We start from the raw sequence: 60,948 nt of genomic DNA on the forward strand, positions 1-60,948 counted from the left end.
AATTTGTTGGTAGTACTGTAGGTACTATTTGAACTTTGCACTTTGAAGAAAGTGAAACCATGCAACAGGTAAAAATGCTGAGCAGACCTTAATTAACAATAATGAGCACAATTATCATAAAATTAGTGTAGCAATCATATTTTATGATTTTAAAAAGAAATTCTGCATAAATGATCTATTTTGGATTTAAAATGTATTTAGTGCCATTATTAAGTGCTCTGCTCCCAATGAAGCTTCTTTTCTGGCAGCCATCTTGAAAATAGCATGTTGGTTTGTAGCAGAGACGTGGAATTTGTGACACACCGATGAGAGTATCCCGGCTTTGACCCATCTCTGTAAATTTAATGTCTCTGAAGATATGTGGACATTTGAAGAACTATACCACCAGCTCAGATGTTGCACACCACACACACACAAACACACACAACGCACCACCCTCCTTTAAGTGGATTTGTTTTTTAAATCTTCACATTGTCACAGAAGATTCCCCTTAGGAAAACATTTCTGCAACTAACAAAAGTCAGATTGTATTGCTGTGTTGAGTCAGGTCATAGAGGACAAACTGTTTGCTTGCGCACTAACAGTACGACTCAGCTGATTTTGATCAATTCAGCTCCTGACATGAGTTTTTTTTTTTTTTTTTTTCCGTCTTGATCTTGAGTTTCTAAATTTGAGCAAAGTTTTCATTGATATGATCCGACTATTGGAGATTGTACTATAATAAAAGTATAAAGAATATAAATATTATGGAACACTATGAAATTGAATCTAAAAAGATAAAAGATCACAAAAGAAATTAAAGGGGACCTGTTATGCTTTACTGTATATTGTGTCTTATACATATTGTTACAATGATGCATGTTCATATGAGACGTAGCTAAAGTTTCAAAAAATGAGTTAAATTTATGCAAAAGTATTCCCTGTGAGCAAAAAACTCAGGCTTCAGACTGTTCTCAACACTGACGCCAATGTTTTATTCCACTCTGGCTAAAGTATGAAGTCATTATGTGCAGGATGTCTTTTTTTTTTTTTCTTTTTTTTGACATCATCTGCTCCAGGCACGCTACTGCAGGTGTTAAGTGGCCTACACTACCACATGTAGCTACATGCTAAGGGGAATGTAATTTTTTTGTTGTTGATGTAGTTTATTTTTCCCCCATTTTACATAATATTCCTGCTGGAAAATGTCCTGTTGTGTTTAGGTTTATTGGTGGTTGGTGATTTTTCACCATAAAAAGTGTTGCTATTCTCTGTTATCTTCATTCCCCTGGCTCTAATATGGATGCAGAGCAGATTGGGCTTTTTCAGAAGGGGGGGCTTAAAAAGACAGGTGCTAAAACAGAATGTCTCAGGCGGAGGGTGATTCCATGTGATCCAGCACAGACACTATAAGAAAAATAGTTTTTTTTGGCCGTTAAAGTATGTACTAGTAGAAACATTAAATACAAGTAAAACACATTCTTAGTATTAATACAGGAAGGAATTTACCAGAGAGATCTAGCAAAGAGTGTGAAAATCTTTTACAAAAACAATGATGAACAATATGTGTTGGTAACCTTTTTCACACAAGAACAAATAAAAAGTATCCTTAAATTATGAGAACAATGACTAAGTGTGCAAAAATTGTGGCCCACAAATGAAAACTAACTCAATAATCTAAAAGCAAACATATTAATACAAAACTAACCAAAACAGATGATTAGCATTTGACTTAAACTAATATGCATTTTTGCCAAAAGACTTTAATAAAAGCAGGTGCCAAAATTAATCAACAAGCAAAGGCCGGTGCAGTGTGAGAGCTTGCATGCATGTTGCAGAGAGCCAAATCTGCTGATGTTATGATTGGCTTCAGTTCATTGATCTGTGATTGAGGAGACTAGCCCCTTGTGCAAAAACAAAGTCAGCAACAAATGAATCATTCATTTTACCATGTTTGTGTGCATGTTGCATATTCAGCAATGGTGTATCAGATTGGCAACACTGGATTCAAACAAGTTCACCACTTACAATAGCTCAGATTTCATGTTTTTCCTCCTCCAGTACATGGCAATGCAGACTCTTTCTAGGAAATGAGAAGCCAAACACCATGTGGTTTCACCAAAAATGAGTTGTCAGCAGTGACTGATTACTGCAGATGTCGGACGCTTTTCAAACCACAGTGAGTGCTATTTTGGTATTGAAGCTCTGAGCACGAAAATGTTTTCATGCTATTATAACAGGTCATGTAGAAATCTATATTGATAGTCAGTGTGTGAGATTTTAAAGTTTTGACACCTAGAAACAAATCATATTTCATTTAGATCATCAATACTACTGTTATGTCCTTGGTGTCAAAGTCAAACTATAAAGCAAAAATCTATAAAAAAGAGCTCAGTGTCCTGGATATCTCATAGGAAGTTGGACCTTATTGCTTATGCGTCCTCTGTCTGCCGACAATCAAAGAAAATACCTGGGAAAATCATTTCTGCTTTGCTTTATGTCCCCGCACTTCCACTAAGCCTGTGCCAAACCTAGGGACCCGTTAGACAGTTATACTTGATATCTCCGTAACCATTAAGTCTCTCTTCCTGTTTGATTCATTTTAAAATTATTTTTCGGTCCTTTCCCAGTTGGAGGCCGGGTATGTAAAAGCTACATTATCTTGACTGGAGAACGTGGACCCATAAATTTGACCTAAATATGTGTGAAATTCAGAACGCTGTGCAGACTTTATAAGGGGCTGTTAGTAGTAACAGAGAGTGTAAATCTCTTCATGTGTCCTCCAACTCACTGGACACGTCAGTAGCTTTTCTGACCTGATTGCAAAGTGCTTGCAAGAGCAGTGACCATGCCTGTAGGTACCTTGGCTAATCCAAGTAAACCCCTATTAATTTGATATTTTGGGAGTTGTCTTGTTTGCTGAGCAGGAATGTGATTCCTATATAAATGAAAGAATGTTGTATCTTAAAGGCAGGTGGATACATGCCTTTAAGATACAACATACATCCAGGATACATGCAGTTCTCTGGTCTTATGTGTTCTTAAGTTAACAGTTCACTTTTGTCAGTTTTTACTGTCTGTGATTATTTTTCACGGCTATTCTTCTTTTTAGCAGATGACTGGTGTTGTATATTGTTTCTGATTGCTGAGAAGTTTGGGCCTTATTGCTTTAGGGGGTCACGGGTGAGGAAGTGTTTTAGAAACGTGAGTTGAGTTCAGTGTTTACACTAGGATATCCGTTTGTATGGCCTCAGCTGCATCCGGCCCCCTCACAGGGTTTGTTCGCTGTGACAGTTACAGCAGGTGGAGCGACCTTCACTGACCTCGAGGACCAGACAGACAATCCATGAAAGCATCAGTGACATTAATCTGTGTCAAGTTGATGCATGGATGTAAGAATACACACACAGACACACACTAGCCTCCTTAGTTGCATGAGGGGACTATGAGACAATGGACCCCTGGGCACAGATATGTAAAGGGCCCCCTACCTCTTCTACAGGAGCAAGAAACACAGACTTTGTGGTGGTTTTGCCTCTTTTTTTCTTTACTTTTTTTAGCGTGTCTTTGTCATCACTGTGCATTCTTAAAAGGTTTTGTGACTCTGTGATATATTTTTTGTCTCGTTGAGAATATTTTGTGCCTTTTTGACTGTTTTTTTCGTCACTTTTTTGGCCGTTTTTTTGTTTCTGTAGTTATTTCTATGTCTCTTTGAGGTAATTTTGATCTTTTTGGTTGTTATGTGTCTCTTCATAGTTATTTCCATCTCTTCGTGGCAATTTTTGTCTCTTTCAGGTCATTTTGTGTCTTTTTTTATCATTTTGTATCTCTTTTGGGCTATTTTGTGTCTATTTGTGGTAATTTTGTGTCTCTTTATGGCTATTCTTTGTCTCTTTGAGGAAATCTTTTGTCTTTTTTGATCATTGTGTGTCTCTTTGTAGTTAATTTGTGTCTCTTGGGGGTCATTTTTGTCTCTTTGGGGTAATTTTTGTCTGTCTTCTGGCATGTTGCATCTTTTGTAGTTATTTTGTGTCTACTAGTGATATTTTTGTGTCTTTTGAGGCTATTGTGTATTTTTATGATTGTTTTGTCAGTCCTTTGTAGTTATTTTGTTTTACTTTGTAGTAATTTTGTGTCTTTTTTTTGTTGCTTTGTGTCTCCTTGTAGTAATTTGTGCCTCTTTGACATAATTTTGTCTCTTTTTGTGGTCAGTTTGTGTCTCTTTTTAGTTCCCTTACATTTCTTTGTGGTTATTTTGAGTCTCTTCCTGGTTGGTACATGTCTCTTTCAGGGACATTTTGCAGGTGATGGCCAGCAGGAGTCCTGACACTTTGGGCCTCTGGGCCTGTGTCCAGTGAGTCTGTTCTGTATGCTTAGTTGTCATCTCTCTTCTTTTTCAATATGGTATTTTTTATTACCTCACTTTTACCACTTTAAACTGCAGTTACTCAGATTACAGGTGTTTCAGTTGTCCAGAAAATGAGCAGTATCTCCTATGACACCAACTGTCAAGTTTGGAAACTTTCCATGCAGACACAGAAGAGCTGGAAAACTTAGAAAAATTATTTCTTCCATCACCTCAGATCGCTGCTGAGATCACTGTGGTTAATTTACATGGTAGTGGCATGCCTATCATACACAGAAAATTCATTAACACAATAAAAAGCTGATAGTCTGTTTGCCTTGGCCACATCTGGCCAATTGAGCACAGATTTATAAAGCAGCAGGTCCGCTCCAAAAGGCGTTGGGTATCATCTCTCCTGCACGGCAGTGTTTATGTAGGCCGAGTTTAAATATTTGAGGAGCACATGTGGGGATGAATGGTGGCACTGGATTTCATCATAAAGCTGTGAAGGGCAAGCCGGCGGGGGGTCATTTTAACAGTAGTGTCAACATCATGAGATCCCACCTCTTGTCGACTCAGCAAACAGTATATCGCAGACATTGTGAAAGGCGGTGACGGCTGCTTTCTGGAAAGGCCCGGTGGTTTTCTCAGAACACCTTTGATGGTGCCAACAGGCTCTGGACATCTTCCCTCATTGAGTCAGAGTTGCCAAAGTAACCATGAGAGGAAAAATAACAGTGAGATATAGGAGAGAAGGATTGAAGACTGATGCAACAATGCTCAGTTGACAATGGTGACAGAAGTGCTGTTGACACTGTACAAAGAGCAAAACAGCTGCTGCTCCATTCACTGAGGTACTTCATCTTGCCTCGTCGTTCCTGTGTCATTACGTAATGTAACATTGCGTAATGTCGCAGGAAGAAATGAAGCCCATTATCTTCTACATCTTTTCCTTCTGTCTTGACCAGTTAGAGGACGAGTATTGTGCTGGTTTTGCAGATGTGACGGAGAATATTAGATGCTGCATTCCTAAAACATTGTTCCTCTTTCCTCATTGTTCCTCTGGTTTATGTCACAATTTCCCCTCTGCCCGAACAGTATCCCATCCCTCCCTAAATCCACCACTCTACCCATGCAGCTCACAGCTCCTGACTGCAACAAGTGTCTGGAAGTTTCCATGCTCCCACTCACTCAGTCGCTGGTGCAAGAGCCACATCAAGCGGGCTTAGCTGTCAGCTCCTGCTGCGTGGGTTTCTGTTTACCCAGCCTGCCTGTCTGTGGACATCTAACACAGCTTACATATCATCACTCCACGGTCCACCTGCCTCTCTCACTTAAAACACAGTTTCAATCCAGGAAGAAATCCCTCCTCTTAAAGAATTATTGTTGAAAATCATCACTTGTCCAAATAATTTCTGCTTCTGTCCCTCTCACTTTTCACTGTGCATATTTCCATCCATCACTCCCAGCTTCCCATGCCACACTCCACCACAAGCCACCATCTTTCTCTCTCTCCACTTTCTGTTTGTCTGTCTGTGGGCATGCATGTCTGCTGGGCGTTTCCATGCAACTCTCCCTTTCCTAAAACACCTGCAGTACCCCACCCATCCCCTATGACGTAGACACTCCCTACAGGGGAATGTCAAAGAGAAGGACGGTGTTGAGAGACAAGGGAGAAAGAAATAGAGGACGTCTGTGACGCCTTGAGTCTCATTCATTTTTGTTTATTTGAATGGCAGTGAAGAAACTGCATACAACTCTCTGTTAGTGGTCTGACCTGACGCCAGTTACCATCTCTAATGTACACCAGGGGGGTTTAAAGACGCTCTAAATGGGAATACAAATAATCCACCAGTTGGACTATACGCATTACAGTACAACAGAAGCTTTGCTGCAGAGGTGACTCAAGTCTAATGCCACATCATCACAGATGTCAGCCACTGTTTGGTTTCTCATCATTCACGCTGTAGAATTCACTGTAGAACCTTTGACATGGCTTAGACCTGGGCAAACCTTAAGCAGATACAGATGGGATGTTAAAGCTGCCATGCATGTACCTGGAAGCTGCCAAATTCATCTCTGCATCCTAACCTCAGTCTGTTCTTTACTCACAATCATAAGGTGGCTATAAGATGATTAAAGGCATCCTTTTTCTTCAGAGTGCCTGCTGGAGATGAGGAGACTTTCTGACTTTCTGGTGACTTTCTGAGAGGGACAGTCAGTTCAGCATGCCCACTTTCATCCCATTCTCATCCCAACTCGTCAAATACCACAGGATCTACACAACAAATACGGTGCGCTAGGTACCCTACTGTGTCAGTTTTGGACATTCAGGGATTACATGTCAGTTGACGCTTGCTATATGCATGATGTCTTTTCAAAAGGCACGTCTGTTTTCACAGGAAATGTACAGTTTCTGCTTGTAACATGTATAAAGACCTTAGGTTTAAGTAACAAAAGCGCACAGTTAGATTTAGAAAAGTCATCATGAAAATAAATAGCCTGCAGTTGTTACTAAGGTCATGTAACATCACGTGACATACGTCATGTGACATCATTGCATAGGATGCTACACATACTAGCACATTACATTGTTATCAAAATCACTCTATTGACATTGAGAAGCAAACATTGGGCTTCTGGGTAAATGTTTGGCATTTGTTTGGCCATTAACCACTCCTCCCACCCTCTCTATACAGAATTCTTTAAACGACAGTATCTGCTACTACTGCGCGATGCACATTATTCCACCGCAAAAAGCTGCCTTCGAGCATCTGCGTCTGATGCAAACATCCACTGAAAAAGCAGCTATATTTGACAAGTTTGGTTGTTGCTTGGTATGTCAACAATGTGCATATCATGTACATGCATGGTGCATATCATAACGTAATGAAAGGTGCCTTTGTGCATCTGTGCTTGACGCTGAGTTCACTGACAAAGCAGCGTTATTAGATGGGTTAGTAGTGATAACATACTGTCACTTAACAGTGATTAGTCGTGTACAGAGGAGAAAAAATACTTGGAGCAAAACAAAGTAAATGCCTTTGAGGAGAAAGTGTACATAGTTTTCTACATTTATACATTTCATCTAATGTGGCTGTTGAGTACAGGTATAAGCACTTTGTCCAAACCATCATTTGAAGCATATTGAACCCTTAAACCTCTTTAATCCAGCCTTAGCTTTTTTCCATTAAAAAAACTTCAGAAGACTCTGCTCTCCTACTACTTTGATTTTTTTTTTAAAGTTTCAAACTGTTGTGACAACTTCTCACCAGCACAGATCCAAGCCTAAATCACTGTTAATAACATTTAGCAGCTCACTAATACAGCTTGAAAAGCTTAAAATGTGAGTGCTTTCCTGTGGTTGCCTTCATTTCGTTGCTGTAGATCTGGCTGGCCACATTTTTCAGTATCATCACCTAAAGTAGAAGCAAAGCTATTAAAATCAAAGTCATTTTACAACTCTGGCCTCAAAAATACTTGACAGAGGTATTTTCCAAGTCCCTACTAATCTTCATTCTGCACATTGCAATTTGTAGATGTCACAATAAACCTTCCTTTAGCAGGTAAATTAATGTGATTGACAGCTTGGGTTCAAAAAGGAATCTGACATGTTTCTCCAAGGTGTCTCAAGGTCTGTGATCCACATATTAGTAAAAGCCAAATAAATATTGAAAACATGTCCTTTAAATGTCTCTGCTAATTTATCAAACCTGTCAGCAGCTGCTATAAACACCCGACCCACTGTTTAGAGCAACTCAAATATTTAGTTGTATGTGTCTGGCCAACGTGTTCAGGACTGTTAAATGATACAGTAATAAGCTGACAGCTTCTTCTAATATCACATGACATTAACATTGCAACAAAAGACAAAAAAAAGAAAAATCACCATTGTTTTTGCAGCCTGAGTGCAGAGAGCTTTGTCCAATTATTGTGACCCACCTGTTGGATTTTAAACAACAGAATAGCGAGATGTCAGAAACTATCATTTACACAGAACCTGACCATGTCCAGCCCCAACAAGAGGTTTATATTGTCAGCTGGACGAAATGTTGCTGGCGGCAACTGCGGTTCTAATATGTAGCAGTCCACACAAAAATACAGTTCTCCAAATGATGACGCTGCTTAAATGGCATGCATATCACCCCACATGATGTTAAGATTAAAGGCATTCTAAAAAAATAAAAAATAAAAATACAGGTACTTTAAACCACACACAGGGAGTTTGCCCCCCTCCCTATGAATTATGGGAGTGATGGTGTTCTCCCTATAGTACAGAGGTGAGAGTTGTTGAGGAAATACTGCCCCCTTGTGGGAAAAGGTTTATTTTTTCGGTGTCATCAGATAGAAAATGCAATGTCAAGTTTTTTGAATGGTAACACCATCTAAATCAAAAATCCAATGTGTTATTACCAAGGCTATAGACAGTTTAATCAATATTTGTGAACATGTGTTACTTTCTCAGAAACCAGAAACCAGAGAGGGAAGTCTCAAACTTATGTATAAAGTCTAGAGCTGCTCCATTGACAATGAATGGGAGACTGATTTTGTAGATGTTTATTTTCATTTTAATACTAAAAATGAGCTTAATTATAATGTATTGTTCTTAGTTCTGAAACTGAAAATGCACCCATATACTCAGAACATTCTCCTTGACTACAATTACATGCAAAAAGTTTTTTGCCCTTATTACAAAAGTGACAATATTTCTGCGAAGCTTTTTACATGGCTCAGGAAAATGAATATTCCACTAAAATTTCCATTTATATGCAGCTGTGCATACCCTGATTAATGTGCCCTAACAAGCCATTTATCATGTCAAAACAGGGGAAGGTGGAATGGCTGTCCCTTGTGCCAGGATTTTTATAAAGTTTCCTACCAGTGGCGGACTTGTTTGACCCTTCAAACACAGCCTCCCTCTTTCATTCCTTAAACCGCTTTGAAAAGGTCAGTGTTGCAATATTTGTGCATATCCAAAAACCTGTTCTTGTCTTTCATAATGTTTAAAAGTATGTGTGTTTCTTCTTGTGACTAATAATGTGGACTTTTCTTTTGGGCATGCATCTCTGACCCAGTTTTGCAAACTGTTGTCGGTTTGTGTGTGTACCACATACAGAGCTGGCCTGTTTACAGTGTTGCAAACTACAGTAAAAGCCCAGATTAAGATACATATTCCAAATGCTTTTTTTTTTTACATGTCCAAAGAATGCTATTAAAACCTGAATAATGACATACAGTATGTTACACGTCTTAGTCGGAAAAAGGCCTAATTTGAAATATTCAAACAGAATACGCTGTTTACATGACGTATCAAATCCAAAAATTGTCATATTCAGAATAATGGTGGAATATTAGTGTGCTTGTAAACATATCCTGTGTTATCCATAATATCTTGCCCAATTCATTGTCTATGAAGTATCTCCAGACAGTATGCTTGTTGACATCACAAATTTGAGTTTTAGCCTTTAAGTGCTAAAAAAACTTTCTTAGATTAGAGGAATAACATGTATGATTTTGAAAATACGTGCAGTTCCCCTTTAATGGCAGTAGCAGAATTGTTTTTAAGGATAAACTCTATAATGTCAATGATAACTATTAAGGTCAAAATTGTGTAACATGCAGCTATTATGTCTTAAAATCAGCTTAAATATGTCTTTTAATAGGGTTTGGTTCATATATTACCATACTTTGTAACTCACAGTTGTCTGTTTATAGAGTTTTTGTAGTTTAATTACACCATGAATCCCTCTAACAGACCTCAGTGAATGATCTGCTGAGATATAAGACATTAAATGCTACTTTATTAAATTTGGCAGTAGTCTAATTTTATCCATAATGAGGCACAGTAGCACCTAAAATATAGATCATAAACTCTGTCTCTGCATCAGAATTTATACATTTCCATTTTATTTATGACTTTGAGCCTTATCCCTTAAAATGACACTGGTGTGATATAACCTCGCAGCAAAAATGATGTCATTTTGGTTGCCATTTGCAGGTGTATGATTTTCCAGAGCTAACACACTGGTATGAGGTTATGGTTCTTTGACAGCTTGGCTCACATGTGGCTTTAACACGTGTTAGGCATTTCTTTGACAGCTACACTACCCAGCTCTCTGGACACTGAAAACAAAGGCCGGGCTTTGTTGAAAGGTCTCGCATGCATCTGTGTTATGTGAGGCTGAGCTCACGTGAGGAGGAGTTTAAATCAAAGCTGAGCATATGTTAAATGTCAGTGTTGGCCTGGAGGTCCTGACTGAGCAAACAAATTACTGAAGATGTTGACTTACATCCAGACCCTGGGGAACGTGATTAGTTTTTAGATGTTTCCCTGAAATGCTTAAGACCTTCACGATATATGATAGTTTGTTAAATGATGCTGAGCTGTGAATTCTTAATGCCATTCTCAATTATACCTGATTGACAGGAAACACTGCAGATTGTTTGGAAGCAGTTTAATGTCACACAGATGTTGAATATGATGGTCTGAAGAAGATGTAAATGATGTTGGAAAGCATCCATTCATATATTGTTACATAGAGAATAATTCATACAATTATCCATCAGTCATACAGTAAAACATGAGTGCACGTGTGATAACTGGGAGTTCCTATAGAGCCTTTGTCAGATGTTGACACCAGTTTTGCTGGCCGATCAGTTTGTTAAATGCTGACAGACTCGGTCACAGAAAGCAGACTGCAGGCTTTTATTGTACTTGTTTAAAAATTCTAACATGCAAATATGGATGACAATAAAAAAATAAATGTCAAAGCACATATTAGGCAAAACATTAGGCTCTTAATGGTGAGCTAGGTTAAACCATGCTGGTATTTTTGCACATTTTAGCCCATATATTATAAATCACATAAGGCTTATATTAGTAGTGATAACCAACAGTACAGTAAGAAGATCTACATGCACCGTATAATGTGTGTTATGCTTCAATTGCATGACATACAGGCAAAAGCCTTAGGACATGTATTTTCTTTTTTTCTGAATGTATGTTTATGTGTTTTTTTTAAAATATATATATTTTCTAGCTCTTTTTCTCCATTTTTTAAATTTTTTTATTTCACTCTTTTCTCTTCTTTATTTTTTGCTGCACAACAATTTTCCACACAATAAATAATGTTCTATCTTATTTTATTATATGGATTGCAAAAACAAATTGCCCAGCTAAAAGATAGTCAGGCAACTTTTATTTATTTATTTTTGATATTTGATTTTTTCCATACCTGTTAACATTACATGGATTGTCAGTACAATGCTGTTTTGAAGCTGGAGCGTAAAGGAGCTTTATACAACATTCAGCATGAGCCGGGATTGTCTGCACACGGCTCTCAACATGGAGGTGGCTGAGCTGGTAGCTAGCGGCTAGCAGCAATGCTGACAGAGCTTATAACATTAACATGTTGAGGGGAACCGGGGGGGTGCTGTCCCACCATCATGAGACTGTGTGACAACCCCAGGGCCTCAGCCAGGGCAGTGTGTGTTGCTTGTTGTGCGTTGTGTGTGTTTTTAGTGCTGCTTGTTCCTGTAGCTGGAGGTTGTTAAGGAAATGGAGGCAGCTGGCCACAAGATGCTTAAAATCAAACCTATCCCATATATATATATATATATATATATATAGATATCAAGTTAATTCTTTTGCTTTTGTGTTTAGCCTTGTTTATTTTTGCATCATGCTAGTTTACCTGGTAGCATATTTTCCTGCCAGTATCTGTTAGAAACTTCAAAATTGTTACATAAGTTAAAATTTAACCTTGGTTAAACAAAATTCCTTTGTTTTAGTTTATCCCTCAGGTGTGTTTCCCTTTCTTGTTATGGTCTCAGAGTCGGGCTATTACAGGTGTTATCAGTGGTAAATGCCGTATGCGTGCAGTGCAGAGCTGTGGCGATTAGCTTGCCAGTAGGATACTCACACAGCGACTCATATGCACGAACATGCACACATTGCCGGACAGGCTACCACAATAACAAACAGAAAAGCTCAGATTACAGCATACAGAGAGGTAGAGTGAATCCATTCTCTGCTCAGGATGCCCTTACTCCACTCTACCTCTACAAAGCAAATAGCTGTTTGCCGCTTTATCAGTGTTGTGAATGTTGTATAGAGTACCTTTAATAAATAGATCTACAAAGCCACATAAGATATGATGTATGTGATTTATAAGAAATGGCAAAAACATGTAAAACTACCAGTATGATCCTTTGGTGCATAATGTATCAGTCACATACTGATGATGACTAAAAGTGCATTTTGCGCAACCAGCAGCACAGAAAACAAGACAATTAAGATTTGTTTCAATTATATATCAGTAATGTTTGTTGAATGATCAAATTTTTCTCTGTACTTTAACTCAACACATTTTTTTTTCAGTGTTTATCTACCTCCCAGTCCCCAAATCAGTCCCAAAGCAACTCCAACGCCCGCTGGCTCCCTCAGAAGGAGACAGCCAGCCTCTTCTTCATGTAAAGAAAAGCTAGGTATGTAGCTCCTCCTAGAACGCCTATCAACAGAGTGGTGCCAAGAATAACCGGTGCGTTCTTCCTGGCAACACGAAACGCCACAGGAAGGACAGCAGAGATCAGGATGTTGTTGACATGACCCAGGACTCTCCTAAAAGCTGGGCGTTCCACCACACGGTTGTAGTATGTCTCCAGGTTCACACGGTTACCGTTGCCCCAGAAGCGGCGCGAGAGCCCGAGGAACTTGAGGCGGTGTAAGGTGACTGCCAGAGAGACGTCGGCCATGCTGAAGAAGTCCCCACACAGCCAGGATGGACTGCCTTCCTCTATGAGTGGAAGAAAACGAGACAAGGGGTATGTAAAAAGAAACACGACATTCAAAAAAGCTCAAATTTTGACCATGTTGAAAGAGCCACTGCTGGCACATATGTTAATATTATTACACATATAAAAATGTGAATGTGTCTTTTATTGTGTTTTTAAAGTGGTTGCTAAATAACAAGGTTTTGTAGTTGTGTACCTGGTGTTTCTTCCACTCTCCTCTGTAGCTCTGTCTCGACCTGGTCCATCACGCTCTCCAGTTCATCCAGAAGTTTCTTCAGGTACTTCATATTGTCATGGTCAAACAACTTAGACTGCAGAAACATTTTCATATATAAATGAATTTTTGCACATTTATATTAAAATATTACACATTATGGGCAGAGAATCATTCACAAGAAAGGTTAAACATTTCAGGCTGACTGCTTAACTGCACATGGAAAGGCTCTTATTTTTTATTTTCATGCCTTTCAGGCTATTAAAACCTACATAATACCCCAAAAATGTTCATAATGTACTCAAGTTTAAGAAAGTCTTTGTTGTGGGTATTTACAGGTGTCTGCTGGTCCACTTATTCATAGTATTTAAATGAATGAATTGAATAACATTCATTTAAATGCCTGATTTCAAAATGTGTTTGGAAGAACAAACCGAATTGCCAAGACTTACAAAATGGACAAATTTCTATCACAAATAAGAGATATTTGGGGGAGATAATTTCAGTTTAAGCTTTTGCTAAGGCTGGCCGAGGCATCCCCATTTCTCACTAGTTAACTAGATCTCTCTATTGCTTTAGCTAGCTGTTAACATCTGCTGGCCCAATCTTATTTGTTTTAAACTAAGTATGTCATGTTAGTTGCTGCGTTTTAACTCTGTTGGGCAGAGTGGCTCTTTTAGGGATACAAGTATCAAGATCCAGTGTATATCTTAAAAAAACGCAAGTGTATCTCTGTTCCCAGGGTTCTATGTTTCTTGGCTCAGTATGCTCCGAATATGACTCTTTAGGAACCTTTTTTTCCATCTTGGGCAAACGTTCAGTTTACCTAGGTCAATAAATTGAAATAACCCACCTACAGCTTACAGCCTGCTGATGTAACAGGCTACTCCTTGAAACCTGCACCCTCAATTTTTTAGGCGAGACAGTTTTCTTGACTTTAGACATTGATATCTTCACAGTGGTTTAAAGGATTTGTGGCACTCAAACTGCATTTGAAACATCCATCTCCCTTCATGCTTTTGCAATTTAAACTGCAAAGATAACCCTTACCAGTCTCTGACAGTACTAGTTTATATAACGAGACATGAATAAATACTTGTAAATCTTTTAAATCACAAGGAAGACGGGTGTAAAATGAGTGTTATATTAAGGGAATATAGAGCCAGGGAACATAGGACCTTGAGAACACAAGGATGACCCACAAAAAACAACAACAGTTTTGCTTATTTCACACTCTGCTAACTTAAATAACTTACTTTCAAGCGTCTCTGTTTTGCTATGTAGGCATCTTTCAGCTCTGGGTTCTGCTCTGCCAGTTTCTTCAGCTCAGACTGCGTGCTCCCGATCTGTGCTGTCACACAAAAACACAGCATCATGTTACAAGACAATTAATTACAGCCTGATTTTCATTACTGCAAAACTTTGTTGTGGAAATGAATAATTTCACACAAAAAAGAAAAATTATGGTAATATCCAGTTGGGTGCCAGTGTATGTCTCTGTGTCATATCAACTTTATAGCATTAGTATACCTTATTCTTCATGCAACATCTCCCTCTTATAAACAGATAAGCATTAAGACAAGAATAAATTGCATTTAGCAAAATGAAAATCTATCTAGTATTAGGTGAATTTGGCAAGGTGGACACTGTTATGTGTTTTCATACAGATGTATAAGACCACCCAAGTGCATATCGATGTGTCTTACTTCGTATACACGTGGCAGCATATGCAGGTATGTGGGAGTCCACCGTGATCTCAGGGTGGAGGATGCAGCCATGAGTGTAGGCGTCCATCTGTAGTGAGTCCAGCAGCTCTCTGTAGTGCTGCACTCTGTGATAGTATGTACTGCCCTCTTCAGGGATGAGCCTGGGAGTGCCTTTTGGAGACAAATGAGTCAAGAAAAGAAGAAGCAATGGTTTAAAGTGTCACTTTGTTTTCTTACAACTTTTCTCAAAAGGGAATCAAAGTTGTTTTATACAGCTAATTAAAGCTTGCCTAAGGGAGAATGCATGAGGGTAATAAACAGTTATGTTTGTGAACATTCAGTTTAACAGTTGGTATTTTAAAACACTTTATTTTTCATTATCTTTTATAGGTATATGCTTACCAGATTTTCTCTCCTTTTAAGGCGGCTGGATGAGACTCTTCGAACAAAGCTATCATGGATCAGTGTAAACCAAGAGAAAATGAGAAATTAAAAACAAATGGTGATCCAAAAAAATGAACAAATGCACTACACAAAATGACAAATTAAAACAAACAAAAAATAGATGTAATTTAAAACAAAAAAATCAACAAAATAGGAAATAATGTATGAAAAAAGTAGGAAGCTCAGTTGACTCGAGCTCACCTTGTACCTGTCCAGCTTTGCCATAGTGTATTAAGACAGTTAGTGAAAGTTTGGAGCTGCCATGCAGTTTTTTATTTAGTCTCACCATCATTGAAACTCTGCTCCAGGTAGTCCATGATCTGTATTGGGTCACAGATGACGTTTTCATTGTGGACGAGAACTGGCACCTCACCATTGGGGTTCAGGTGCATGAACCAGGGCTCATTGTGTTCACTAAGCGGCAGGCTCACATCATACTCTTTACACTTCAAACCCTTCTCTGCCATGGCCAGACGCACCTGTAAAACAAGTAGTGCTTAGACTTGTGGAACTACAATAATTACATCCGTTTGTTGTCTCCTGATTAAAGACATCTGGTATCCTTATTTCTACACTTTTCACTAGTGTTAATTAAAGATCACAGCCAACAAGTTCACAACGGAATGACTGCCACCTTAATCTCAACTAGGAATATATTTCCGCAGTTATTATTTACCTCATATTGCAATAAAAAAAATAAATTATGTTGGGTTGCAGTCTAATCATATAGCCAGCTTATTGTAAACTAATTGTCATTTTAACACTAGGGCAGTTATGATATATAATGGGAGTACAAATCCCAGCTAATATTTAATATTTTGATTTTTTTTTAAAAATTAAAAAGCTATGCTATGACAGGCAACTACGCACCACCGTCCAAAATATTCATTAGCAAATTTAATCATAATCATAAATAAATTATTAAGATTATAATCTTAATTCATTAAGAAATAGCCATTAATATAACTACCCATTCTAATATCATGGTGTACTGCAGTTGTGTGTGTAGTTTGTCCAATTCATGTTGCCATACAATAAGGTCATACTAAAGTCACAGTGTGTGTTATTTTCCAGTGCTGCCCTCTTTATACTGGTTCCCTTAAATGGAACTCAATGACCAAAACTTTTTGTTTCAATTTGCTTAAATTTGTAATTTTAGCTGTTACATTTTTTAACACCCCCACTGTTAAATAGGTAATTATGGCCCTGTTTTAATAGAAGTAGCCAAACAACAGCAACAAATACTACAAGTACTTTTTGTAACCAGCATTTGGATGATTACTTAATTAATTCTTCATGTGTGATTTTATCAGGAGAAAAATTAAATCAAGAACCATCATAGTATTCAGTTTAGTTAACAGATGAACAACCAATTAGCACACGTTCACAGGAAAAGAAAATGTCTTTGCAGGTATAATGCAGATAAATGATCGTAAAAGACTTTTCATTTCTTGCAGTTGTGACCAGATATGACGCCACAGCAGAGGATATTTTTGCAATAAAACGAGCTGATTCTTCTTTAAGGAAAAACGGATTTGATGTGCAACCACAAATGGTACTGTCCAAAGGTAAGACGTCTAAATATCTACTGTCTTACAGAAAGCATAATAATACCAGGAGATTTGAGTCGGCATCTGTTCAAACCTGTGAAGATGAGGAGCTGTCCACTGAACCGTGGTGCTGAACGGAGAAGACACTCACCTTCTGAGAGTTAAAAGACTGCGTCCAGTGATAAAGTGTTAATTTTGACTCGCTTTGTTCTGCGACTGTGCCACATTCCTGCTGTTCATCTTGTTCTGGGTCTCTTTCTATAAGAGCTGTTTTCTCATCTTGGGATTCGGGGCTGTTTTCGGACGCCATTTTATCTGTTAGTATGTTAGGGGACACATTAGGTCAGCACACCACATCGCAGTCAGCAAAACACCTCCCCTACTGGCTCGGAGTGGAACAATAATCCGCCTCTTGTTATGACAGAAATTCAAACTGTTAAAAAATATAAATTCATTCTGTAATAAGGCTGTGTATATTTATGGGAAGGATGGGCTGATAGAAATTTTTATTTTATTAAACTTACACATTTTCTTCTTAGTCGTCGTCTTCTTCCTCCTCATCTTCCTCCTTTTGTGATCGGCTATGTATATCAATGGGATAGATAGATTGAAAACTTTATTTACAATTAGCTTCTAAAAGTAGGCTGTTAAAAGCAAACGAAAAAAAACACCTTTCAAAACTCAAAAATATTCAAAATAGATGAGAAAATGACTTACATGTTTAAATAATTGCCTGTTAAATTGATTAATTGACTAACTGTTTAAGCTGTACCTGTATTAACCGTGGGGTAACTTTTTGATAAAGCAAAAAAAAAGTCATATAATGCAAAAAGCCTTTAAATAAATGTAGCAAAGATAAGTAGTAGCTCACAATATTTTTTCTCCGATAGTAGTATCAAGAGTGAAGTTTATTTTAGGCCGTCCAAACTAACTACTTTTTCATATGCTTACATACATTATTGCGGAGCAATATGAGAATTTAAAGTTTAGAGAGTATAAAAACGCGATGTATAGGGGACAACGGGTATTTTAACGATAGGCTAACGTTTCACATGACGTTTTTCACACCACACAGCTCGACACGCACTTTGCTTTTCTCCAGCTCTGTAATGAAATCATTTGGACAGCAGAGGTCCTTGTTATCTACCACTTCAATGGGTCGCTGCTTGTCGCCAAAATGAGTTTTGGTCAGCCCCAATGCTTTGGTGATAATATTAAAGGCCAGCGGTATGACTTGAGGTGGTACTTATTTTTAATTAATTTTGTGTCAGTTTAGAGAGGAAATAACGTACCACATTCATTGACTAAATTTTGCCACCAACTATAATGTGCATTAAAATGTTTAGGCTTTTTTTTCTTATACTCTTATGGGGCCATTTTGAGGTCAGGTGGGCTCTTAAAATTATTTTTAACCACTTGCATACCAAAACTGTGTTTTAGCTCTTATCTATAATCGTCATATTAAGACATTATGAAAATAAATTGAAAAAAAGAATGCATAGAATGCACAATCAGACAATAATGTTATTATAATATTAATGTGCAAATGTTTATGATCTCTAAAATGTAACAAGGCTATTTAGTCAGGGTGTCTAGCCTACTTGCCCTTAAAAACTCTTAAAATTTCTCACATTCAATTTTATAAACATCTGGCCTTAAAGTCATTAAATAGTCTTAAATTTAAACATTTTATCTGAGCTCATTTTGACTATTCAGGTTTTTTTTGTTTTGTTTTGTTTGTTTTTTTGCATTGGTGAATCAAGCTTTTCTGCATGAAAGTCCATAATTCTGATGTTGCAAATCTTTACACCCACCACTGAACTTCATACTGTCTTTTCACTTTATTTGCACTTAACTGTTGGCAAAATGTAAATTAACCCTTTGAAGCCTGAGCATAATGGTTTGATTTCCTTCAAAATCATGGAAGACGGCCCAAACATTTGGGGAAAATGTAAAACAATGAATACAATTTGGTCAAAAATATTTATTGAAAAGGTTTTAAAAAGAATTAAAAAAGTATCTGACACCTGACAGTTTTCAGTATAAATATATTTTTGTCTCACAAAGTAGGCAATAGGGATACTGTTGTATAACTATCAGCAATAAGAGAAAGTATAATCATAAACTCACGAGTAATAATCACACATAAGTACTGTAATATATTATGGCAATTTATAATTTAGGCATTCATTTTGTTACTTTTTCAGGTAGGCCTATAGAGGTGCCTTATTTTTGGGGTGGATTGTGGCGTCCACAGAGAGGGAGAGAGAGAGGAGAGTGGGAGGTCCCTGCGGCGTGACGTTGCGATTGGCCCAGTGTCTTTCCTCAGCAGGGACTCGACGCCTCTCTCTCTCCCTCTGTGATCAGTGGGTGAGAGGGGGGAGACGCGCAACACACAGCGGAGAACCCGGCGTGCGCCTCCGGTAAATGACGCCCACCATTCATACCTTTACACTTCCCGTTACGCATGCCTTTTGTATTGCATGACCGTGTCTACAAGTACCAGTCCACTGTCCTCACCCTGCTATTTTTTTTCCTCCACTAGTCATCATCTTGTTGGCTCATCCTTTCATCACACCACCGGTCCTGGATCCCCCAACCTCGGTCCTGGAGACGCGTGAGTCTGCAGCAGCGCACGATCGGCTTTATTTCCAGCCTATATCTGAATGACGGGCGGAAGGTTTGACTTCGACGACGGTGGCACTTACTGCGGGGGGTGGGAGGATGGCAAAGCCCATGGACACGGCATCTGCACCGGACCCAAGGGCCAGGGCGAGTACGCCGGGTCCTGGTCTCACGGCTTTGAGATAGTAGGGGTGTACACCTGGCCCAGCGGGAATACCTACAAGGGCTACTGGTCCCAGGGGAAACGGCATGGGCTAGGTGTGGAAAATAAAGGCAAGTGGATTTACCGCGGAGAGTGGAGTCACGGTTTTAAGGGTCGGTATGGTATCCGGCAAAGCCACAACACACCTGCGAGGTACGACGGCACCTGGAGCAACGGGCTGCAGGATGGATATGGGATCGAAACCTATGGCGATGGCGGTAAGTAACCCTAATATGGCCCAATGTTTGTGTGTGTGTCGCTTTAACGGCTGCAACTGATGATGTGTAATGTAGCCGTGTGTGCGAGGATGCTCAAACTGAGGGAGGCTAATGGAAATACATCAGTGCATGAATCTCCATCTGATGTGAGTTGGTATTGCGCACTGCGCACCGTGGTCAAGCGCATCATCATTTACCCCCCAAAAGCTATGATTTATCATCCTTGCAATGTGAACTTGGAGGATACAGTTTAAGATTATGTTTCTACTCCAACGCACATCTCATTTGGCAACTACCGGTTGCTCCTCATATGACAGGAGGAGGAGAGTGACACCCGCTGCCAGCTTGGTGGCACCATGCCCCGGCTCGAAGGAGTTTGGAAATCAGAGCAAATCAGTCAGTTTGGAGCCAATTATAGCCAGACTGTCACCTACTCTTCTATCATTTTCACATTAAATTGCAACAAGACACTTCTCCAAGAGTGTCTTTTGCATGGATGCCAGAATAACATGAACTTCATTTTGAAGTGCTACTTCTAATAGCAACTCACCCGTTGAAACCTGGAGTGATATCACTTTTCCTGTGTTGCTTTCAGATGCCTGTCACAAGTATTTAAACTCCCAAACCCTGAGCAAATTGATGTGATTTCTTTCTAAAACAATGAGGTGAAAAAGGCAATGTGCAACTTAATAAGAAATTTTCCACAAACTGCAAGAAATTAGAAGATTTAGAAAATTATTTTTTTAAAGCAAGGGAGACATATTATTAAAATTACATGTTTAAAATTATTTTACAAATTTATTCTAACTTTTAATTAATTTTCTTTTTTTCCCAAGTTATTTCCTTGTTTATTTATTTATCATTTTCAGGTCAATTATTACAGGTGCATGCACTAGTATGCAGACTTGATTTGTTCTTTGAAACAAATCAAGGGTTAAGCCATTCTGCAAGTGTCAAGACAGTGGCGCTTGTTTAAAATTAGTGAAAACATTTTTTTTTTTTTTTATGCATTTTCTAATTTCTATATAACTTCATAAACTGAAGATATACCTCACCACAGTGCTGAAAATATATAAATATCACCGATGCTTACAGCCAAGTCATATACAGAATACATTCTTTGACATACTGAGAGTGGGAGGTCAGTGCACGCTCCTCTCAGAGCTTTGATCCCACTAATCGGTGGTGTGTTCACAGATTGTCTAGAGACCTGTGATCTGGGAGGAAACATCCCGATAGGCCCACAAACACAAGTTCCAGCGTGCAATGTGTAAGACCATATTAAAGACGGTCTTCTCTGCGTATAAAACATCCAAGTCATTGGGTTGAATTGTGAGCATCATCTCCACTAACGGAGGCCTTATGGTGCAGAGTAAATGCCTCACATATGACGGTTGCAGAGGGCCGGGCTTGGGAAATCAGCTGATCCTAGAGGATCTACAGAACATCTGGCTGTCTGACCCTGCAACATCCTGATAACTTGATCTGCAGGGTCACCGATTTGAACCACAGCGCAGAGCCAGCCTGTTAATCTCACACTGTTTATCCATCTAAATTCCCGCCTGGGCTAGTATATAATTTTTTTGTAAGAATCTGACCATTGTATTTTATTCGATTGTACTGATCAATGAGATTCTGGCTTAACAAGCCTTTCTTATTATTAGGATCGTAATACGATGCTCCGAAGAAGCTACAGTAGGACAGCACATGCTCATTTGGGCTCAGCAGCACCAAATGGGATTAATGAAGTATTCCTCTCATTATGTGACTCATAGCAATTCCCTGTCGTCAGAGACAAACGGATGGTGGTGAATGTGCCTACTGTCAGTGGGGGAGTTATTGGCCGCCCTGAAAATAGGCTCCTAGCTGAGTGATTCACATTCATCCCAAGTGATCCTCAGTATCAGTGCCTTAATCAAATCTCTGTGATTGAGTTAGTTATGCTCATAGTCCCAGATCTGAGGGGAAGGAGAGAAAACATTTCATTAGCTGACATATTCTGCACCCCTACAGCAAAGCCCCTCTGTGCTCCCACGTGTAACTCTGCTGGAATTTAGTGCTGATACGGAGAATATCTAACCAGCAAAATGCAGAGAAAACAGATAAACCTTCTTGTGACTGTCACCACAAGTACCAAAATAAATCCAAACTCACTGTAACTGTGACGTCAAATTTCACCCTGGTGTGACTTAAAAGCATTCTCAAAATAGGTTAAGCTGTTCAGACATACACATCTTCAAATAATCTGCTGTTATCACCAGTGATGGTGCAAACACTTCCCTTAAGGACTCATCTACAGGAGCACTTTAAATTGTTTTCTTGGATAGTTTATGGAAATCCCACGCTGCAGATATTTTCTAAGCTTGTACACTATTTCAATTGATTTAGATAAAAGACAGCCACTTTTTGGAAGTGGGCCCAGTGAGACAAACACACAAGCAAACACACACACAAGCAGCTTGAGACCACTTCTGATTGTGCTTTATCATACCAGCCGAGGCTAACTGTCTCTTCTTGGAATTGATGGGTAATGGAGGGAGTTTCTCAGAGTAAGGCCTGATTTAATTTGCCCCAATAGTGCTATAAAAACATAAGCTCACACCTTTCTTAGTGTGACCTTACATTTTTCCTGCACTTACTTCTCTACCTGGTAAATACCATGCACTTTTTCAAATTAGTAGGCATGCAGGATACTATCGGCAAGTCTTCGATATCAGCCGACATTGGCTTTAAAATGAACAATCAGAATCAGCCAGCATGCGTTTTCTTATTTTTGCACTATGAATGGATATAACATACACTGAAAAGCATTGTGTTTCATGTTACCATCTTCTGGTGGGCCATTACGCTAAGAATATGCGTAATTTATAATGTTAATTTCATCACAAAGGAGACTTGATGGTCACTTAAATTAGATGGGGCAAAAAGGTGGATATATCGATGATGGTTATCGGCCAAAGGAGTTGTAATATATCGGCATATGGGATGTCAGTAAAAAATCCAATGTCGTGCATCCCTACAAATTAAAGACTGTAAAAATGAGTAATCCAATTTAAAAAATAGCACATGTTTTAAACACTGGATTATTTTAGAGGTGCCAGGCCATTTATTGCATTGGTATGCCTTTTTCAATCCTGTGTGTCATTATTTCATCCTATTTGGAAGTGGTTCCAACTGCAGTGATTTACAAAGAGATGATTTATAGGAAACAAGACAAAATATCCTTCTGCTACACAAAACATTGTATTTTTTGTAAAGAATTGGATGGTTTGACCTAAAAATATTCATATGAAACAATTTGAGACGGAAAATTCATTTTTTGGTGGTATACATGTGATGATAAGTCTTAAGCAAAATATGTTTCATTTAAAGTGGCCAAAAGGTTAAAATGTTTGAGAACCACTTAAAGCTGTTGTATGAAGTCATTGTGACTAATCTGTTTCACTCATGTCTGCTCATTCTTCAGGTACCTATCAAGGTCAGTGGATGGGCGGGATGCGACATGGCTACGGCGTGCGTCAGAGTGTTCCATATGGCATGGCCACTGTTATCCGCTCTCCTCTCCGCACGTCTCTGGCCTCCCTGCGCTCCGAGCAGAGCAACGGCACTGTGCTCCAGGACCTCTCCTCCCCTGCAGACACGCCAACAGGCAGTCGCGGTGGCTTTGTCCTTAACTTCCACTCAGATAGTGAGGTTGTCACTGGCAAGAAGAAGGGCCTGTTCCGCCGAGGCTCGCTCTTTGGCAGCCTTCGACAGTTGCGCAAGTCTGATTCTCGGACCTCAATCTCCAGCAAGCGCAGCTCTGCACGCAGCGACGCTGCCATGAGCCGCATCAGCTCCAGTGATGCCAACTCTACCATATCCATTGGTGATGGTGAGCTGCAGGATGAGGACCTACCTCTAGAGGACCATGTGGATGCCACCACGACCGAGACCTACATGGGCGAGTGGAAGAACGACAAGCGCAATGGATTTGGTGTTTCAGAGAGATCCAACGGGATGAAGTATGAGGGAGAATGGCTTAACAACAAGCGCCATGGTTACGGGTGCACAGTTTTCCCAGATGGCACCAAAGAAGAAGGGAAGTACAAAAATAATGTGCTGGTGCGTGGAATAAGGAAGCAGTTGATTCCTCTTAAGAACCCCAAAACCAAAGAGAAGGTGGATCGGGCTGTGGAGGCGGCGCAGAGGGCTGCAGCCATCGCCAGGAGTAAAGTGGAAATAGCAGCTTCCAGGTAATGTGTTCATTTATGTGTGTATGTGTTCATTCATGCTTCTGTGTGTGCATGTGGGTGTTTTCTGTGTAAACACAAGAGAGACGGGGCAAAAAAGCTCAGGAGTTTATTGTCACCATAGAAGAGCAGAGGCCTGTTTGACAGATATCTCCCGGTCTGATTGAAGGCTCTGTCCTGTGTAAGTAGACTCCCATGACAACAGCTCTGACCTTTATACATCATCAACAGTCAAGGCTTTTGTGTAGCGGGTGTGATCATCCCTGGAAAAGGTTCTGTTTCTATTCTCTGCCCATATCTTTCATTCCCAGGCAGAGGGGTCAGGCATCTTGTGTGTGTGTATGAGAGACGGATTTGTGCTGCCGCGAGTTTATGCGTTTGAGCAGTATAGCCATACCTGCGCCCGTGCCAAGTGCGTTTCGTGTGCCCAATAACGATACCTGCGCCTCCTGCCAAGTATTGCTCTGATGTGGCATCTGCTCTTTAACAGGTGGATGAGATGTGACCTTTTCATTTAAAGCCTCCCTCCTACTGGGACACAGTTCAGTGTGCGCAGCATCGCTTTGACATCCTCTGGTTTCATAGCATCGGGGAATCATTAGACCAAAGACTGTGAGGATGTGTACAAGCTGTGAAAAGGTCTCTATGCAATCACGCGTGTTTTGATTTTTTTTTTTTCTTCCTCTCCAGAGGTGCACATGAATTTGCATGCATGAAAAGACATTTGCATTTATAATACACAAAAACAAAAACATGTTTATAGTTCATTGTGTGTGTCTCTCTCTCTCTCTCTCACACACACACACACACTCAACACAAAGATAGCAGACTCATACTCACACACAAACAAGGGCACAGTAGTTCCAAAACAGTGAGTCAGTCAATCAAACAATAAATGGATCAAATAAATATAATGACCTATAATTTAACTTTAATCAATGAATAAGTTCAATTAGTCTTTGAAGAGTTTACAGCTATAGAAGCTGTTCTGTAAGGCTGCACAATACGCCTATTTTTTTCCTAGGATAAGGAAGCCATGACCAGCCTGCTGTCTCTCTGACTGGCTAGTATTCCTTTCTTCTTTGGTTGAGTTGGTTATGTTCAACTCACTTATCATCTGAACTGAAGTGTTATATATTAAATATTCTGTAGAATCTGAGCCCTCTCGTGCATTTAGAGATGTTTCTGGTGGAGCGGCATGTCCACTCGCTGAGCCCCTTTAATCAGCAAGTGATGAGTGAATTTTAAATTCTAAAGCAGAAACCTGTTTTCCATTTCTTTTCCACTGATCTGACACCTTGCATCTTTGTTTTCTTACCAAACTTGCTCCACATTACATAACCTTATGGATATGATTTGGATTGTGATATCAAAGATAATAATCTTAAACAGAACATGATGCTGTAATATTGTTGTACCAAGCATAGACACAAGGACGTTTTAAAGCTGTTGTTTCAACAGAGGAGCTATTGCTTTTAAATGGATTTTTTTTTTGAAGTTTAAATATTTTAAATTAATTCTTAACACTCTTCTAAATCATCTCATCTCCTGGCTATCAGGTTGCTTTAAGGAGTTCCCAAGTAGCCATAGTTGCAGGATTGCTCATCTCTACTCTCTAAGGGTACCATGATTATTAGTCCAAAATTTCATCATTTCATTTTTTCCATTCAATAATTGTTAAGATATTTCAGTCAGGACCCAAAGGTTGGACCGACCAACAAAGTGACATTCCTGACAAGCAAGCCAAAACATTATATTTTGAGGAGGTGATTTGTACAGGATATCATTATTACATTTATTAGATTTAATGTTGATAATTCAAAAACACACACTCAATATTATAGGAGCAACGAATAAAAGTAATTTGACTTTGAGCTGAACCCGTCCATTCAGCAGTGCAGTAATGGTAGACTATGAATAGCCGGCTTTATTATAATATCCAGACATTCTTTTAAAATATAATAATTCCTCTCCAGCGAGCAGGGGATAGGAAATGCTTTATTCTGCAGATTTCAAGGATATAAGATAAAGATTACATAAGGTGGATTTAACATGCTTAATATTAAAACTCCCGCATACTGTTTGTCCCACAGATAAGACCCGTGATATTATGCGTCTGCATCTATGTCAGCCGAGGCCAGTGAGGCTGCGACAAATCTTCTGGGAATAGAGAAAAATGAATAATGTGTTGAGAGAAAGAGCCATCAGATCTCTGTGCATTACAGGAAACAATTTAGAAAGAAACACATGACCTGATGCATGGCGCTAAAGCATCAACAGTAAAAGCATTCAAGCTGATGCAAAGTGTTTATGGCAGCAAACAAGGTCCCCTGTACTGTAGTGAGTGATCAAATTACTGCCTGGTACGCGCCGCTCCATCATGTGCTGCTGGAAATCTCAAAACAAGCTCTCCCGTTCCCCCTGACTGAAATCTTTTTGAGACTGTATTTGTGTAGCTAGCATGGCAGACTGTGACGGTTGTGTGTAAGCAGGTTATGTAAGTCTCATTATACAGTGCATGGCAAAAAAGATGCACTCGTATCGATCCAGTTCTGGTCACATGACTCTCTGTCTTTGGATGTGGAGCGTACCCAGCGGACCCACGGGGAGGGGGGATGAGAGGAGAGTTGGTGGAAGGGGCAGAGAGGAGGAGGAATGGATTGAAGTGAGCGAGGCTGGGGGATAAATGGTGATTGGATAAGATGGGGGATGTGGTGACTTTGCTGAGAAAGATGTTTCTGAGGAGTCCGGAGTGGACAGAAATGAAAAGAAAGCAGAATTAAAAAAGGGCACAGAGGGGGCACACCCACCCCTCCCCCTGTGGATTACAGTGCAGAAGAGCTATCCCATCAGCCTCTGGAGTGGAGCCGATGACCTCATGCTTGTGATCAGCCAATCGATAGAGAGCTAGTGTGATGAGGTGGAGTGGAGTTCTGTGTCTGTGACCCCCATTCACTGTTGTCAGCCTTATCTATGTAAAATGGACTTCTACACAGACACGCACGCCGTTCGGTGTGCTCTTGTGTGTGTGTCGGAGGCCTGTGAAGTGAGATAAGTGACTGTGCCATTGAACAGTTTACCGTGTCATGATGCTTCTCCCACAAAGCCTTTTTGTTACAGATCAGCAGTTTAGGTATCCTGGTGGCTCAGTGCTGGTGTGCCCGTATATCCACTGTGTAATCCACTGTAATGGCCTTTGTTACACCTAAACTCACTACGCTATCTCATAAAAGCAGAAGTCTTAAAATGAAGTGTGTAGTGTTAAATTGACCTTAAAAAGTTTGTTTAAATTTCTACATAGCTTTTGTCTGTGGTGAAGTTGATTAAGCACGCTGCCTCTACAATGCTAAGAATGATAAAAATGCCAAAACAAACACTGGAAGCCGGTCCATGCACGGAGGCCAAGGGTGTGTGTCCATTTGATAGCACTGTTTGCTCTGCAGGCTCTAGTGAAAGGTTAAGCAACACCTAATATGCAAGTCCTGCGGCTCCAGAGAAGGAAAGATATTTATATGGTGCTTATTTTTTCTTCACAGCAATCAGCAAAAAGTTGAGACTAATGATATTCAAGAGTGTTTAGTGTTTGCCATCATCACGTTTTTGCCTCTGTCAGCGAGGCTGTTTTCGGCCCTGTTTTGCTTGTCCATATGCCACACACATATGAATAGATTTTCATTAATTTTGCAAAATAGGACTGACTGGTTAAAAAATTGTACTGATTTTGTTGGTGACCTGATCAAAGTATAGCTTTTGCATGCCTAAGTGAAGGTTGATAGGTGTGCAGGAGATGACCTTACCAGAAATTGAAGAAGCTTACTGTGGTTAAGCGCGGTCACACACAAGAGAATGTAGGCAAGAGCTGCAATGATTAGTTGATCAATCTGTTAGTCAATGTGAAGAAAATTAATTGACTACTCGTTTGATAATCCATTGATCATTTCAGTCCATTTTCAAGCAAAAATGTCAAACATTAATTGGTTCTATCTTCTTGAATTTGAGAAATCATCTACAGTATTTATCTATCTTTCATTATTATTATTATTATTATTATTATTTTATTATTATTATTATTATATTATTATTATTATAATAATTGTTGTTGTTGTTGTTGTTGTTATAATAATAATAATAATAAATAATAATAATAATAATTAATAATTTAGGAAATTGTGATGAGCATTTTTCTTGTCTGTAAATATTCAACTTTCTTATGTTCCATGCCGGTCTCATGGCTCCCTGCTAGCCAGGCAGCATCTCTTATAAAGGGCAGTTTGTACTTTTCATGTCCAATATCACACAGTATCAGATGGTTAGACACAGCAACAATCAATGTCTCCACCACGCACGGGTAAGGCTCCGAATACGCCAGTCAAAGTTCACCAAAGTTGAACTGCACACAAAGCGAAAGATGCAACTTTGCTCCATTTAATTCCATGGAATGTGAGCTAAGAGACAAATAAAACAATTAATCCACTCACAAAGCAAACAGTCATCAGTGTTTCGTGCATGTGTGACCGTGCTATTATACCTCTAAAAAATTTCTACCTCTAAAACAGTTGAAAGCTGAACTGCTTTCGGCTGGGATGCTGAGTAAAACCTATTTTGTCAATGGCTCAACTCAACATGTGACAACTGTACATATTAGTAGTAAAACATTAAGTGCACATGTTCACGTGTACCCATGTGGTCCCTCTCTGTCACACACACACACACTTCCAATCACTAACAGACGCACAGACTATCTATATGCATTCATCTAATCAGAACTCGACTCTCTACACAGAAACACCTCACACACACGCACACACACACACACACACACACATGCACAAGACAAACACATACAGTGAGGGTGCATGCCATGCGGTGTGTGCTACTCTGCTAGCGTGTCAGCAGTGAGTACTGACTAAATAAGGCAAGGCATCAGTTGGCTTATCAGCACCAGCCAGGAATATATACCCGTCCCACCACTGATATAGCATCCCGCCATCTCACTCGCACTATCATCTCTCCTAAATGTCTGTGTGTGTCCGTGCGTCCCCACATATATGGGAGTACAAGATTTAAAGAGAATGAGAGAAACTGAGAAAACTGTGTGTTTGGATGTGAGAGTTGAGTTAAGGTTGCTATTATTTGGCAAGAGAACAGAGAAAGAGTGTGTGGTGTGTGTGGGGCGTTTGTATCCAGGGGTGTTTGTTTATCACCTGCTGTGTGATGACCTCAGCCACTCACCACCTGCCCTTTTTGGAGAGAGTTATAGATCATCCTGTGTCTCAACATGTGAACAAAATAATCCCAACGCACAGTACATCACGTAAGATTCCATCTTGGCTGCCCTCGATGGGGATGACTTCTTCTGCTGCAAATAGGGGCCCGAGGCACAATTAGGGTCATTTTTTCCTTGTCTGTGCAAGTGTGTGTTTGATCTAGTGCCGGTGCCACCTTTCATTATGAAGTGGCGCCACACACCTTTCAAAAGTATGTCAAGTTTGTCCCTTTTATGAAGTGACAAAATGTACAGTAGCAATGAGGCACGAAGTGTACAGTAACTGTAACTGTGTCCCAGCCGTCTGAATCACGAGTCAGAGTAAAGTAAGCTACCTCATACAGTATATTTATCCCCAGACATGCCTCATATTTATGGTGTGAGGTGACACAACATTTATTGCTGACAGAATCAAATGATCACACACTCACGTGCACACAAGAATTAACCAGCCTCATCTCATCCGTATCAGCACCATTAATGTCCAGCGTAACTGCCAGCTTGTACATACGAAAGAGATATAAATAATGTAGCTGATGCAATGGCGTAAGTACCATGGAGCACTGGAGCAGTTTTCAAATGACCCACAGTGAAATCAAATTACAGTGTGTAATGTAATCTTAATTTGTACCCAACTATATTATCACCATGGGCTCAGTTTAAACATTAGTATTTTTAAACCTGGACCCTGTTTTTTCTCATGTTTTTGTGTGTGTAAGACTAATAGGAGCAACAATTTTTGAAACTAAGTATTGAGGAGCAAACAGGCTGCAACGTAACCACTCGCGGCAATGTGCACCCTTAGTTTATGTCCACTTAAAGTTCTTGTTTTTGCCAATGACAGACTCAAACTGTTATTCTAAATGTCTGACAACTAGGAATAACCCAATCAAGTTTTTCCTGATCCAAGTCATTTGATATTGTTTCCTGATCCAAGTCATTTGATATTGTTGGATGACATTGTTTTTTTTTTTTTGTATCTGCCGATGTTTACTGGTCTCACCAACTCTTTGGAACAAGACTGAAATATATGGAAATGTCTCACAACTGTTGAGTGGATTGCCATGGAATTTATGGCTGCCATGTTGATGTTAGCATTTAGCTTGCATGACTGATTATTCCCCATTTTACGGAGAAAGAGACCATCACTCCGACTAAAGCAGGAAGTCTTTGTGTCTGCTGCTGCTGCTCCTCTTGAGTAGGGTGATCCCAAATACCATGTTCTAGGCTCCAATGACTGCAATGACTCAAAGTTGCGGTGATTGGACAGAATGGCAAGGCCATGCAGAATTCACAGGGACTGCCTGATTTTGCATGAATTATTGCAACCTCAACATGGCAAAATCCTGGAGGGCCTGAATAAAGGCATTCCAAACTCCAGTTTTTGTTGCACTTTTTGTGACATTGCACAGCTCGTTACAATTTTTTATTATCGTGGCCATATTATTATAGACAAAGCCCTTTAAAGCAGAGCATACTAACTAAATATAAGATTTAACATGTTTAAAATGTTTTGTTTGTTTATTTGAAATTACATTTGTCCTCTGCAAAAAAAAAGTATGTCCAATCCCCAACTTAAAAACAGAATACCTATCCATTTAACAAATATTCAAATAAACGCATATTTGGGTCCAGTCCTACTCTTGATACACATTATGATACTATATCCCTGTAAATAAGAAAGACAGAGATATTAAGTTGGACAAAGAAAAAGAATGAAGTCTGTGTGAGAGTAAAAAGCTATTTTTCTCTCCATTCCCTTCCTAATATTTCTCCTCCCTGGTGGGAGACAGTTGGAAGGCGAGAGAAGAGAATTTTGGCAGAAATCAATGCTCGACCTGCAAGTCCAGCAACAGGAATTTACACCAAAAGAGGTTTGATAAGGGAGAGAAAGTGTGAGGAACCTATAGTTAACTGTATGTGTAGATGAACACTAGTATAGGCTACATTTTGTGACTTACACTGTGTGGAAGCTTTGTTCCTGGGGGAGCAGAGGAGAATAGCCTGTGCAAAAGTGAGTGGAGCGCTGGGCTGTGTCAATAGCAGTGGTGATAGGATTGGGTTTCACCAACATGCCTTTGCACTGTGTGGCTGTGGCTTGTAATCTCTCTGAGAATGGCACATATTTCTGCAGCTTCTCAAGAAAGAGTAGGATGAGTCAGGCAGGCAGGCGGGCAGAGGGGGGAGTCATGTGGAGTCCAAGGCTGCTATAAGGAGGTTAACTCATGTAGTGGTTCACCTGCAATCATTAAAAATGTAAAAGTACTCCTTGTACTGGTTTACTCACTCCTCCATTTCCTCTATAATCTTTCCTCGCCTCAGTTTCTGAAGAATTTCCTACAAGCCCGTACTTGCTCCATTATTAAACAGCGCGTGTGATTGTATCTGCTTGTCTGCGTGTTAATTGTGTATGTAAAAGCGGTTAATGAGAGTCAGTGAAGTGAGTTTGACAGACACACTGTGATTTGAGATGTACAGAAATAATGAGCGCAAGAAAATAGTGTTTCTGTTCAGTAAGCTTGATCCCCAGGGATTTCCCTCTGCTTGTGTGTGTTCATGTGTATGTGTTAATTCTCCTGAGAATTCCCCGTGACGTGACAAGATATTAAAAAAAAAAACCTCAAATGTCAATGTGTAATCATGTCTAACTCTATGCACCTGTTCAGGAGATGTTTACATTATTTTACATTGGCACAATATGTCAGTAGTCAAACACGTGTGCAACATGTTAGGATCAATGACTCTGCTGATGAGGTGAATCCAGATAAAAGTCATTGATTTAAAAGTCCATGACAATTATATTATAATGAGTTGGGCTCTGTTAACGGTGCTGCAGTTCGAAATAAGGAAGGCATCCTGTCAATTCAGTTCAGGTTATATGTTCAACCTGCTCCTGAGGCACCAAAATGTGAATGCCTCAAAGTCGCGTCCACAGCATGCGGACTGTCTTTAAGTAGATATACATTGGAGAGGCCCAGCATACTTTCTAGTATTTATTTTATTTTATTTTATTTTAATTTATTTTATGTTTCAGCTTAACTGTTTTGCATTTTGTATTTAAGATGTTTGCTATGTAGATGAGGGCCTAGCAATATATTGATATTATATCGATATTGTGATATGCAACAAGATATTAGAGATGAGCGAGTACATCTTTTACTGTATGTCTTCAACCAACTAAATTCTCTGTATCTGTACTCAGAATAGGTGGGGTAAGAACAGGAAATGGACACAGGAGATTGAATACAGCTACCCAAATAAGGATTTTCCTTCATCAGGAGTACAGATATTAACACAATTTACTTGGATAGTACTGGCACTCTTAGAAAGTACTTTATCTGTAAGGAATATCATAATATATCTTGAACTTAATTTCTTTAACACACTTCTTGTCATTATATCCACGTTACTGATGACTATCTAAAAAATCTCATTGTGTAAATATTTTGTAAAAGCACCAATTGTCAACTCTACGCAATATTACCATTTAGGGATTTGGTATATTGTCTATAACAACATTGGTAATTTTATGTTGAAATATTGTACTTTATTGTGATTTGGGCTGCAAGAGGCAATTAGTCTCATTAGTGATTAATCTGTTGATTATTTTCTCAATTAGTCGTTTGATCTATAAAGTGTCATAAAAATGCCTATTACAATTTTCAACAGTCAACAAGCCAAAGATATTTAGTTGGCATTATTAATTAAACTGGCAAATATACAGATTTAATAGTCTGGAAACTGAAAAATGTGGCTTTTTTTTCCTGGTAATGACTCAAAAGTTATTAATATTGTCACAGATTAATTTTCTGTTGATCGACAATATGTGTAGTTAATAGTTGCGGCACTAATAAAGATCAAGTACAATTACTGGATATTCAGTTTAGATGTGTGTATAGATAAAATGACAAATGTTTTTTAGATGCAGAATTTAAAACAACAAATCAATGTTATTCATCACATTGATGAAAAAGATTTAATACTGCCATAAACAAGCTCACTGATGCCCAATATAGTTGGCAGTGTGCTAAAATATAGATAACTACACAAGTATGACTGGCAAGGCAACGTTTGTAGACACATTTCTATTGTCTCACACTACATATTCTGATATGATCCAACCATTTTTATATAGAGTATATTAATATCCAGTCAACACACTGACTTCCACCTGTAATGTCTTTAAATGCACACATAAAAAATAGTAGCAACAGCAGATTTAGCCATAATAGCTGGCATCTGCTTTTCTAAGGCCCAAAATGAGTCTGTCATTTCCACTTTAGTTGCCTGAAGCAACTCTGCTGTCAATCTGTCTGGGTTTTTTTTTTCTATACCTGCTTCCACAGCCGTGTGTCTCTGACCTCTGGATACTAATGTGCCCTGCTAAATCTGTTCAGCTACTCTGATTGGCTAGCTAGGCTGCTTTCACTCCAGATGTTCACGGATTGGATTATGGAATTATCACTTCTCTTGTTGATTCAGAGTATTGCTTTTCCACACTGAATCCCTTCGTGAAGCATGCAACCCCTCTTGTAAGCACATGCATGCATGTTACTATATGTGTGTTTGTGATGCATTTACTTTAGGATTTACAGAAGTAAACAAGGCTATGTGTGCAATGAGGATATTTCATTTGTTACCTTTTCACAACAATCCACCAGATTATATTCTTGTACTGATGCAGAGCCTGACCCATATATAGTACACAGTTGCAGTCAATGATCGTGAGATATTATTATATAAATCTTTTTCATAATAGTCGACTTTTTATGTCACTATCAGTCACATGTCTTCCATTAAGCTCATGAAAAAGCCATAAAAGATAGATTGTACAAAGATTGCATCACAATTTTTTTCAGCTGGGGGCAGATGTAATCTAATGCTAATGCTCCTTTTGGCTTTGCACTGAAGAGGAAATTGATGGTTGTGTGTGTGCGTGTGTGTGTGTGTGTGTGTATGTGTATGTGTATGTGCACGTTTGTGTGTGTAGACAGTGGGGTGAATGGTGGCAGGAGATTGGAGGAGCAAGCACAGACCATAATTAAAACTATTCCTTAAGCTCAAGTGGTTGCCAGGCAATGTGACCTTTACTCGCACAGGTTCAGCTTCGGATGTTGAGCCTCGTAGTTAAATGAGACACACCATGGAGCGGCTGTGTGTGTGTGTGTGCGGTTTCTCTCCTTGTTTTCAGCAAAGTTGTGAACCTTCTTCAGCGCTTTGCCAAAGCACATCTAAATTGATCACATTTTAAAAGACGTTATTGCATGTTTATGTGCAAGATTATACTCCTACAGTAGGCTGTAGTGTGGGTTTGTTCATTTGCAAATTCATTAATACAGGCCAGATGCCTGGTTGGACAGCTTGCTCAAGTGTCTCTGGTGGTTACCATGGTTACTGCCTCTCCGCCGTCATCATCGTGTCAGCTATTTGTTGATTTTCTTTATGAAGAAGTGGAGTGAAGAGGCGTTGTTGGTTTAACATTGTGTTTATTCATCCTTTAAGGCTTGAACAGCGTGTCTGGTTCCATTTGGAGATTTACAAAAGATTTATGGACTGTTATTATAGATACAACACTATGAAGCCACCTCAGTGTGCCCTTTATTCACACTGATTCCCACTGGGTCTCATTATTGCACGTTCCACTAATGGTCCTTTTCAACTTCTCATGCAGATTTGATGTGTGTGTGTGTGTGTGTGTGTGTGTGTGTGTGTGTGTGTGTGTGTAAATGAGAGTTAACACAATCATTTGCATGAGAGGCAGACATTTTTCTGAGGTGTAGGTCAAAAGCTTTTGCATGTTTGCATGTGTATGTGTTGTAGGTGGGTAATGTTTGCATAGTCATGTGACAACATGTGTTGATTTGCATTAGTGGAGGCCTGTGTGTGTCTTTGGGTGCAGTGTGAGTGCTACTATGAGGCAGTGCAACCCTGGGTCAAGTTGTTTGAATTGTTCACTCTTTGACCCGCTGGGTAACAGCAACTTGTGAGTGTGATTAAACAGACAGATGCTGACAGATGACAGTAACACAGACATGAGATCAGGTCTTAACATTCATCTTGACTTCATAATATTCACATAGGTGATGTTTTTTTCATTATTGTTATTATTATTATTTAATTGTTTTCATTTTTCTAATTTTGTATGTTGAAGCAATTAGTCGGTGTGTCAGTTGGTCAATAAACAGAAAAGTTTAGGTCAAGCAAAAACAACAGATATTCCTCTCTTTGTGTTGTCCTTTTAGAGTTTAGGCTCATTTAGGCTTGTGGTAAAGGTTGTAGGAATGCACCAATCTTATTTATTTTCTCCCAAAACTAAATTTGTTAAGTGCCATGAGGTCAGTGAATCCTGTGGTGCTTAAACTGAGTCAGTGGCATGATTGGCTGATGTGTCAGTATTTATTTTTTAATGTTAAACAGGATGGGTTAAAAGCATTTTTAAGACTATAAAACATTACAGATATTTATACATTTTATAAATAGGCCTGTAAAATCTTGAATATGTTTGAGCTAATATGCTATTCTGTGCTTCTGTTGTAGCCTAAACTGCTTTCTCAAGCGTTATCTCAGATTCAGAGCCTAGTATCATGATCATTCATGTAGGTAGGTCAATAATTTATCCATGATTAGAAAAATTGCCACAAGCTGTTATTATGTCACAAAAAGTGCATGGATTGGACCACGTTCAACCAAACCCCCTCAAGTGTACAAACATGCATTAAACACACCAAACCTGTAAGACTTCAATGCTGATTACTATCAAAGCTACGAGGCCCAAAAATGGTCTTCAGGACAGGCCTTGTGTCAGCTTTGGTTCCTCCACAGCATATAGGCTAGGGAAAACAAAAATTAAAGCAAGAGTAAAATCAAATTCAAGCTCCAAAACATCACAGATACTACATCCCTGTTTTCCTGTAGAGTATGGTTTGGCCACCATGGCTCCCTCCCACTTTGTGTCATTAGCTGTATCAGCTGTGGCCATGTTTCACTAGCAGTGTTGACACAAAGAGCACAGAGCTAAGGTCAGAATCGCTGCCATTGCCCTTCACCAAAACCAGGGGGATCATCTCAGTAAGGGATTCTGTGCCACTCTCTCAACGCGCCAATGAGGACTCACATCAGCAGTCCGAGGAGAGCGTATTAGACCTTCAAACAACAACAGAGCTTGAAACGTGTGCTACTACAGAAACACGTGTACATTCAGTGTTGAATATAATACCAGGGTTCCCACGGTCATGGGAAACCTGGAAGTCATGGAATTTCAAAATCACATTTTACAGGCCTGGAAAATTCATGGAACTAGAGAAAAATCCTTGAAAATTATGTAAAAAATCATGGAAAATGTGTTGTGTGTGATAGATTAAATGACATTAATGTAACATAATGGTGAATTTATTAGCTGATGACATAACGTAGCTAAAATATGCATCGATGTGTGACGTTTTGTTTATGCTACATTTTTGTTAATTTGTGCATCACAGAAGTTTCTTCATTTTCTTCCCGCATTCCATCTCTCCCTTCCTGTAGGCCTAGTAGACAAGTGAAATCATTTTTTAAGCCCTTCTGGCTTTAGCATAGGGGCATACAAGTTTGTATGGCTCTATTTACTGTTTACTTTACCACCCATTTGTTTTGTTTTGGGGATTTCTCTTACATTTTTGGAAGGCATGTTTTTTGGTTAAAAATCAGCAAAATGACACTTTTTTATCACAGCCGGAAACTGTAGAAATTATTACGGATTTTCACATTTGCGATGGTCATTGGACACATCGTGTGGGATGCTGAAATTATGTTTGATCAGACTGTGACGCTTATATGTTTGAATGACACCGGGCAGGTTGCGCAAGAAAAAAGTATCTGTTTGGGGTTCTTTAAAAAGTTAGGGAAATGTTCCATGAAAATGTGAGGGAACCCTGTAATACTGCCATTCAGTATTTTAACAGTAGTTTCTGAGAAGCACCATCCACACAATAAACTCCTGATGCAAAGGCATACATATACACACATACCTGTAACTGCATGATTTTTGGATGAAGGCCAGGTGAAGTCTCAGTTGAGGGTTCAGTGCAGAGCTCCTGAGTAGAGAACACCAGCGGGAGATTAGGTCTGTTTGTAATCCACAGCCAAAAATGTCAGTGGAGTTTAGGGATTTTTTTTTCCTGTTTAATCAAAACGGATTCGACTCATTCTTCTTCCCAGAAATGAAGTCTGTTTGGGGGCTGAATTTCAATGCGTCTCTACCTGCCAGTTCACCCTTTGTATCATGAGTTAACACTAGAATGCTATTTGGGGATATGGATTCTGAATCTTGAAGGTAGGGCTACAAAACAAAAATTGTACCAAATAATTATATCAATAAATACATTGATAGATATTAGCTTTCTTGCAAAAAGATAAGATTGATACCACGTTACTGTGACATCACTCTAAGAACAACAATCAGTTTTGAGTGGATCTGTGAAACCAGCAAACTTGTTTCATTTCTGTCGTTAGAAATGTTCAGCTGTAATGGAAGCATTTTGAGATATGTAGTTAAACATGGTCTTCCAACCTTTCTGATGTTTCTGCTGTGCTTTTTTTAGGTCTATCTTATATTTTCTGCACTTTGCTGCATTGCTAGCATCATTGATAAACCAAGTCTACCGGCACGGAAGCTAAGCAGTGTGCTGCTGTGGACAGGGGCCGCAGCAACAAAAAAAGAATCAATGTCTGTTTAAGTGTGCGCACAATATTTAGAGTATTTTCACCACTTTACTTCACTTTACCTTTTCCTCAGAGCCATTTCATTTTATTTTTTGACACGGGAGGGTTTTACCCAGAAATTATTGTAAACAAACACCAAGTAGTTTTTTAACAATACAATACAATAACAAAATTGTAGACACAACTTTACATTAATAATAATAAAATCAGAAAAACAGAATCATCAGGGTCATCCTTCAGATCCATTAGATTACCAACATCACCTATCTGCTCTTTTATATTTCGTATACAGACATGAAAGAGGTATCAATCACCTTATCAAACTCATATCAAGAAAGCGAATAGGTGAATTTCCATAATCGTTTTATCTTTCCCTTTGAGCCATTTCATACAGTGCTGTGAATTTAGTAAAGATGGTTGTTTTTCTCTGGAGTTTCTTTAGACAAAATCATCCGTGTTTTTCTCTTGTATTCTTCTGCAGTCTGACAGGTCTATTCATTACATGACACAGTTGTATTTTCCCCACTCATTGTCCTATTCCCCTGCACCCTGCCATATGCTTTTGTCCTTGCAAATGTTTTTCATATTGTTGCACCGCTTACATTATTCAAGTGCCTGTTTTTTTTGCTGCTGCAGTGCTCTTTGTATTTGTGTTTGCATATGCCATTGAACAGACCTTGCATGTTTAATGTGTTCCCTATTCAGAGAGAATATTATTCTGTAAGGCTGGTCACAAGACTGGAGGAAATTCAATAAGCCTAATTGATCTTAGATGCTGCTTTTCTATTTTGGAGAAGCATATCTCTACTTTTACTAAAAAAGAGTAACAGAAAGGAGAAAGATGGGGAATGAGCCCAGAGTCCCAGCGTGCCAAACCACCAGGACGTCCTGAGATCTGAAATGCTTTATACACTACATGGCCAAATATTCTCATTAAACAGCACCACAGCTCTCTCTCCAGGATAAAGTTAGCTTATCTCATAATAACAGCCACTCCGTCTCCCATTTAAAGCCTCATTTGCTGCAGCCATTGTCCCCCACCACTGCAGCCCCTGGTAATGTGAGCCCAGACCTCAACCCAGGAATAATTCCTGAATAATTTCAGAGTCGGTTTTAGCTAACCACTAATGATGTTAGTCATGGTTGAGTAATCCTGAATTAGCACCAGCCGGGAATTCAATAGCAGGCCTGCACGGATAGACGAGATATGTGCAGGACAAACTAAGTGCTAATTTGTGCAGACTTTATGTGATGTTCAGTGTTGCTCTTTTGGACCTGGGGACTGTTTGGGTAAGACACAGGGCGGCAATTTCTGTTGATGTGTAATATATCCTTTGCCTTTGGAACAGGAGCAACAAACAGAGCGCGGTCTTGAAATGATATATTAGAGTATTTTTCTTTAAGTCATGGGCAATGAAAGAGATTGATGAGGTTTAAAGGAAGATTGTTGAGTGCTTATGTTTACCATGGGCAAGGTCATCTTCTATCTTATTATATACTGTAACAGTCAGCATTCCAGTTACCAAGCTTGGACTGATGGGGAGGGGGAATGGGTCACTGTGATGGAGAGATGGAAGATGGGGGTGGGCGGGGGGGGGGGGGGGGGGGGGGGGGGGGTTATTGGAAGAAGCAAAAGAGAGGGGGTGGAGAAGAGACGAAAGGGGTGCAGAACTGTGTCAGCATATGTGAGAGAGATTCCTCAAATAGGCCATAGCCTGCGGAGGGATGGACAGAAGCTTCACTCGGGGGAATGTGCTCAAACGACACACACAATCACACACAACAGTCTCAAAATAAAGACACACACATGCTAGATTCTACGGGTACAGTATGAAAACCCTTAAAGAGGATTCACCGTACCACATGGGGTTTCAAATTTAACCCTACAGTAAAATTAGCGGGGCTGAGATGCATAACTCAGCAGTTCTAAATACCCAAGAGTCTTTAGAGGGTCTCTTTCCAGTCCTGTCTGTCTCACCTTTCCATTACCGTACTTTTTTTTCACTTTTCTCTCTTTTTATTTCCCCACCCTCATCCTTTATCTCGAACACACACACACAGACACACATTCCACAGAGAGAAAGCGCCGCACCCGCTGCACCGACTGCCAAACTGACTCAACACTTTTTGCACAATTCATTTGTCACAGTAATGAAACAACCATGGACCTCACCGGGCCTTCATCAATATCATCTCTCAAACAGGGCTTCAGTCCAAAATGTATTGCTTCAAAGTCTTTGCTCCTTTCTACACTTTGTCCAAATTTCTCTTAACTGTTGTATGTGTGTGTTTGTGTGGTATTTGCATTTGTGTCAGCAGGTGTGTTTATGGATTCAAATACCTTGATTTGCTTGGACCTATCCCCACAGCGCTCAACCAGACAGGAGAGCCTGCAGAGCCCCAAACTAGACATGAACAGGTGTTGCTTTATATTCAGAGGCAGATTGACTTTAAGTAGGGAGGTGGCAGACTGTCTGATAAGTTATGGAACTTAAAACTTTTTCAAAGGTCAATCATGAGCTTGCATATTGTTGTTTACCCAGACTTTTTGCCAGGAATGTCTGAAAAATGTGTTTGGCTGTCTTCATGTGTGCTTCTGCACATGGTCAGTGGGCACTTCAAGCCACTAACTGGTTGGGTAATACATATTAAAACTACTCAACATACTTTTGCTTTAACAATGGATCACTATTTGGAATGTGAAAGAGGTCATCGTAGTGACGAACCCACAGAGGAACGGCACCTCATTCTGCACTTTCCTTCATCTATACAAAGCATTTTATCATCTTTCAGTAAGTTAGCGACTCTCTGATAACTAGGCTTGGGCAGTATCTAATATTCCTTCCTGAAATTTCACCAGCTTTACCGGCTCGTAGTGGTGGCAACGCGACCATAGTGTATTTCGCATTAGCCCTAGCATTAGCTTTTTACCTCTGGCAATTGCATTTAGGCTGCGAAAGTCCTGAAAGTGGTGTTCATTTGTTACAATTATCTTGCTGAATAAATGTTTGTTTACCACAGAGCTTATTTTCAGCAATGATCCAAAGTCCAATGGAAAAATTCCATAGGCTTTTTGATGAGGGAACCAGGGTGACGTTAGCTTCCAGGTTGATCTACAGAAAAACGTTATTCTTGGGGCACTCTATAGTGGAGCACTTAGCAGCTTAAGAGCTGAATGGTGAATACTGGCAACGTAGGTTAGATTTAAGAAAAGAAGCATGGTTGGACATCTTTTGGTTTAGACAATGAAAGTAATGCAGGTTGGGTTTTGTGACTCATCCACCACCCCAACCTACTGTCAACTTTCAGTCTACATATTACTTCCTTCTTAACTGCCGTCAGGGCATTGGTCACGTGAATATATTATGCAAATTACATAGGTTATGAAAAAATTGTGGTGCATTATTTTTCGTATGTGGACATACAAGCAGTGCATGAGAACAGCCTGATAACAGACTGTGATATGCTGCCCACAAGTGGATTTAAAATAAAAAATTGCAGGTTTAACATGCATTGTGGAAGGTGCTGGTGACCCTCGCTAGTTTTAAAAGTATCCATACTGTAAGATGAAATTTTCCAATGCCTGGAAGAAAACCAACCAGCCCTTTCGTCTCTGCGCTCCACATGCCGTTGTTTTCTCGCCTTTCATTTCACTCTTGTTCCACTGCTCTATCACACCTCTACTCCCATCATTCTCTGCCTGTCACCTCCCACCACCAGACATCCTGTCTGCGAACAGTCCGCATTGCTTCCTGTGTCTGCCCGTGACTTTGTGCCCACTCTACCTAAAGGGAGTTGTTAAGATCCTTAGGATATGTCATGCACACACTGTATGCATTCATGACGCATTCAAACCTCCTTTTATTTGTCTGCACATTTCACACATTTCAGAAATAGAAGCATGTATGTCCTTGTGGTTGCGTGTGTAGCAAAGTGGATGTCTGCGGTGTACATGTCAGCGGTGTGATGTAACTGGAATGCTTTAATGTCAGTTTCTAACAGGAAAGTGCTCTTAAGTAAGATGTGAAGCTGCTTTTAACCACAATGCTGAAATCCCTATGTGTTTGTAATAACTCCTGGCAAGAAGCAAAGGATTTTTTGATATAATTTCTTCAATCTTATTTTTATCTGCAGCTGGTCAGTGTTTTCCAGAGGCTTCCTGTAAACAGTGTGTCTTTTGTCTGTGATGTAGGGATGTATTTCTGGAGAGGAAATGGTCCGTCTCTCCCGCCAGCATATGGTTCCTCATGCATTTTAATGTCTTACTGTCCCTGCTTGTCAAAAAAACAGGACAGCCCAGAGTCCAAGGACAGAAAAGTAGTCTGAAATAGAGACATCTGTCCGTTGGGGTCATTCTGACAGAAAGACTGAGGGAGGCGAGGGGATGAGTAAGGATGAGGGGACGCGCCGTCAATAGACAGATGAAGAAGAATCGAAAAAAACAAGAGCATTGATTGAAAGAGAGAGGGGATGGTGAAAGAAAGAGGGAGAGAAGATGGATGAGTGGGGTTAAGCAGGGCACAAGGCACAGCTGTCAATACTTACAGTGATACTTGGACAGCCCATGTTGCACTGTCATGTATTGTGTAAGAGTTCAACTCACTGTTCATACAGTAAGTGGCAAATCCATTGGCTCAAACCGATGCATGTCATATTGTTACATAATTAGGTCTTTTTTGAAGGTATCCTGGTGGTTGTAACATCCTACCTCTCCAGTGCATATGTCCTCCCACACTTACGGCTCTGTGTTTGCATGTGCAAAAGCATGTTTACATGTACAGTATCTTTCAGTGGAGTTTTCAAGGGATTTGTTAAGCAGGTCAACCCCGGGACTCTATCTGTCTCACCATGGTACGCTCCCGTAATACCTCTCAGTGCTAATGCTAAGCTCACATTGATCCCAGAATGTATTACTCTTCTGCCTTTTGGTGTTTTTAGGCATAGTAGATGTTGATGCAGGCTTTCTCATCTGACATTATGTCACTTTTTCTTTTGCTAACTGTAGATCAGCATTATAAGAGTAGGGTTAAAAATAGCTTTTATATTTATATTTATATATATAGAAATATATATAAATGTTGTTGTTTTTTTCATTAACTAATGTTTAAGTTGTTTGGCCTAACTTTATTTTTTTATACCTTATCAGTCACATGAAATTATTTTTCGCTGCTAACTTGCATCGGATTCAAACCTAAGACTTTACCACACCACCTGCTGTTTCAAAATGATATGATATGATATGATATGACATGACATGACATGACATGACATGACATGAGACAACATGACATGCGTGCGTGCGTGTGTTCGTGCATGCTCGCTCCTGTGTGGTCCACCAGCAGTGCAGTGCTCCAGACTGGATTAAGGTCTTGCTTGGATGTGGCTGTGCTCCATTTGGAAAATCAGGATTTGGATTTGAGATAGAAGCACAAGGGGAGGTGTTATGTTATCCCCCAAGAGGGACAGGCTGAGTGATACAGCTCAAAGATGAGGGAGAAGAGGCAGGGATTGATGGAGGGTCAGAGAGGAGGAGCAAGAAAGAGAAAAAGATAGTAGATGGATGCTCATGACGATATAAGTGTCGTGGGTTGAGTAAAATATTTGTTTGTGTATGTTTTTATGTTTTTATCTACCTCTTCAAACATGGTGGTTTACATCCTCTTTATTATTTTATCTCGAAGTTACCGTGCATATCTAATGTTTTTGTGCCCATTTGTGGTTTTTTTTTTTCTAGAACGGCCCATGCCAGGACAAAAAGCGAGGCTGCAGACCAGGCTGCGATCTCTGCTGTGCACGACTCAGAAATTGCCAGGGCGGTTGCCAGGGAACTCTCCCCCAACTTTTACCAACCAGGTAACATTTAACAACAAGCCTTCATACACAACACATCTGATATTTTACCAGTGTTCATAGTGGAAAAGAGTGGACATCACACAGCAGGGTCATGTGTCTTAAATCTCTCCAGATACTCTCCCACTTTCTAAATGTGAAATACTTAGACTGCAGGTGCACTAAGGGGTCAGGGAGGTCAGATGCATGATGAGATACGATACCCCGACTACATTTCAAGTGGCTTTGGCAAGTTATACATGCAAGAAAGGTTTTAAAAAAGGTTTTTAAACATTTTAGACACAATTGAACCAGAGATGAAGTTGCAGCTCTTGCAAAAAGTGACGCAGAAGCCTGGAGGGCAGTGTTTGAAGAAGTACTCAGAGCCTATATTTAAGGATTGGAAGAAATAACACAGAAGGGAAATACTCCATTTCAAGTAAAGTCCTACATTCAAAATCTTAAGTAAACATACAAAAGTTTTAACATCAAAATATACTTGAAGTACCAAGACTTATTATAAAATTTTATTTGCAGAGCACTTTTCAAGCAAAAGCACAAAGTGCTGTCCAAAAAAAACCCATAAAAACAGTAATTATGAAACATATGCATAAACATATCAATGTACACACACACATAAACACAGAGACATACACATATGTATGCAATATTTCAAAAAGAGGACATATTAATAATAATGAATGAAATAGAACAGTATGATTATTAAAGTCCACCAACTTTTAGGAAAAGCCTTACTATAAAAATAAGTTTTCAGATGTGATCTTAAAACTTGAACAGAGTCAGCAGCTCTGATACTTATTGGTAGGGTGTTCCACAACTAAGGAGCAAGCACTGCAAAGACTCACTCAACTTTAGTTTTTTGGGTGTTTTTTGTAATATTTTATTTACTCTATTTAACATATATACAGTACACATCCCCACAGCTCAAAACAGAATCCCCCTACCAACACCTTTAGTTTTTAATCTGGACTCAGGAATAGTAAGAAGGCCCAGACTAGCAGACCTGAGGGGCCTGTTTGGATAGTACGGTGTGAGGAGCTCAGTGATATACTCTGGTGCCAGATCATTCAGAGCCTTGTATGTGAATAATAGTACCTTAAAATGTATTCTAAAAGAGACTGGAAGCCAATGCAATGAATCCAGAACAGGTGTGATGTGCGAGGATCTTTTTGTTTTGGTTAATAATCTATCTGCTGAATTTGGAGCTGTTATGTGGCAGGATAATATAAGTGTGTGTAAGATGCAGGATGTAAGTTGTCAGTGTAAAATAACACAAACAAACTGAAATCAAAACTGAAACTCAAACAAAACAAACAAACAAAGGGAAATACAAGATATCACACAAAAATAAAATGGGCAAAATAAATCAAAATAAATTGTAAGCAAGTCCATAAAGATATGTTTTAGGATTTAAAAGAAGTCACTCATGAAGACAATTTTACGCCACTGATAATAATAATAGCGTTATAATGCAAATACACCCTTTCAAAGAGCAATAAAATTTGAATTTGTCCAGAAATTTTAGCAAACAAAAATGTGTTGTCATTTGTTGTCAATAATGTAGCATATGTAGTGCAGTGGAAAACTGCAATATTTGTCTCTGAATTGTAGTGAAGCAGAAGTATAATGTAGCACAAAATGGAAATTAGTAAAATATCTACAAATATCTCAAAAATATACTAAACTACACTACTCAAGTAAATGTACTTAGTTATGCTTGGGTCAGCACAGACAGTGGGGCATTTACCCAGTCAAGCTATTTAAAAAACCCTCCTCACCTCCACTATCCCTTTTTTTAGCCACACCATCCTTGGAGAAACCAGTTTGTCATTTCAAACCATGTTTTAGGAATTGGGTAACTGGTAAAAGGTTTGGTACTTTGTAGGACTAATGATGTTTTCACAGTTTTAGCGTTGTTTACACAGACTGCATGTGAGTCAGAAATGAGCTTGTTGTGGTGCACAAAAGCGTAGAGTTTTCCAGGACTGTAATCGGAGACTAGAGGTATTGAGGATGACTTCTATCACCACAATGGGTGCCTGTGTGTGCTTCAACAAAGCCGAGCCTGCTTGAAGCAGGGTGCTGTATTCTGGATGGAAGCCTTGTCTTTGCTCTCAAAGGCCTGTTGTAACGGCTCGGAGACACTTGCTAAAATTTACAGCCGTAAACTCTGCCAAAAAAAAGTGAGAATAGCAAAAAATGTTTTCTGTTCTTTTAGTTTTCTGGATCATGTCAAAGTTGTGCTTTAGTGGAGCGTAGCGATGTTTTATTGGGACAGTATGTTCGTGGAGGTCAACCAAACCTACTGCTCCCAGTACCAGGCAGTTCTCATCTTTCCTCTGCCTGGAGGTTTAACAGGCACACTGCCATACTATACTGCAGCTCACAGCGTAGGATGTCGACTCAACTCTGTTTAGTTCATTTACAAGGTAAGTTGAGATTCACAAGGACATACATTACTACGCAAATAGTGAAGGGTACAGATCCTTTTTGGTCAAAGAGATGGGGTCAAAGGTGGAGCACAAGAGCACAGAAAGGGCAGGAAAGACTCAACCAAAACTGAGTTTTAATGTTCCTTTTTTGTTCCCCTCTTAATTAATTCTGGTATATTCTGCGAACATATTTGTCTTTGCAATTCTGGAGAAAGATAGTTGCTTGCTGATTCTCATTCCCAGGTAAGGCTCAGCAATATATTAATATTCTATCGATATCGGAATATGAGACATGATGTCTTCTAAGATTTTGGATATCGTAATATGGCAAGTGTTCTTTTTCTGGTTTGAAAATCTGAAATAAAATAGAGTAATTTTCTGAACTTACCAGCCTATTCTACCTTTTATTATTATTCCCTTTACCCACTAAGTCATTTTAAGTCATTTTTGCTGAATATTTAGCAAAAATGTCGCAATGTAAATATGTAGCGCAGACATTCGGAGGGAGCTTGGATTAGAGCCGCTGCTCCTTTGCATCAAAAGGGGCCAGCTGAAGCGGTGCGGGCATCTGATCAGGATGCCTCCTGGGCACCTCCCTTTAGAGGTGTTCCAGGCACGTCCAACTGGCTCCGGGGCAGACCCAGGACATGCTGGAGGGATTATATATCTCATCTGGCCTTGGAACACCTCGGGGTCCCCCAGGAGGAGCTGGAAAGCGTTGCTGAAGAGATGGAGGTCTGGATTACCTTGCTCAGCCTGCTGCCTCCCTGACCAGGCCCCAGATTGTGAATGACAATGGATGGATGGAAATATTTAGTTAAAGGGACAACAGTCAACCATTCAGTATTGTCACAATATTAATATCAAGGTATTTGATTAAAAAATAAATGGTGTTATCTGATTTTCTCCATGTTGCCCAGCCCTATAGCCTGGTCATCAAGTACCGATGGCCTTGCGCTGGTAGTCGGACCACCAGCCCAAAGCACCGGTATCTGACGACCCGGGTGTGAGACTCAACAATCTGCTGTCTTTCTCCAGAAGTTTTGTAATAATTATTACCAATGAATTATTTGAATTTGTTTCATAGCTACCGATTTGATGGAGCAGAGTGCCAGAGGTGCCAAGTAACACCTTTTTTGTTTATTTTGATTTACAGTGTAAGATCTATACAAGCCTTGCCTCTTCCACTGTTAGTAGTATATTTAGGCCTATGAGCTTGCCGACCTTGGGCCCTTGCCAGAAGCCACCACAAAATAGTGGGTGACAAATAGATTGACAATGGGACCCATTCAAGCATGTCCCTGCACTAAGCCGCAGAAATGGCCAGCCGGGCCAGAGACATCCTGCGGCTTGTTTGTGTTGTGGAAAACGGCGATCATGCTTGGCAGGCCGGGTGATCTCCGGGGTTCACAAGTCTGTGCTGAGAGTGTCCTTGCCTTATAAGTCAGATCATGAATGAGAAAGCAGGCAATGTCATTATAATGTGCAACGCACGGCGACATCTGAGACGCAGTGTTTAAACGTTCAGTTACGTAAGCGTGTCTAGTAAGCCAGACAGGCACCTGCAAGTAGCCAAACCCCATTTTCCATACATTCATTTTATTGCTTGTTAATAAAAGTATTTATTATATAAGTTGTACTCTTCCTGAGTAGTTCTGGGAATCTACAATGGCCCACTTTTAGGTTTGTTGCTGGTTTGTCCTTTGGCATGTTTTGTAAGCATTTTCCCCTATTTGCAGCTCCCTGGCAAAATGACCACCACTGTTGTTGATTTCAAAGAAAAACTTTGCTGTTTTAAAATATTCCAAAACAGTGTAGAATCCAGTTTTTCATGTGTCGACTTGTCTATCCTAAGTGTAACAAAGCCACTCAGTGTGACTTTTCCAAACTAATCTTCTTTGCTTCCTCAATGTCTACCTCTACAGTGGAAATATTCTCACTTACCCCCATCCCACAGCTTCTATTAAGTCCTCTAGGGTAACGACCAGAGGTCTAAACCCCTTGTTGTTTGTAATTGGCATTTCAGACTCATAGCAGATTATCACCCAGATTGGGAGTGTGTACTTCAAAAGGGAAGAGAGGGTCACAGGGAATAGGACCCTGACCTTTATGATTGGTTCACACACAGTACCCTGGAGGGGGAGCAGCGAGGGTTAGCTATGGGCGTGGCCTGTGTCATGACGTTAATTGGGCTATATTTGGTGCTGATGTGTGCTCACTGAGGTCTAATGGAGACATAGCTGAAATCCTTATGCACTGAGAGTAGCTCGGCCCCGCGCTCGCCCCTCTCAGGGCTGACGCAGAGCAGCTGTCCCTTCCTTCAGCCGCTCGCTGGGGGAGGGTGGAGGGTGAGGGGGCCCAGCAGGGATCCCGCTCCGCCCTGTTTGACCTAGTCAAGGTACACTTGGACCAGGTGGACCCATAAAAGCCTGGACCTGTCAGGGCTAAGAACCAGACACGAGCAGGTGCTGCTTTATATTCATGGCAGCAGGTGTTAAGGAGTACATTTCAAGACAGTAGTTCAGACAAAGTTCAAAGTTATGCTGCAACTTTTTATGACTTTCAAGGATACAGCGTATGAATTTTCTGAAGATACCACTGATCTAATCCTTTTCCAAACAAATTTCAAGTGGATCGGAATTGAATAAAAGCCAAAATTCCAAGAAACATATCAAATTTTAAAAATGGTTTCCAAATATGGGGATGAATAACAAACCATAAAATCTAGAGCTGCAACAATTAACTGATTAATTAATCACCAAACAATCTGATAATTAATTACTCGGTTTAAATAATATTTTGCATAGCTTTATTTTTAATTTTTTTATATAACACGTACTAGAGACATGACAGTCGTACGTATGACACACAAATCTGTCACAAAAAGAAAAAACAAACAACAATTATATGGTCTCTGGTGACTGTAGCAAGTGATAAAACATTATATATATATATAAACAATATAATAGTACTTATAAAAGTGTGCATTTCTCAAAAAAAGTAAAAATTCTTAGAAAAATAAATGATCATAATAACAGTAAAAAAAAAAAAAAAAAAAAAAAAGCAAAAAACTAACAATGTTTTAGTAATGTTTAAGAAAAAAACTTGTTAAATGTGAATATTTTCTGTTTTTTTCCGGACAAACAAGACATTTGTGGATGCTATCTTATATTTTTCATCATTTTCTGACATTTTATAGACAAAACAACGAATCTATTAATAGAGAAAATGATAAACAAATTTATAGACAATGAAAATCATTTTTAGTTGCAGCCGTAGTAAAATGTTTGATTATTTTCCTTCTTTTTCTCCCAGCATGCCCTGTCTCCGTCAGTCACATGTCAGCTCATGTGAACATGAAGCCTTCCATGTTCTTCTTTGCCTGTGGCCACTCACAAAACAAAGCACAGGAAGACAGCAATTACACTCAGCCAGTAGCCACAGACAAAGGGGCGTCCTTTATTTGCACGTGTGCCTTGTCATGCTCATTAGTATGCCAGTTTTGAGACATTTCGAGATTTTGATCTTATTCAGTATGTACATATGTAACATGAATAACATGGCAAACGTGATCATGCATATCCCGGTATTCATTATTCTTACAGTATCCAGTTGTCTTATCATCTCTGTGTAGCTGTACCGTCATTTCTTACCTGCTAGATAAAGTGTTTACACGCCACACTCCTGGTTTCTATCACAGTTATCCAGGCAGCATATTCTCAACTGTTAGATACGGCCTTATTCAGTTTTCTAAAACCAGGATATGATGTTTACATGCAAAACACACAGCTCCAAAAACCTGATTGTAATCAGGATACTATTGTGCATGTAAACGCACACTATGTACTGTAAAAGTAGTGGAAGTAATCTGGCTAAACAATGACAGCTCCCTCTGCCCATCTGCCACTGTGAGTAGGAGGAAGAAAGAAAATCTAAAAAGCTACAAACTGAGTCATGAATATTAAATATAACAGTGTAGAGAACATGCTGAGATCATAACCCACAGAACAGACTATAATAGATATATAACAAATGTTATATCAGATTGTGAATAGAAAAAAATATATTATTTCTCAAATGCATCATAAATAAAGGACAAAAAACAGGAAAATAACTGTCATTACCACTTGGAGGACACGTTTTACATATAGACAGACACATTCATACGTAAACATGCACTACATATTTTGTGTTCCCTTATTTGGAAAAAGGAAATATCCCTACTAAGCAGTTTACATGGCTAATGACAATGAATATACTGTGCCCCTTTGCTTCTTTGCATCAAAATAGGATTGTTTTCAAAGTTTTCCACTAGTGGTGGACTTGTTCACCCTTGGAAACACAGCCTCCCTCCTTTATCCATTCAACCACCTTCAGTTAAGACCCCAGCTGAGACGCATATTTCAAATGCGCTGTTTACATTTCCAAAGAAAGCTCCTAAAACCTGAATAATACTGACATATTCTACATGTTGTAATCTGAAAATGCTTCATTCAGAAGAAGACCTCAATCGAATTAGAAAAACGGTTTGTAATAAAAAGAAAATAATAATGTAATATTAGTGTACATGTAAATGTAATTTATGAAATGTAGGTTTTTTTTTAATCACTTTTCTTCTTGAAGAAACTGTACTCAGCTGAGTTTTAAAGCTAAGTAATGATACTGGTATCATATGAAACTATCCAGTGGTACCAACCATGTCATGCTAGCTTCTCAGGAAGGGGGCTAAATAACACTCCAAAGTTTATTTTGGCGAAAAATGGCAAGGTCATTTCACAGGGGTCTCTGGACTTCTGACCTCTAGAATGAAAATAGGTTTTATGGGTACCCATGAGTACCCATACCCTTTACAGACATGTCCACTTTAAGCTCCCATGAAGCTTTTTGCTGTCATTTGATTCTTAATCAAGACAATCTGGAAAGAATTGCTTTACCTTGTCAGTATGGACTTCAAAACTGTTTTGTAATAGGTAATAATTTAATTGAAAACATAATTAAAAATTGGGATTAATCATTATTAACTATTGTAATTCTGCAATTAATCACAATTTAAAAAATAAAAAGTTTGACAGCCCTAGTGTATTTCTGTCGTGGTTGACTGCTCTGTGCATCTGAAAATGTTGTAAAGGCAAAGCAGCACAAAGACCTGTCCTCATTCATACAGCAACAACAGCCTTGGCTCAGTGATTTTTACTGTCATGAAAAACAAGATTCAAAAGGTGGAAATACATATTTCCTGTTGCAAAACGCCCTTTCAACTCTGGGGTTTATCACACTAGATTATAAGAGAACCTTCCGCTCAACCCAAAATGATGTAAAATGGCAACAGATGTGATAACGGCACACACTGTACCCTTTCCCCCTACTGTGTACACACATCCATGCATGTACACTCAGACTGAAGCTACCCTCTTGATACTGCTGTTCATCTTATATTAAGGTCAGTAGTGGTTAGGCAGGGTCTTAAACAGCCGATCTGTTGTGTTTTCTGAGAGAATACAATCGCGCGTGTGTGTGCGTGCATGTGTCAGCGCGTGTGTTTTGCCTAGAGTGCACTGGAGCAGAAAATGTGCTGTGGATTAACATGAAGTGAACTGGCAACCCCAGCTTAAACAAAAGCTTGTATTCTGTTAACCTCAGAGAGACCATGATGAGGTGACAAGTCATAGTTACAGTTCTTGAAAGGAATAAAATGCACATATCTGGAATTTAAAGGGGAGAAATGCTCAAAATGTTCTAATTTATTAGTGTTTATTTGGGTTGGTGTTGAGTATTTTTGTCTTGGTCATGACTAGCACCATGGCCCATTTTAATGACCCTCTTTGGAAGGCTGCAGACTCAGCCCAGCTGATCAATGTTCAGATGAAAGAAACACCATGGCCATTTGGGTAAATGAGTCCCAGCACATGTCCCAGCTGACCTGGCTGGATTCCTTGGTAGAGTACATCTAATATATCTTCCCTCGCTTATCACAACAACATCTACAAAGACTCAAGTATCTACAGAACAACCACAAGTTATTAGATTAATCACAGAAACATTTCCCCCCAAAAAACTTTGGCAGGATTCTTGGGTTGAAACAAAAAAGCATGCTCAGTATATTTTGGTGTAGTGAAAGTAGTTTGACTGCCGGTGTGGTTTTTCTTCATGAGGCTGGGGGTCCTTTTAGTGTTGATAACCATTCGGAAAATGTCTGGAACCCCTTCACAGGAATCTGTCCCTAAACAGAGTGAACCTCTCAGGCCTGCCCATGAACCCCTAACTCTTATTGAGTTATGGTGTGAAATTAAGCTTGTCGGATACATTAAGCCCCGCAGATGTCCAAATGTCCCCCCAGTCTCTTTGTAGTGGGTCTTATTGGTTGTGGCGGTTATGAAACAAATTAGGAATGCCATGCAGCCGAAAAATACTTCGGACTTATGAGTACTGAGGCCCGACAGGTTCTGTGATAAGGCCGATTACGCAGATGTGGGATTGGTTACACTTATTTCCTTCTGGATTTGATGTTTGCACAATTGGTTCCTAGAGGGGATGAGTGTCAAATCTAAATCAATATGAATTCTTTTACATTGAATTACCGTGCACAAACTTAATAGGCAGCATCCATATAAGAGGCGTCTCGTTAATCCTTTTGATTGATCCTTAAGATTAACTCGTTTTTAAACACAATAGCTCAGTCAATGCTGATCACACCAACATGAGCACAGTAGAGTCACACCCCTTTACGCTGGCACAGTTTATTATCTGGTGAGGGTGAATTGGAGTGGAAAAACAAGCAAAATGGTATGCCTTCTGCATAAAAATATATATTCGATTGTAAGCAATTTCTTATTTCTCTCGATTTCAAACTGGCTATATGGGATGCGAAGGATCCTCTGCTCATACCATCTGATGTACTTCACACAAAGCGGTATTGTCCCTCTCTTAGTCACTCTGACACCATCTAATTTAGGCGAAGTGAAAAAAAAACAGGCAAACAAAGAGCCTGATGTCTCTAATAAATATTAATTCAGCACAGAACAAAGGGACGAATAAAGTGTCATTTTTCTCGCATGCAAAAAAGACATTTACATTCAGATTCAGGCCCTTTTGCACACACATTAGAGGATGTAACACTCATAATAACAATTCAAAACACAGATAAAAGAGGAGTGCACATTTAGTCTAGATGCAGTTGTATCATTAGACTGTCTGTGTCCACTAACCCCGCACCTCAGTCCATAAACTCCTGAAAGCAGAACGAGCATCCCCAGATAAAAAAGAGATATTGCTGCACCTTAAGGTCGACTCTCTTTATCTGTTCAGCTGTGTCGCTGAGATGCTGAGAACTGATGTGACAAGGGCCTTTCCAGGAAAACAACATACTGATAAAAGAGAATGGCTGATGATAAAGATGAGCCTGCAGAGGAGGCTTCCTTTGTGAAATGGTGTTTGTGACCCTGCATTAATCAGTCTGTTTCACCTCCATCTCATCCCAGTCTTTGCAGAATGATTGCATATGTAATGTTGATTCATGAATATTTTAATTGAAAGTTCGTCTGTGCTTAGGGCCAGCTCTGATTTAAATCTAGCTTGCGGTGGAAGTCTCCAGTCAGGCAGGATGGAGAGCAAATTACTCTGTTCTACTAATCTGGTATGTTGGATGTCGGCTGCAGCAGAAGTTTCAGAGTAGCATTGATGTTGGTTAAGGGTTTGGTTGGACCTCCTGTGTCATCATTGAAATATAGTAACAGTTAGAAAGTTACACTCACAAGTCCTTCAGAAGAATCATAAGAAAAAAGTAAAGTGTAAAAATAACTTGTTGATTTAGTTAACAAGGTACCAGTAGGCTGGTTTTATTACCACTGAAAAGAGTCCATCCATGTTACTAACCTAAGTGGCTAATAGTGTTTGCTTCATATTTACTTTACAGACGTCAGAGTGTTATCAGTCTTGTCCTCTTATTGTTGGCAAGAAATTGTATTTCCCCAAATGTTGAACTGAAAGAAGTACTTCACCTCTAAAATTACCACTGCATGTTACCTTGAATTTATGATGAAAACTTTGTTTTTCTCATATGCCTTCATGGTGAACGAGGAGTCCAAAAAGGCAAACATTCTTCATGAATTGAAGTTTTGCTCAACTATTAGGAATTTAAAAATGTCTGTACAAATACAAGGCTGAGCAGTGTGTTTGATCTCTGCTCCAGCAGAGCTCATATGTATGCTCATGCTAAGGCAAAGTCATGGCGCACCATGTGCAGGCATAAGTTTTTTATAAGTCATTTTAACATTTTTAGCAAAAATGCATGTGTTTGGGAAGTAGTCTTTTGAGAGTATGAATAAATATAGCAAGACTTAGATCATACTGCACAAGTTGAGTGAGAATTTGTAAACAGATGTTTTGATTTAGTTTTGCTGTTGTAAAGTGTGGCCCCTAAAGACTTAAGAAAAATGAAGATGTTCACCTTTTTTGGATTCTTCGTTCACAGTGGAGGCAGGCAAGAAAAAAAATCTTCTTGAATTTAACGTTCCATAAATAATTGATATACAAATGGTCATTTTGCAGGTGCAGTATTCTCATAAACTGTTTCCCAATTTGTAACCAAATCAAACTAGTAATTGACACAATGAGTTAATGACACATGTTTTTGCACTGTGGCTTGTGGTAATAACTGAAAGATACAAACTGAGGTGATGCAGATACTCAGCTTTAGGTAAATATTTATCATGTTAATGTGTGTCCCCTCTCTCACCTCTGCAGGGCCTGACTATATAAAACAGCCGTTGAAAGAGCCTGTGGAGATTAAAGAGGTCCCTGTTGAAAAGAAGGACAACTCCCCAAGAGATTCTCCCCATTTCTACCGCAAAGGTACCACTCCTCCCCGCTCCCCTGCAACCAGTCCTGTAACCACGCCACCCCCGTCGCCTCACTCCAGCAAGAAGAAAGGTCAGCTCGCCAACAGCACCAGCCGCAAAACCAGCAAAGAGGAAAAACCTTCCCGCAAGACAAGCAAAGAAGAGAAGTCAAGTCACAAGACCAGTAAAGATGAGCGGTCTAGTAGAAAACTGAGTAAAGAGGAGAGGCCGTCTGTCACTGATGGTCCCAAAGGTTCTTACATGCACATCGAGGCTCCACCTAAACCTGCTAAGAGTCAGCAACCTACCGCAGAATCTGCTCCTCCTCCACAGCCTCCTGCAATTCCAGTCAATGGCGAGCTCCATAGCGAGTACCACAGTTACTATGTCAAGGCCCCTACAAGGGGACGTCCACCTCCTGACCCTCAGGACGATATAGAAGAAGAGCCTACTATCCAGGACCTAGCGCGTATGCCCCCTCAACCCCCTAAATCCTATAGTATCCCCACTCCTAAGCCAGCCTCCATACGGGATAGCAAGAGCGACCCGAAACTCAGGAAGCAGGATTCCCTAAAGCCAAAGAGCCTCGCAGACACAAAGAAAGCCAGTATGGAGATTGCAGAAAACATGGAAGAAACAGTAAGTATCAATGATGTGACAAGAAAAAAGTGTACTTAAATGAAGAGATGATATTGTCTATAAGAAAATCATGAAGCTGGAGCCAGCAGCCAATTAGCCTAGCTTATTCCAGAGGCTTGAAATAGAGGAATTAGCTAGCCTAGCTCTGTCTAGGTGACAAAATCCAACCATTCACACCTCTAAAGGTCACTAATTAACCCGCGATACCTTGTTTGATTAATCCCAACCTGCTCTCATTCCCAGGTTGTCAAATACAGTTTGTAATGCCCCCTCTGCATCTCATGCTGATGGACAAGGCACCCTTTAGTGTCTAAATGTAACACACAGCAGTCCTCTGGGTGCAACACATTGTAAGACATGGTAAAAACTGTCAAACTTTCTCAGCTACATTTAGGTAACAAAACATGGTTAGGTTTAGGTTTTGTCTTGGATTAAAATAAGTACTCAACATGATGTAATTAGTCACACTAAGTTGGAGCTATGTACTTCACATGAAGCTATAGAAGTTACATGACATTACACTAAAAAAAATGTCAACTGTTTCACACAGGACACGAACAGTGGTCTCCTGGGTGGAAGTCAGTGTTTGTTTGACCGATTCACCACCACTCCCACCCCATCTATGCAGAGTTTCTCGTTCTTTATACTACATCAGTGCTCTCTGCATCAAATATTGTTGTGTAGGGGTTTACACTGTAATTAGTTGAAAGCCCGGTGCTGTTGGCGTCAGTATTACATGTTGGGGAGCCATGACAGAGCGTCAATATATAAAGACCTGTGAATGAGAACAATCTGTTAATCCATACAAAATATGAAGTTGAGAAATTACAATCACCATTTTGGACTAGTGAGGATAAGGACTAGTAACTTCTTAGATTGATCTGACAATTAGTTCCAGATACAAGCATGTTAATTAGTAAACTGTACAGGTGCAGATAGGTGGATTCACTTTCTTTGGGCAGATGAAAGCTAAGCTGTTTCCCCCTATTTCTAGTCTTTGTGCTAAGCTAAGTTAACTCACTGCTGGCTGTAGATTTCTATCTAGCATACAAACATGAGACTGGTATACATTTTCTCATCTAACTTTGACAAGAAAATGAATGGGCATATTTAATTTGAGGAGGGAATTAGCCTTTAACACCGCCTACTTCTTTTTATTCAAATAGTTCTTAATAACCTTGTCATGAAGAGATAGGCAGTATATATAATTTGATTGCTGTTGTAGATTATGTGATATCTGATCTTTATCATAATGTCATTTTTTGCAGGGTCCTAATTCGATCCTTGTTGCTATGGTAATGCTGTTGAATATTGGCCTTGCAATTATATTTGTCCATTTTCTGACATGATGATGCTGTTTCTCAGGTGAGTTCGTTTATTTTCCCAGACACTTTTATTCATCAACAAAAATTACTGAGGTGCAGATGAATCTGTCTCTAAAGATGAATCTGCTCTTTTTACTCACGTCTTCTACGTCTGCTGTGCCACAATGTGTGTCTGAAATGTGACAAGCAGCCAATTAAATCCAAACAAACTGTTTTATGTTGCAGTGAAACCATGGCAACCGGTACAGTTGCATCGCCGGCCTTGAAAAATGAAAATGGCGCCAGAGAGACACGGGGGCGGCCGTAGGTGTTTAGGAATCAGCGTGACACCGAAGAGAATCAGGAGGAAGGCATCACCACCACCAACCTGTCATGGGCCTTCTTTATGGCCAGCCCTGTGAATTAGCACTCCTTTGGCTTCTCTGAAAGCTGAGGTGAAATGTCGTGTCTAGTGAGATATAAAAAAAAAAAAAGTATAAAAATGCAACCAAACATACACAGTCTGAAAAAAGAAGTAATTGAAACCCACACGTGTGCTGATCCAAGCACTGGTCTCTGTAGCCCACTGCCTTGGCAGAGATAGCAGTGGGCTGGCGGACTTTGCTGGAAGAGTGTGGAGATGCACTTTTAGATGACGGGAGCAAACAGCTGCCTTTCTATTTTGCCATCTGACGTTTTGATGGGGAGATGTGAGCCCGTTGGCGGAGGGAGGGGGAGGACAGTCGCAGCGGGAGCGTGCTCGGGTGTTTGGAGCGTTTTCTGGGGTTCACACCACTCTTGCAACAGGAAACTGGGCACGGCCGTTGCCAGCAGTCAGTGCTAGCACGGTCACTAGCCAGTCTTACTCTGTTTACCCAATCATCACCGCAGCTTTCTCAAGCTCCGTCCATTGTAACCCAGGATACACTGCTTTGAAACACTCCCCGTGCATGGTACAGTTTTAACATTTTTGTTTGTTTTCTGTTTTATTGTAGCTTTTTTTTTGTTGTTCATTGTTCTCTGAATGTTGGTTACCTGCAGTCCTATGCTTGTAGTTGAAAATTTCTTCTCCTCTCAAAATGAGCTAAATACATTTGTTTCCCTTTTATTTTTAAATAATTTCTAACAATTGAGTTGTAATTTGACATTACACATTCATGTTACTGAAAGTGCAATATGTTTTATTTATTCAGAGGAAGAGCTTATAGTATATTTTGCCAAAAAATGGGGGGTTTTGCCATTATAAAAAAATCCTATGTTCCATTTATTTTGTCAGACTCTCATAGTTTGAATAGACTGGTTTTGAGAGAGGGTGTCGCTTAACAGCCACCATTGTGTTCAGGAAGGAGGTTCACACTCTAAAAGCTACCTAGCTCTGTGAGAGTGAAGTTACAAATGTCTTATGTTATTTATTAAAATCAGAAGGAAAATAATTTCATTGCACACGTCAATGAACCATTTTGCTTGAATTCCTTCGTTCTATTATTTGCTTTCAGTGTTTCAGTATACCACTAAAATGCAAAGATGCAGTTCACGTGGCTGCTTCTGTAGGCCCAGCAGTACTTGCGTGCTTGTGAGACTGGATCGAGACAGTCTTGTGGACAGTGGAAGGTGAATTTATTCAGGTTGAGGCCATGGGGAATGTGGCACCAGGGAGAAAGAGAGATGCCTTTAAAAGTCTTTAACAGTACCACTGTTTACCTCAGAAAAAGATGAGGAAAGGGGGGAGGGGGAGGATGCCATCCTTGTCTTAACTTTGTCATGTAGGGGATACTCTGACTGTTGTCATCACCTGAATCATGCTTTTAACTTGCCTCATCATAGCTGTTAGTAGTCTTTGTTGCAGGTATGGCATGAGTTTCTTTGATTTTAAATAGTGGATATTTATATGGTTGACATTTACTGTCATCGCCTCCAAGGTTAATTATTTATTCATCGTACAACTGATGTGTTTGTAAACATTGGTCATAATAAAAAAGGGCTTTAATATGGCTAGGTTTTCTTTGCTGCAATTCAGTTTTAAAGCTCAACTTGACTTGATTGTGTGTTACACAAAGAGCAGCACGACATTTGGGGAATGCTTCAGCCAGTTGGATGTTTGCAAACTGACCATATAACTAAAATCAATTCAGGATGTGGAATAAAAGCAGACCAAGACACTAAATCATTTAAAAAAAAAAAAAAAAGAAGTCATTATATTACAAATGTGATGCATTAAGTAACGATTTTTCACCCTTTCTTTGCTACACCCTCTTTTCTTGTTTTAACTGTCTTCACACGAGCATGGTGAAGACTGAAGTTTCAGAGGGTTTAACAGAGCAGCCTGTTTATGGAATATTTTTTGAAATGCAGCATTGCATGTTGGAGTCATTTATATATAGATAATTATATACTATTTGTAAGGATTTTTACAGAGCACAATCCAGAATCTGGTATGAGTTGGTATTTTTCTAACAATTTGCACACCTGTATTTTGACAATGAATATAACTTGTTTGTAACTGGTAATGTAATGCACATGATAATGTTTGACAGTGGAAAAAAGTACTTTATTTCTAATTGGTTGTATTGTATGTACCATTTGGGGATGTGAAAGGCAGATGTACTTGTTTGAGTATTTTAGGATATAACGAGGAACTGCAGGAGACTTTTGATATCTCAAGGTTCATGTTACCCCACAGATTTGTGCAAAGTCTTTGGAGATGAAGTTATGTGTATAACAATAAAGATGTTATGCCTTGTTAACCCACATTTTTCTTATTTGTGATGTTTTGATTCTCTTGCATGTTTTGATTCTCTTGCATACGGCGGCCAACAAGCTAAGAGACGATACAACAGCCCAACACATTTCCGAAATGTGCTAATTCAAAAACCCATGCAAATAGTTTACAATTCAAAAAAACATATGAAAATCCAAAACAGGTACAACAAAAAGCGCTGCAAAATGAAAAGGTTAACATGATGGAAGTCCTCCACGCCTCTAGGGGGAGTGTTAGTTGGATAAGCTTAATTTTTGATCCAAAGGAGAGAGACTTAAGAGAGAGTAGTGGGTTTATGCTGCAGTTGATATCAGCGCTTGACATTGTGTTTTGAGCATACGAACGCTGTAGCAACATTTCTGCAGACATGTTGGACAGTATGTATGCATGTATGACTGTTTAGGAGAGACACAAATAAGAAAGAAGTGCTAATAAACAGTGTGATACTACAGTTTTCACTGCTGTTGATGCACAGAGCACTCATTTTGGATTTTGAGGCTGATGAGGTTCCCCCAGTGTGACTTCAGGAGTCACTCCAGGTGAAATTTCTGACTGGGAACTGGGAAATTCCGACAAATGGAATGCACCAATATTTAAGAAATGGGAAGAAAAGTGGAGTAAATAGGCAACATAAAAAGGTATGTCTTCTTTTTTACATTGGACCTTTGTCTTCTACAATATTATAAAATGCCTATTTTGCTACGTGTGTTTTTGACTTCGCATTTTTTCTGTATTTTCTGAATTTTGGCTTTCTGCAGCATGTTTTTTATTTTATTTTCTTTTTTTCCATTTGCAGCATGTGTTCATTATACTTGTTTTGGATTATCATGAGTTTTTGAATTGGCATTGGTTCT

General features: G+C 39.5%; 2 protein-coding genes across 2 annotated transcripts; one reads left to right on the forward strand and one right to left on the reverse strand.

Moving 5' to 3' along the window:
• Nucleotides 1-11,939: 11,939 nt before the first annotated feature.
• Nucleotides 11,940-17,436, reverse strand: gdap1 (ganglioside induced differentiation associated protein 1). Its single transcript, XM_042510640.1, has 6 exons — nucleotides 17,183-17,436; nucleotides 15,768-15,960; nucleotides 15,038-15,208; nucleotides 14,588-14,682; nucleotides 13,314-13,428; nucleotides 11,940-13,119 (listed from the first exon to the last, which is right to left on the reverse strand). Exons 1-6 carry the CDS (start codon nucleotides 17,339-17,341, stop codon nucleotides 12,767-12,769), a joined length of 1,086 nt encoding a protein of 361 aa, XP_042366574.1. The 5' UTR covers nucleotides 17,342-17,436; the 3' UTR covers nucleotides 11,940-12,766.
• A 1,942-nt stretch (nucleotides 17,437-19,378) lies between these two features.
• jph1a (junctophilin 1a) lies at nucleotides 19,379-60,086 on the forward strand. Its single transcript, XM_042510708.1, has 7 exons — nucleotides 19,379-19,454; nucleotides 19,577-20,076; nucleotides 23,543-24,311; nucleotides 44,009-44,127; nucleotides 55,299-56,032; nucleotides 57,301-57,397; nucleotides 57,583-60,086. Exons 2-6 carry the CDS (start codon nucleotides 19,698-19,700, stop codon nucleotides 57,379-57,381), a joined length of 2,082 nt encoding a protein of 693 aa, XP_042366642.1. The 5' UTR covers nucleotides 19,379-19,454; nucleotides 19,577-19,697; the 3' UTR covers nucleotides 57,382-57,397; nucleotides 57,583-60,086.
• The last annotated feature ends 862 nt before the right edge of the window (nucleotides 60,087-60,948 follow it).

Source organism: Plectropomus leopardus, chromosome 21 (assembly GCF_008729295.1).
Source record: "Plectropomus leopardus isolate mb chromosome 21, YSFRI_Pleo_2.0, whole genome shotgun sequence".
In the NCBI taxonomy this organism is placed as follows: Eukaryota; Metazoa; Chordata; class Actinopteri; order Perciformes; family Serranidae; genus Plectropomus; species Plectropomus leopardus.

Excerpts from the sequence above, each read along its gene's own strand:
- jph1a (XM_042510708.1), top strand. The coding sequence starts at position 19,698 with ATGACGGGCGGAAGGTTTGACTTCGACGACGGTGGCACTTACTGCGGG. Across the intron at positions 20,077-23,542 it reads CGAAACCTATGGCGATGGCG|GTACCTATCAAGGTCAGTGG; the intron begins GTAAGTAACCCT and ends CTCATTCTTCAG. Across the intron at positions 24,312-44,008 it reads GTGGAAATAGCAGCTTCCAG|AACGGCCCATGCCAGGACAA; the intron begins GTAATGTGTTCA and ends TTTTTTTTCTAG.
- gdap1 (XM_042510640.1), bottom strand. The coding sequence starts at position 17,341 with ATGGCGTCCGAAAACAGCCCCGAATCCCAAGATGAGAAAACAGCTCTT. Across the intron at positions 15,961-17,182 it reads AGTCTTTTAACTCTCAGAAG|GTGCGTCTGGCCATGGCAGA; the intron begins GTGAGTGTCTTC and ends CTTGTTTTACAG. Across the intron at positions 14,683-15,037 it reads TGCTGCCACGTGTATACGAA|CACAGATCGGGAGCACGCAG; the intron begins GTAAGACACATC and ends TTTGTGTGACAG.